Here is a 64,355-nt window from a genome sequence, read left to right on the forward strand (position 1 = left end):
GCTAGCCGACTTAGAATTGTCTTTGTCAATTCAAACTTGATGCATTCCTGATTCTAGATGCTCATAACTTGGGGAATTGTCCAAGATGTCCATTATCGGACAAATATAGTGAATAGCCCTTGGTTTGTCATAGGGAATCAAGTAATTTTTTATTTGTATTTTTTTATGATCTTAGAGTAGAAGAGTGGATCAGGATTCATGTAGCTGACTCCAAATAATTGAAAAAACATACTAATGATGATGGTGCTTCTTTCATGATCTTTTTATTCTCTTTACGAAGTGTGGTAACTTGCCCAAGACCATCACGTCGACTTGGATTGGCAAGGGCTTGAATCATCACGTAACTCCTATTTCTAGACTACAATTGCAACTATGTTATGAATTTGTGTTTATACTTGGGGAATATATACGACGAGACCATTTATTTTTGGACCCAGTTTCTATGCGGCCAAGGCCGCATATGTAAAAATGTGGGCTTAGTAATATATCTATTTTTGAGATGAAATTGTTTACTTAATTTTTAAGGACATGTAATCTCTAGCATGGAGATCATGAATATGAAAAAATAAGCAATTTTTAAAAATTAAAAATAATAATTATAGTAAGAAAACATTTGGACCGTTAGTTTTCATTGTTTTTAAATGGAACACCTACTTGCATCCATCTTTAAGATGGATGCTTTACACTTTTTGGACTGCATATGTAGTCATGCAGTTCAGCCCGCATGAAACAAAATTTCTCTATTTTTTGTACAAAAAAGCCACAATTATTATTGTCTGTTAGATGTAAAATTTGGAGGCAAATGTGTCATTAATCATGCACAAAGTTCAAAATATAGTTTCTTGAACCATGTGACACATTTTATGATGTCAGATTTCACGTTTAATGATTATAAGTGATTGTGACGTCCTTATATCAAATGTAAACGGTTTTATATTATCCAATCCCTTACACTAATGTTTTTGACATGTGCTCTGCTAAAAAAAGGTCATACATCTAAACTAAACAAAGCCAGAAAATTTTCCTATTGGACCATAACTTCTAAAACCAGACAATTAGTAGGTAAAATAGGGCTAAAAATGTATTGAACTGATTGGTTCATCAATTCCCCATAGTATCTAAGACAATACCGAAAAGATGGACATCCCTATTGACCCAATCTAGTCAAGTGATACATTGACTAGGAACCGACAATTTTGACTATGGACCCATTAATTAGGCATCAAATTGCAAGGCTCGCCTAGCCTTTTTGAACAAAACACAAGAAGTCCAATTGGTAGGGTCTCATGGTTTAATTGGGACCTTGGGACACCATTGCTAAGCACTCTGTTTGAACCCAACATAAATGTTGGACTAGACCAATTCAACATGGCTCTAGATGTTTGAATAAGAACCTGGCCAATATTAATTTGAGAGGACTCAAGGCCACATAATCCGACCATGCATCCTTCAAACTCGAATCACTATAAGTGAATTTATCTCTATAATGAAGCCAAAAGATTACTGGCTCATGCGGGAGCATATCGTACATTCACTTCCTTGGATAAAACCTACATTAGAGTATATGTCTTTAAAATGTAGGTCTGAAACCCCGTATCAGCTACATCAGCCCTAAATATTTTGGGTACTATGAGTTTAGGCACCCCCAAATTTAAAACATGTATGCAGTCCGGATCATCCACCTACTAATTCTGATCCGGATGTCAGATCAACATTCTAATTTGGACAAATCGGCTACCCGACAAACTCAAAAGAAAAAAAAAAGACGAAAAGAAGATGAATGATGATTTTTGTTTTATGATATTTCTTTTATGTTTAAACCAAGTGGAAGCGTTATTAACTGTCATTTCTTTCGGGGTTGTATGATTGTGACAAGGAACAGACAATTCTCGATCCAGATTAACATGTACTAGATTGATGATTGTTGAATCAGCACCACATGTAACTAACACAAGCTCAATATTATTTCAAAGAATATCATGTATGGTGCACTCTATTGGGAGTACTGCACTAGGCATTTAGTCCACAAGGCAAATAAAAACCTCCTAATATTTTTGTTTGGTAATTTCTGGGAAGGCATGGGCATTTTCCTCTTTATTTTGTTTTTTATGGGAATTTGGGGAAAGAACCGGCCTAAGGATAATAATTAAAGACAAGTATTGCTTAGCCGTAACGCGATCATGATTAGGGAGGTATCCACGTGCGACGCTTTTACGTCATGATTAGGGAGGTATCCACGTGCGACGCTTTTACGTAAATAACTAAACTACCCTCGAGTCAATGGAGCGTGACCTCAATGTGATCGTTGGGCTAAAAGAGGCGTATGCGTACCACCAACGCGGACTGCGTTCTAAATGTTAGGGACAAAATAGTAATTTTGTGTAAAATATAATTTATAAAATCCTCTTACGCCCATATGTATTAGATAAGATCTCAAAAGATCACTTTTACATATATCTCTAGAACAAGCCAAATCTCCTATACCGCCTATCGGTCAAATTTAATGGTGATCATTTAAAATCCTACATGCATGTGTGTGATGGTCTCGTGAGATCGTTATATGGATCATTTTATCTTTGGTAGTTTCAATTAATCTTACTATTAGATATGAAATTAATGTTAGCATTTATTTCATTGATCACGTTCAAACTTTAAAAAAAAATAAAAAATTTTCGAACTTTGTTACACAATTAATCTATCAAATTTCACATCACATACAAAGTCGAGAATAAATAATGACTTGGATCTCAACACTTGAAGTGACTTTGGTCTCTTTTCTATTATTATTTTTAAATAATAGTACGAATTCATTTGGTGAAATATGAAGTAATTTGACACCTCTAATTTTCAATCTCGGAGAGAGAGGGTAAAATTGAAATACAAATTAATAGCCAAAAAAAAAATATTTACAACACGCAAAAATTAAGATTACTTTTCGTAATTACAATGTTTATACGGGTAAATTTCTAAAAACATTAAACATATTTCGATGAGTCTCCATAAAAGTTATGGATCATCTTAGTCAAGCTTAAACCAAATAAATTTAAGAGTAAAATAAAGGCCCTTCAAGGCTTCAACTAGTTGGCAAGTTAGACTTTCCCAGGGTACGTTTGTTTGCCGGAAGATAAAATGTTCCCCGAAAAAAAAAAAGTTCTCATTTGTTGAGAAGGCCATTTATTTATTCGGGAAGGTTAAAATAAATTATGAGTATTGTGTTGGATAACCAGCTGGAATTTAAGGAAGTTCTAATAAATGCTTTATCTACTTCCGCAAAGACATTTTAAGCAAGCAAATAACACCATAATGATATCAAAATTAAATAAAAAACAATGCGTTAAATACTGTTGCATATTCAATAGCATGTGGCCACTTATTACACATATTTAGCGCCAATATTTGACTCAAAATGAGATCAAATGGTGCTTGATCTACTTCTGCAAATCAATGACATTCTAAGCAAGCCAATTACATCGTAATGATATCAAAATTAGATAAAAAAACAATGTGTTAAACACTGTTGTATATTCAGCAGCATATGGCCAATTATCACACACATTGACCACTAAAATTTGCTTCAAAATGAGATCAAATGATACTTGATCTACTCTCGCAAACCAATGACATTATAATGATATTAAAATCAAATAAAACATAGTGTGTTAAACAGTGATGCATATAGCCAATTATCACACACATTGAGCACCAAGATTTGACTAAATAAATGAATGAAGAGAGAAAGTCAGTTGCAGACTTCAGAATAAAGGTACAAACCGAAGTCAATAAAATGATATGTCGATTTACTTAAGCCCTGAAAACCCCAAAATCAATAAGAATGAACTCTTAGTTTGATTAAGCCCTGTAAACCACAAACCAAATTTTATTCCAAATGAGTAATCATGCAAACGGACAGAGTTCATAATAGATAAAAATTTAACTAACAAAAATAAGAAGAGATCAAAGCCAATATGCATATGTACAACAATGAATTTAAACAATACAAATAATCCATAACAAATTATAGGAAACCAAGAAAAATAAAATAGTCACAAAGCAAATAACCATAGGAAAAGAAATGATTTAATAAAAAAAAACACTCAGAAAAAAAAAAAAAAAATTGAATCACCATGATTCATTGAATGTATATCTTGTATAAAACTGAATCACACTGATTAGTTTTCTCACTCTAGAAAATGTCTCAAGCTGTCTCTTGTAGGTCAGGAAATATAGAATATTAAAACCGTGAGCCTTTCAGGCTATGTAACCAAAAATAAAATAAAAATGGGGATAATCCCTGCAGGTGACCGCTAGTTATTGGAAGATCAATGAAACAAAATATATATATATGGATAACTGCAGTAGTAAAAAGGAAGAAAACAACGTACCCATATTTTTATTTTTGTCAATATCTTTTACCCTTTTATTGTAAAACCCTAAAAAGAAATCCGACAGAGTTCAGAAAAATGAAACAATAGTTTCAAAAAATCACTCAAAATAGTCAGATAAAAAAATGGCCTCTTTAGAAATTGTTGATTTCTTAATAAATATAATAGAAACCAGCATTTCCAGCATTTGTAGGAAGGGAATAGATCGCCGGGAGAGGGATAGAGAGAGACAGGGAGAGAAAGAGATGGAATAGATTAGAGAGAGGAATCAAAGGCAGAGGGGATGAAAGATCACAAATGAAAGAGAAGAGAGATTGTAGAGATATCAGAGGGAGAGAGGATCAGAGAGAAGATGAAGGAGAGGACAGGAAGGAGAAGAGCATTGGTTGGATGCAGGTGCGAGAGAGACAGATAAGCTTGGAGGCAGGCAATGGGCTTCTGAGCTTGGAGGCTGCGATGCTAGGGTTGAGATTGTATAGGAAACAAAACCATTGCGGAAAAAGTTCTCAATCTCTCCTTTTCTTTTAGGGAAAAGTTTATATAGAGCCCAGGTTTTAAACTTCTCAAAACTTTCATTCGGAAGAGGTTGTTTTGCTGTTCAAATATCTTCAAATCGATCATCCAGACATCAAGATGCATATACACGAGAAAAAAATAAATTTCAAGTTTTGAAAATAATATGTTTTGCAACGTATTTTTTGGCCGTCAATCTTTAAGATTTTCAAGTTTTTATAAATCAGTTGATTTATACTATTTTTTAAACTTTAAATTTTTAAAATAAATATAAAATATAGTTTAAAGCTATTATAAAGATTTTCAATATTAAAATCGATACTATTTGAAGGTAGGCTTTAATTTGATTGTTTAGAGCCTAGGCTCTATACAAACCGTACCTTTTTTTTTATAACTTAAAATGGAGTAAACACGGTAAAAAAAAATCTCACAACTTCTAAACACCGTAGAAGCCTCATACATCAAACATGGGATTTCTACAATGATAAGAAGAAATTTGTTATGGAGAAATTTCTTCCTCCAAAAAAACGCGTCCTCATAGTTTGCGATGAGAGCCAAGCACTTTGTCATTTTCGCTAAAGAGAGCTGATATAAATGGATTGTACACTCTTATCATTGTTTATTATTGGTACATAGAGATCACAACCACCTCCCGCCATTGGATCTAGAATCGGGCGGTTACAAGTATGTGGTTTTCTCTCACGATTCGAGAGAGAATAATTTACTTAAATTGAAGAAAAAGAGAGAAAATGAGGTAGCATCGTAATAAAAAAGAAGTTATGTATATATATATATACATTACATGAAAAAAATATTTTATATAAAAAATATTGACTTAAATACCCCCCAAAAAATTTAGGGGTATTTTGGTCAATATATTTATGAAATATTTTTTTATATATTTTTATTAGGTGCGCCTCACTAAGATGTACATGCATTCAAAATTTCAGGTCATTATGATTTGTAGAAAAAAAATGAAAAATAAAACACTACCGGACAATCATGACCGTGCGCTGAAATTTAGACGGTGATGAAAATAGGTGAAATTACTGTTTATTTTCTCCTACAGGCATTGAGAAGACTTTTCCCATGTATATATATATATATATATGAAGAGGCTACAAAACGCTTATGGGTGAAAATGAACAATATTTTCGCCCATAGGCTCGGCACCATCCGATTTTTTCGAACGGCATGGATTAAAGATCGTCACAGACATAGCATGTCCGTGACGAAGTTTTTTCATGCAAACTTGACGCAAAAATATATGGGGACAGCTACGGCTCCCGTAGGTCCATGGTTGTTTTTAAGCAAAACTGTCACGAACATAGCATGTCCGTGACAGAAGCAAAACAATGTAGCAACATGGGAGTTGCTCATTTTTATGTCCTCTTATGCATGTAGAAAGAAGAGAGTGTGTAGGTTGGGAGAGAGATAAGAATAGAGGGAGAAAGGATGGGGTGCTTCTCTCGCTTCACACCACATACGGAATTCATTGGAAAAAATGAGTAAAAAAGAAAAGAAAATCACCCCTTTTTCTTTTGCCATCCCATGCTAAAAAAGCGACTATCATTTTTAGACTAGCCTTTACATCCACTCATCTCTAACGGCTCACATTTAAGTTCAAAAACCACTTCTTTCCCCTTCCTCAGAGCCTGGAGATGGCAGATCCCAAGAGCCATGGCTCCGTCATGCCATTGCCAAAACCACCAGGGCACGATGCTCGAAGCCCGACCGCCCCTCAACGACCCATGCAAGTCTCATTTCCGACCCACTCTCCAAATAAGCCTAGAAAGAAGAAACCTAGACGCTGTTGTTGCTCCTGTTGTTTATGGATTTGTGTTCTACTCTTGGTTCTCATCTTGTTCCTCTGCTTGGTAGGGTTTGCGGTCTTCGTGTATTTTCGACCGACCCCTCCAAAATTCAAGGTTGAAACCCTAAAATTCAAACAGTTTAGTGTCGAATCTAGATCCCAACAACTATATCTAACCTCAAATGTACAATTGTTTGTTGAGGCGCTCAATAAGAATGATAGGTTTGGTTTCTCATATGACCACTTATCTGCATTGGTTTTCGCAAACGACGTGAGTCTGGGAGGCGCTTCCTTTCCCAGATTTTTGCAACCCCGGAAGAATACAACTGTGATGAATTTCCCTGCATCTGTGATGGGGTCCTTGGTTGACAATGCTGAAGGAAAGGAGATGGAGAGCAAATATAAGGCCAAGCAACTGGATTTGAATGTGGAGTTGAGGGGTAATTTGAGGATTATTTTTAGGAGGTGGAGCTCAGGAAAGCTGGAATTTCAGTTGTGGTGCGAGGGGGTGAACCAACACAAGATATCCATGGGGATGGAGCCTCAATGCAAGGTCAAATTATTTGGCTGGTAATATTTTACCCCAATTCTCAAGTTTTCAATAACAATATCGATAACAACAATGATTACCAAAAAGAATAATAAAGAAAACTATACTACGATATTGTTTATCTTTGGTATAAGGTGCTCTCAATTAAACTTGACCATTGGATGTGAAATTAAATAGCTGCACTCGAACTTGAAAATAAATTTTCGCTAACTTGGTGACACATCCAAGCTATCAGATTTTACATTGGATGGTTGTAAATAATTATGACTTCTTTATATCAAAGTGAAGAGATAGACAATTCCAAAAATAAAAACTCTTGTATTAATATTATATTTTTGGTCATGTGTCAATAGAATATGTTATTTTAATTATGATATCTTCGTACTCCACCTTTTTGCATTCATTGCATTTTGAAATGAAATTATCATGATTCTAACTCTGGCATTTACAACCCTAGGAGAAAATCAATAGCAAAAGTGGCAACATTCATGTAATAATTATCCATTCAAAAATTACAATAATGTAAAAAAAATGTAATAATTATAAACATGAGTAAATAAAGTTTTGTTATCATGATTATTTTGATCATGTCAATGCACACATAACTGATCACGTATACACGTGGGAAAGCATGACAACATTTAGTAATGGTTAATATGACCATTTGATTTTGGTACAATAATGTCAAACCGTTGGTCTTTGGCACAAAGATGTCAGAATGCTGCTGCTGGATATAAAATTGAGTAGCTGGATTATCCAGTTGATCATGTTTAACTTTTTTTCAAAATATTGAACTCCACGACACATCTTAAGCTGTCCAATTTTATATCTAACAGTCATGGGTGATTACAACCTCATTATGACAAAGATATATAATATTATGGTATATAATCTCAGTAATTAATTCATATTTTGAAAAAAAGGAGAATAACAAATTTTATATCTAACAGTCATGGGTGATTACCACCTCATTATGACAAAGATATATAATATTATGGTATATAATCTCAGTAATTAATTCATATTTTGAAAAAAAGGAGAATACTGTAGAAAACACTCAAGTGCACATAATATGTTCATGCAAGGAATGCTTCCACAATGATCGACCATCTTTATTTTCCTTTGGGTAAATCAGCGGGGGAGATGCCCTCTACCCATTTTTCATTAATTATAGAAGAAATCTTAATACAACTCATAGTTTGAGATCCAACATCTTTCTCCTTTCATTGAATGGCAAATAATATGCATCATGTGCTCGCATTGCATCTATTTTGAGAGAGAGAGAGAGAGGTGATGATTTGGATCCACCAGGTGTGTGAGGGATACGATAGATGTTAAAAGGAATGCATGAGTGGAACTAGAATGAAACTACCCTTTATTTCTAAGAAGCAATACAATAATAGATTCTATTTAGGGGGAATCACATTTTATATATGAATAGATCATATGGATGGATTGCATTATGAAAAATCACAATGCATATACAAGTAAATAAATCAAATGCATGAATTGCATTTAAGAATAAATCATAATAATAAATCACAATCATATACAAACGAGTATTAATTATCACTAGTAAGTGATTTAAAAATCATTGAGCTGACTTAGAATCACCCAAACTGGCTCAATATCGAAAACCTGGTGGTTTAAGAGGCATTGGCCCACAAAATGGGAGAGTCTCCTAAGCCTAAGGTGCTTGTTGTTATTTTGTCATAACATCACCTTGGCCTCAGATTCAGCATCTGACTCGGCCATTTGTTTGACAGACTTAGGCTTGGGACCCTGGCAAGTCGAAGCCCGAGTCAACATTTTTTAACATTGATTATCAGGATATTTATGAATGCATATAATACACTAAGTGAACTCTCTATTTATTACTGTATCAGAGAGAATTAATCACTCTTAACTATGTCTTGGTTGGTGGTTGCAGGCCCTTCTTTATCAGTGCATAACACATTGAAGACCACATATCTTTCAAGATTGCGAGGCCTATGAATAGTCATGGAGGCAAATATTGTATATTATTCACATCTTTTATTCACCTTTAGTACTGTTAATTTTATTTTAAGTTCTATTGTTTAGAGCAAATGTATTCACTTGCATCAAGTTTTGTCTGTGTTGATATATTGTTTTTCTTCTTTTTGAGTGTTGTTTTTTTATGTTAGATATATTGTTTATTTTTAATTTTCATATTTTTTCATTGAATTTATGTTCTTTTGTTTATTTGACTATTTGTTGTTCTCCAAACCAGTAAAAGTCCATACAAGACCTTTTGATAATTTAAATATTGTTAACACTGGCTATCTAGGTTCCATGAGTATATGGCACTAATATTTCATGAATATGTTTATATTTGGTAGAGAGATAATGGGTTCCTCTCTCAATTGACCCTTCTTTCTTGTAGATCTTAACAAGAAGAATTGGGATGCGCTTGTTGGTATTTTTTTTTTTTTTGTGTAGCTCATTGGGGAAGACTTTCTCTACCTGTGGTAAGATAGAATTCGAGATGTCATGTTCTGGCATCCCGTCATCCTAACCACCTAGCTTTGATTCCATTCCTATGGATGCGTCTATCATGAATTAAGGGCACATTTGGTTTATGTGAAAAATATTTCCTAATAAATATTTTTACTTGAAAATTTTCATCATGTGGGTAGTGTGGGAACATTTTCAAATCAATTAGCTGTCAATTAGTGTGAAAATATATATTGGGACCAACTGATATGAAAATATTATCATATCGAACCACATGATAGAATTCTTTCACGTAAAAATATTTTCTCTGAACTACATTCAATAAGGGGTTTCCTGATGTAGATTTACCTAATATTGTAAAGCATTAACCAGCAGCCCTACCAAAATGCACCAATGAAAAAGTGGTATAGATTGAAGCCCAAGGGGAACTTGAACCCAAACTAGGTAAATTGCCTCATCATCACTAGATGAACGATTTTTTTTTCTAGAAATTTTTTTTTTTTGTGAGTTCTTAAAAAGGTTATATCTCACCACCAACGAAATGGAAGTGCCGTGCTTATTTATTTTATTTTATTTTTTAAAGTTTTAGGTGTTTCTTTAAGTTTTTTTTTGGTTGTTCGCACAAAGGAGCAAAATGTACCTTTGTTCCCTCGAGTTCTCTTCTTCTTCTCGTGTCTATTATGACTCATATGAAACTTTCTTCATCCTAAATTGCGAAGCTACAATAAAATTTTCAACCTACATGGTTTATTGTATTGGTTGGCAGTTAATTTTAGCAATACTACATCTCAAGTATAATTTGTACCAATAAACTGCCCTAGATAAATTAGGATATTGCTTGTCGGGTAAATCAGAATTTGGATATTTTCAGAACGGGAAATGACATAATTAGTTGTCGGCAAACGCTTCTGTTCAAATACAATTTATTTCCAAAATCCATCTTAGAAATAGACTGTGAAATTAAAATTTTACAATTTGACAATCTTGACCATCATGATCAATAAAATTTCAAAATATAAAAATAAACTAAAAGTAGAAAAAATAACTTTGAAAACATACTATTTTATTGGTTGACCTTTTTCTTTTTTTTTTTGGTAATTTTTACATATCATCATATCTACACTATTTTTAATATGCCGTTGTGAATCTAAAGCATAAATGCACCTAAAATGTCTTAAGACATGTGTCACAACCAAATCCATCTCTAAGATGGACTTATGGAAGGGGACCACATTTGAATAGGTGCATCATGAACAGTGTGAGCCTCAATTGTGATCGGTACCCTTTATTTGAAATATCGAATTGGGTATCAGCGACTACGTATAGGCGTTGTGCCAAGAGATGAATTGTCCATTTACTACTTTAGGTAAAACCTTATGTAGAAGCAATTTTAAGGCTTTAGTTACCCAAAAACGAAGTAATTTGAAGGCTTTAATTTCAGAATATAATCTCTCTTGAGACTCTTTTTTTTTTTTTTTCTTTTTTTTTGGGACAAATCAAATGAGGGAGAAAGCCCTCACCTGTTTTTCATTAATAAAAAGAAAGGTAAAATACAACTTATAGTTCTACAACTCTACTATAGGGAATTTGTGCAACATCAAGAAGTAAGGAAGAGTAAGAAAACTAGGTGGTCTTGCACGCCAAATAGTGGCATTAGATAAAGCCGTGGCTTTCTCGGCAAGAGTATCACTTGTAGAGACTATTAAATATCTTGTATTTATCATTTATAGAAAGTGTATATTTTATAGGTATATTAGTTATTGTATGTTATCTTGCTTTACAAGTTATCTCTTATTGTATTATATGTACAAGTTAATAATAATCAATAGCGACACAAAGTTATCTGTAGATATTATGATATTTTAACATGATATCAGAACGATATATTTTTTTCGACAATGTAGAAAGGACTAGTTTTTTTTTTTCGGCAAGGTGTTTTCTAGCATAGATCCTTTACGAATTTTTGGTTTACGCTTCGAGAGAGAGAGAGAGAGAGAGAGGTGGTGACTTTAAGTTTGCGTGAGAGATAAAGATGCCGACTGCAAGTCAGAATAACCCAAATCTCTTTCTAGTTACAAAACTCATATCTCTTTATGATTGCCTTTTTTCTCTTCTATATCATCAATCTCATATACACCAGAGTATATTGATAATATGAATGTCATGTACATTGCTTTCAATCTAGTGTTTCATGACCGGACAAAACATATAGAAGTTGATTGTCATTTCATTTGTGAAAAATTTCTAGCCAGATAAGTTACATTTCCATATATTGCCTCACAACTTGCAGATATTTTTATCAAGGCAATGACTCGTGCTTGACATTACTATCTCATTGACAAATTGATGTTGTTCAATCAATCTTATTTTGAAGGAAAGTATATAGACCATTGAAGATATTGTATTTATCATTTATAGAAAGTATATATTTCATAAATATATTACAAAGGGAAAGGTTTCTATGTTCCCCCTATAATATAGAAGTTCCATCCTCCCCCTACCGTCCAGCTATCCATTTTTTATCAAAAGAGCCACTCACTGTGTGATCTTAGATTCGACATTTTAAAGTATTTTATTTTTAGTTTTTTTAATACATTTTTTTGAATATGAAATTTAGTACGTATCATCTTCTCATTGGGGCGCACTTATAAAAAATATTGATAATGATTTTTCGACAAAAATTAATGACCAAAATACCATTTGAATCTTCCAGGGGTATTTTGGTCATTTTATTTTATTAAAAAAAATATTTTTATATTTTTCGTTAGTGCGAGTTTAATAGAGGAATGGACATCCAAAATTTGGTATTAAAAAAATTTATAGAAAAATAAATAAAAATAAAACAGTGTAGAGACGTGACATTGTGATTGGGACAATCTTAGCCCTCCATTAAAAAGTTGACGGTTGGATAAAGGGGAGGATATAACTTTTATGTTGTAGGGGAACATAGAAAGTTGTCTCTATTGCTTATTGTAAGCTATATTGTGGTGTAAGTCAACTTATTGTGCAAGTTACATCTAATTGTATTATATATACAAGTTAATAATAATCAATAGAGACATAAAGTTCTTTGCAGAGCTTATGAGATTTCTAACATCAACCACCATATTAGCCTTACGAAAGATATGTGAAAACGACCACACACGGTCAGTGAGCTTATGTCGCCAGTTGGCAGCCTATAAGGGGACAAACATCCAATAGAAATATACTTCATAAAAACAACTACAAAAATAGTATAGACTTGAACATTTTAAAATGAGCAACTAAAATAGGAATAATTTTTCCTAAGCTACTAGCTATAATTAATAGTATAAGTTACTAGTTCCCAACCGTTAGATCATTTATCACGTGGTTCAAAATTCATATTACCATTTTAATTTTAATTTTTTTCTATAAATCAGATTAAAATGAAATTTTGGGTTATATACCTAACACTATTGCACACAATATAAAAATATAAAAGAATTATTTTCAATAATTTAAAATTACCAAGTTACCCCCATCATGTTTTAAATGTATTTCGGTTATTTTATATTTTAGAATATTTATTTATTTATTGTGTACTATATTTTTCAGCACACACGTCCAAAATTTCATTACGATTTGATTTATAGAAAAAAAATATTAAAATTTAGATAGTGATATGAATTTTGAACTACCCGATAAAGATTTGACGGCTGAAAGCTAATATAGCTTATACTATTCATTATAGCTTGTAGCTTGGTAAATATTTTTCCATTAAAATAATATGTTACATTATTTTTTAGATTTGAAATCCTTTTTCTTTTCTCTAATATAAATGATTATTGAAATTAAAATCATCAAAGTTTTCTTAGCTAGAACAACGATCATCGTGAGATCTGAGTTGGGGTCTTAAAGAATTGCGACCCCGCCTTAATCTACTCCTTATTTTTTTTTTTGAGAAATTTGAAAATAAGCATCTAAGTGATGAACTAATTAACATCTCACTAACATTTTTTTGATTAATTTAAAAATTTCTGCCAACAGAGACGAGTATAAATTAAAGTAGGCGGTTCTTGGGAAATTTACGCCAATGTCTTTGTTTTATTTCATAAATACCTCAAAAAGTTTGATTTTACCTTTATACAATATTTTTTTTTTCAAATTCCCCCTACTTGAACTTGTAGGCTGGACTAAACTTTTCTTTTTTATTTCGCTTATAAAATTTTCTAACATGAACTTAGACTTGCAAAGTCCGATTTTGGGTTTTGTGCTCAACTGTTGACAAATATTGAATTCAGACCTTCAAAGTCTGAAGTGGATGTTTAAGAATGTTTATTACAAGATCATTTTGTTGTTGTTGTTGCTGTTTTTTTTTTCATGGTTCGAAGCTAACATTTGAGATATTTTGACAACTTTTGATGTAAATATTAACTTTGAATTTTAAAGATCCGAAGTTATATTATTTGTCGTTCAAGATTGAAGTATAATCATAAGTAAAAAATATTAAAATCCAAAACCTCTAAGGTGCAAAGCAACAATAATTTGGAAAATCAAAATTTTATTACAAAAAGATATAAGGAAATATAATAAGGAAAATTTATTAGAACACCATCAAGAGATGAACTACTTAACATTCTACTTATTTACAACTATTCAAACTAAAAATCATGTTGTTTTTACTTTGGAAAATTGTTTCATGCAGCCTGGACCGCATTTCTACACATGCGATCCAGAAAGTATAAAGCTCCCAGCTTAAAGATGGATGCAATTCGGTGTTCCATCTAAAAATAATAGAAACCAACGGTCCAAATGTTTTATTACTACTATTAATATTTTTAAAATTTTAAATTTAGTTATGTTTTCATATTTAAGATCTCCATTTTAGATATTGCATATCTTTAAAAATTAAGTTTTAAAATCCATTTAAAAAATAGATTTATTAATAAGACTGCAGTTCTACATATGTGGGCTTGGTCGCATAGAAACCATGTCTTTTTACTTGTACTTCAAGATTAAATAAAAAATATGGGCAGTATGTAAATTGATGATCTCTCACGAATAATTAATAAAGTTCTCTAAAATTAAACATTGAGATAAATTTGCATGGAAAAAGTTTACATGAGGTTGCAACTTATACACCTAAAAAAATCCATATAAAAAGGTTGTTTTAATATTGAAATAACCTCTAATTGATCATCTCGACTTTGACATGTTTGAATATGGAAAAACAAAAGATTTTGAGTCCTACAAATACATCTTGTAATACATTATTTGGACCGTCTGTTTTTTAGATTTTCATATGTTTATAGATCTCCTTGATTTCAACTATTTTTTGAGTTTAAAATTTTATAATTAAATATAAAAATAAATTTTAAAATAATCCTAAATTTTTTTGCTATCAAAATTACATATGATAAGATTCGGAGGTGCGCCTTAATCGTATTATAGGTTGTGACCCTATAGAAACCACACCCAATTTGCATACCTGGGAATAACGGCAATTTAGAATATTAATTTATCCCACAAAGCCCCCTCATGTAACGTTTTTCTCACCGTAACGAATGGTCGTTAGAGATATGTTTCAATCGAATGGTTATTATTACACCGAGACGAAGCTCAGGGGTTTTGTGTATAAATACCGTTACTATTTCTATCGATTTCCCCTTTTGTCCTATTTTTTAGCTTCACTCCCGCTTACTTTGCCCGCGTTTAAATTTCTAGGTTTTATTCTTCTATATGCAAATTTTTTTGCAGGGTTTTCCAGTTCAATTGTTCTATTTTGGGATCAAAAGTTGCAGATTTGAAGTGTTTACGGGGAATTTGAAGAAATACTGAGTCTGTAAGACTCGTTTCTAAGGTATCCTGAGAAATAAGTGGAATTTGGGGATTTATAGCCCCAGATCTGGTGTAGATTGAAGAGTTATGAAGAGAATGGTGATATAATTTGTATGAGACTGAAGAAAATTGCATTTCTAGATCCAGATTTGAAGAAATTTGGAGAAGTGTGAAGAAAATTTGGTTTGTCAACCTAGTTTTCAAGAACTTCTTAGAAATGATGGTGTTCTATGTTTGTGATATCAAAATATTTTGAGTTATCATCTGGTAAATCAAAGGAATTTTAAGAGATATCGAATTTCTATATCTGGACTCCAAGTAATTAAAATGCACACAAGAATTTTTGATTTCCTTATCCTATATCGAAAGTAATGAAAAGTGATATTGGGAACATTGTTGCTCTTCAATATTGGAAGGTGTTTTTTGAAGAAAACGGAACAAATTTTGAAATTTTCAGCTGTTAATTGATAGAAGCTCAGATAATTTTACAGGCTATCTGGAGGCTTGATACATTAGGGCAAACTCATGCATTGACGCTGTTAAACATTGCAGTCTCATTTGATTTCGACAAGGTTCGAAGAAGATTGTGATTGGCTCGAATTTACTGGTAACCACCTGTTTTTATCTTCTGTACCGTAGAGAAACAGGATGGGTAGAAATCTGGTTCATATTAAGTTTTTTTTTTTCCTTTCTCTCTCTCTTATATATGTACATGTATGTATGTATATATGTATGTATAGTTTTTTTGTTCCAAATTTAAAGGTGTTACGATTGAAGGTTTACATGAAGCATGTGCTTTGGATCTTGCAGGTGACTTCTTCTTCTATTGCAGTCATTGAAGTCTCTCCTCCATGACACCATCTAGTTCATGAGATTGACTGCATTTTTGTTGGAGAAGATAGGGTCTTTATTTGCGGGTTGCTGGTTATTATGAGAAATGAATAATTCGATATTTCATAACAAAATACATATGCATATTGTAAAACGGATAAATGTGTTAGAAGTTAGAACCTTGATATCATCGAAGTTAAGAGTCTAAGTGGGCCAGGCAAATCACGAAGTATAGTGTTTATCGAGCTTAATTTTTTGATTTGTTGAATAAATCAGTAGTGTTTGGACTTGTGGGGTTCTTGTACAACTAATGGAGGAGGAGAAAAAGAAGAAGAAAAACAAGAAGAAGAAGAGTAAACAAAACAAGAATGCAGAAGCCACAGTCGTTAATGGTGGAGAAACATCTAATTTGGATAAGAACGAACTAGTTAACTTTGATTCAAATCATAAGGCAATTGATTTGGTTGCAGCAAAGAATAATGATGCAGGATCTTCAGAACCGGAGGTTAAGCAGGATGTATACGAGGCCCATAAAATGGCAAGCATACTTTTCATGGTAAGTTCATCAAAACCATGTAACACTTGTTCCTCAATATTTATTATTCTAAATTGTGAAGTTGAAGGTTCAGTAGCTATTGGATCTAGCTGTGTCCATATCTTAGGGCTTGTTTTTAGTTGAAGGTTTTTTTCATCAGATTTGCGTTAATTTGAGGTGAATTTTAGTATTTAATTGGGCTTATGTATGGGGTTCTCTATGAGTGAAGATGTTTTGATTTGTCAAGCAGCAAGATGGACACGATTATTATATCTAGAAATAAGAACTTTTGACTACAGTTTGCCCCATTCCACTTGTAATGCTTAGCTTTGGATTTTGTTTTGTCCTTCAACTTTGGCTCCATATTTATAGTATTTATGCTGCTAAGGCAATATTTTGAAGTGGCCGATAGTGTGCTGACTTTTGGATGAATAATTTGGTAATTTTATCTTGATAAGTTATTTTTGATGTATTGCATTGTACAAAGGACAAATTCATGGCGTAACTGACATTACCCCCTCAGTATAGGCACTCTTATTTTTTGTTTCCTTACTAATGAAACACATGTGCTTAACCTTTTCTTTGGCTCGGGAACCTATTCTAACCTGCTTGATTTGTACAAGTCTTTTGGCACCAAACTTGAATGCATAAAACTAAATCTTAAAGGGACTGTTTGTCGACATCACCTATCTGGGAGTGAGGGCAATCTTCTGTTTTTCATTCTTCTTTCAGTAGAAATTGATTTCCTCTCTAAAGTGCTTAACTGACAGGAGAAATTAGAGGAAGAAGTCAGACAGTTGGAGGAGGAAAAACAATCTTGGATTTTGAGGGAGGTAACTTTCGCTCCTCAGATCCTACCTTTCAATTGTTCTCTCTTAATATTTAAAATCCTAGGCATCAGATATCCATGGCATTGAGGTGTTTGTTTTGGAAATGGTTTACAGGCTCGCTTGGATGAAGAAATAAAAAGTCTCAAGTCTGAGAAGCATTTGTGGCTTTTGAAAGAGGTAAGTGTTGGAGTTAAAAATGCATTGACCACTTACAATGTGTGCTTTTTCTTCATTTTCTATTAGTTATTATTCTTTCATGTCAGGACTTATATAAGTATTTGTTATATTACATAGTGGGGTTGTCACTGACTGATTTGCTATTTAAGGCAAGCTTGGTGGAACAAGCCAGGGGTTGTCACTGACTGATTTGCTACTTACATAGTGGGGTTGTCACTGACTGATTTGCTATTTACATAGTGGGGTTGTCACTGACTGATTTGCTATTTACATAGTGGGGTTGTCACTGACTGATTTGCTATTTACATAGTGGGGTTGTCACTGACTGATTTGCTATTTGTTATATTACATAGTGTGAAAAGGATTCATGGATTTTGAGGGAGGTAATATACTCTTTCCTTGTGCATCTGTGCTGTGTTCATCTAAATGTTTCAGATAAGTTGATCATCAGCGAAATGCAATTAAGATTTGCAAGATTGGGATAAATGACGATGATACTCTTAATGCCTATAAGCAGCATAGCCAAAATTGACAGCAAAGGACAATTTCATTGGATTGTTTTTTGTTTTTCATTGAGTTCCATTGTTCTATGTGAGAAAATGTTTGCATGACTTTCAACTCATTTGGAACAGCAACATCCTCTATAAGATTTTAATTGTACATTTCTAGGTTGTAAATGACTGTTTATTCCATCACGGCTTTTTGCAATCCCTGCATGCAAGTCTGAGACATATGCTCTCACGGCTGAAATTTTTTTTATTGTACCAAATAAATCGCTGTCAGTTCTCGTGAGAACCTCTTCAACTTGTATGTTTTGCGCTAACATGGGCATCTTTCTGCGTATAAGGATTTTTTTTGGATTTCTTCAAATTTCATTGTTGTCACTTCTGTTTTATTAAAGCAAATCTAGTGTACCATCAGAAAGCCATTAGAGTCATATTTTTAACTTGTCAAAACTAATATCCCTTGAAAATTATTTGACATTTCATGCTGTGTGTGTTTTAATTGTCAAAAAAGATGCTATATAATGTTTGGGTTCTGTATTCTCATTTCCAGGGAACTATCCCTTGTATATTCCATTTATGTTTTTGAGCCTCTGAAGTACAACCATTGTATCTTTGATTCAGGTTTTAGACTTATTCACTAGATTGTTGGAAATACTCCCATGAGGTCATTTCATCTTTTTCTTACATCATTGATTCCCTTAAACTTTTCTGATAATTTGACCTTGATTTTTTTTAAGTTGGCAGACTGAGAGAGAGGAAGCAAGCATCAAGCTTAAGAATGAGTTGTTGGTGCTTCGTCAAAAAGAGGTGAGCTTTCTTTTTATTGCTTAGCTCATGGTGTTTAATTTTTGAAATGTATCTCATAGTGTTTAATTGCAGTAGTTGAATGGTATTTTGAAACCTCAGTTTTTATGAGGCAACATTTACTAGTTCAATTGATTCTGTTAAAATGCTTTTATATCCTCTTGATTGAATGGCTATACAATGAATGAAAATATGCATTCGTACAAGTTCTATGCTTAAGAGTGTATTGCTAGAAGTCCCCATAATTTATCCAATGATCCTGACTCCTCCAGTAGCCAACAATCATCAAGTCATCCTTTTCATTATTGCGCTTACAAAAAGAAACATATACAGACTCCAAAACCATCCAAAATCTCTTCAATGACATCACAAAATCTCTAAGAGGAAAATAGACCTTAACAGCCCACTTTTCAACATCCAAGGGCCATAAAGCGAGCCTTGGCTTTTGTGGAATCACCTACCTATCATATGCTACACTCTCAGTCTTAACTTTGACTGCAAGTCTACGACCCTGACCCCAGTAGGGCTGAAGTCACCTTTCGAATTTCCATTGAAATTTAGTTGGAGTATCCCCTCTAGTTGGACTGTAGTGCCTCTCTTTCCTCTCTAGTTTTATGACATCACGCAACTTGAGTTCTTCTCAATGTGTGCAAACCTCTATTGCATAAAGTCGTTTTATTATGTGTTCGAGTGATCTATTTTATTTTGAAAAAGTATATAACTAGACCCCAAATAGTTGGAATAAGGCTCAGATAATGATGATGATATAATTAGACCATTTACCTTTGGTACAAGGTGGTCACTATCACCCATAGCCATAAGATGTAAAATCGGGTGGCTGGAGATGTGTTTTTGGTCAGGCCTGGAGTTAAAAAAAATTTCTCAAATTTTGTGACATACCTGGAGTTAGTCAAATTTCACAGCTGATGGCTAGGGGTGATTGTGACCCTCTTGTACCGAGTATAATGGTTTATAATATACAATTCCTTTTATTTTTCTTGTATTGAATCTCATCCATGAGATAGTAGCATACCTAATCTCATCCACATCTTCACCCTGCACTGCCACCTTTCCCAGAAAAATAATTTGATTTCTCTCCTTCCATGATCCTCCAAACCCTACAAGGTCCATCCCTTTTGCACCCTCTCATTTCTAGGGAATCCTCAAAGGCTTGTACGCTTAGAGGCTGGCCTTTGTGTGGGGCTACCATGATACCCTAAAAACTCCAAAGAAATAAGTATAGAAAAATGGATACAAAAGTGCGATGGACAAGCAGTGGTTTAACAAATTTTTCACAGAATTGCACCAACACACCACAGAAATTTGAATTTGGAAGTTTCCGTGTTGCCAATGGTTCTGTGTTGTTATCGTATCTCTTGCAGCAATTCATTTGAAATTTAACACTTTAAGAGGAATCAGGGTAATTTACACATGCTGACTCATGGGAAACTGCTCCTTATTACTCCCAAGAAAGTTAGGAGGAATATCTAAGTTCATTATGTTGATTCCACTTAGATATATCTATCCTCCATTTCTCCCCAGATTGGTGTGTAAACTCGCTCCCTGACCGATTTCTGTGACTTATTCCTTCTAGAGCACAAACTGCGAACAACTTTTCCTTCCCTCGTTTCATAGCAATCTACCACTTTTAGCCTCCCATGGCTCCACTTGCCTACGTCTAGAAGCGGTTAACCAGCAGTACAAACAACACCATAAGTCCCTGTTCCAAACTTCATACCTAGTCTGCGAGTCCCTTTTTTGAAGTTTACAACCCACTGAAAATAGCCCTCGCACTACCAGACCCACAACCGAGCATACTAAACTGCTTGAGGCCCCATATTTACCCAACTTTTTGCAGTTATTTGTGCATCAAGAGGACTTTGAACGCATTCCTCAAATTGTTCAAATGGCACATCCCAAGAAGAGCACTCCCTCAATCTCTCTGTATCCATAATGTGTTACACCCTTTGGCCTACATAACTTCCCTATTTCACAGAAGGGGATTGGAGCCCATTTTACCTCTCACCACATTAGTTTCCTCTATGACCACTTGCATCTAGAAGAGGCATGGAAATCGTTCACTTTATCCAAGAATAGATTGTTTAACCCTTCAAAACTCTTCTATCTGCACCGCTCCCCATTTCTTTCTCTAATTAATATTTTTTCTTGAAACCAACTCCTTAGTACAAATCAGTGGTTCTCTTCCTGCCTGGACAGGAGGGGACTCAAGAGTATCATCAGGTTCGAACATCTATTTTCTGTCTTCTGAGTTTTTGGGTTGATATACTGGGGAAACCGCGAGGCAATTATGTGAATAATTTAAGTGTGAATAATTTAAGCTTACATCTTGTTCTGTACTTAAATCTGTGATATTAATTTGTTGACATGAACTTGAAAGGCATTTTACCTTATGCAGACTTCAGCCGGAGAAGAAGTTGCAAGATTGAGTGAAGTAAATGCAGATTTGGAGATTCAGGTTAGCAGCCTTTTGCTTAATTCTTGATCTCTCTTTCACAGATAGATAAATGATTTTTCAGTTAAACACTACCATTGTCTATCATTGTCATCATCTCAAACGTACAAACAGTTCCTTGTTTGATGGATAATGCTAGACTACTAGACTGAATGATTAATGTATGTTTTGGATCTCGAGACACGCAAACTCAGCTTGTATTGGCAGTTCATAATATCTGGAGAAATCCATTCACACTTCCAACGCTTGAAAATGCACCCCATCTGCAGTGCTGCAACTCACAAATGACATGAACCAGAGAAATTGGAAGGACAAAACCCTTGTGTACAATTGTTACATGGATTGAAGGCGTCCCTTCAGTTTTTGTTGCTTAATTGCATCAGAACTATTCAGTTATGAGGCATATAGCATCATACTTAATCAAATGCAGAATTTTGGTTTTCACTTCCTATGAGGCTTTTACTTAGAATGGTACTTTTCTGGACCTGCTTTTCTTCTGGACCGATTATCGGGAAAACTTTACTTTGACCCTTGGGCCAAGAACTGTACGTGTTGATTGATGGGCCAAACACCATGTTAGGGAGGTTTGTCTACCGCCAAATTTCTCAAATCCTATCTTTTCATTTTTAAAATTGTTCTTAGATAAAACAAAAACAAAAAAAAAATTGTTGCTGAAAAGGGATAACAACTCAATCCCTGCTCTAACAACTCTGCAGACGATAGGTTGGCCATGGGCTCGGTACCCTGGTCCTGAAAAACTATGGCCTGGGCCACAAAATATGGCCCGAGGCAGGGCCAGGGTGGCCTAGACCTGGGCCTGGTCTGGCCCCTGTTTTTTTTTAATTATTATTTTTTGAGTCAGTCGGAGAATATAGAGAAAAGAGGAATAGAAAGAGAAGAAGAAGAGAAGAGAGAAGAGAAAAATATGAGAGGAAAGAGAATATGTGACTCTCACGCACTTCTCAGCCTTATATGTTACTAAAATTTATGATATGGACAAAATTGGTCATAGAAATATAGTTAGGACACTTAGGTCCAAAACGTAGATAGTGAAGGATTTTAATAGATTCTATTAGACCTGGCTAGGGCAGGGCATGGGCCAAAGCCGTTTCAAACCAGCCTGGCCCATGGGGACCCAGGCCTGCTCGGGCCAGGGTTGATAGGCCCTTTGCCAGCCATGTCAGATGATGAGATCCAAAGTTTCTTTAAAGAGCTGAAATTTTCTTTTTTGAAAGTGATCCTGAGGTGAATAGAAAACTATTCGAAAAATTTCTGATCCTTAAAATCCTCTTAACATGTTGTTTGGCCCAGGGGGTGAACACGTGTTTTTTTTATTCTTGTGAGAAAACATCAACATGTGCTATATTTACCCATGGAGACCTAGAAAATTTCCCCTGATTATTTACTTCGCATCATTCACTACAAGAAAGGTCTTATTTTCCTCAACACAGAAAATGAAAAATTTACTAGTTATCCATCTGATGCAGCAAGAGACTCAATCAACAAATAGAGTGCCAAAAAAGCTTTTGTTGTGGTCAAATTTGAATTGCTTGTCTTTAGCATATCCAAATTATGGTTAGCTGCTATTTCTATTTTTGGTCCCTGATGTTGGTTAAAACAACATACTTTCAGATAAAGAAGCTGGAAGAATCCAGGGGTGAGCTTTTAGAAGAACGTCAGCAATTGATGGTCAATATTAATCATTTAGAATCTCGAATACACCAGCCTGAAATAGAGATTGCTGTCTCTGCTCCTGTGGAGCATGGTATTGGCAGTTTTCATTCTTCATCAGAGGTTAAAAAGGTTTGTTTTCTTTTCCAGAGCTTGTTATTTCTTGTTGGGTGCCATGTTTCTCTGAATTCAACCCTTATTCTCTGGTTTCTAGGATTGCGAATTTACTTATATTTGAGATTTTCCAATAGTGATATACCTGTAGTTCTTGATGGTGGAAAGAATTTTGCGTAAGCATTTCTTTTAAATGGCTTAAAGGGGTTTCATGCTTGTAAAATTTTATGGACCATGTCCTTGCATGTTACACCACGCCTATGTCTAGTCATTAATCTAGTCTACATGAGCAATGACACACACTTGTACACACAAATGGACATAGAGAAAACAAAAATGTTGTACTTTTTTTTTTTTGGCTTAAGAAAATGTTGTGCTTAGTAGAAACCAAATACCAGTGATTTGATATTATTTTTTGAAGATAGATCTTAGTCCTATTAGTAGAATTAGCTAACAATGGTGTTCAAGTTTCCTCAAAAGGAAGAAAAATAACATGCTAGTCCATGTTCACTTAGGGCCCTTTTGACTTATTGCATTTCGTTTTTTGGTGGGGTGGGGGGAAGAGGGGTAATTTAGCAGTATGAGGCCCATTGGTTCCCTTGTGACTTATTGTATTCCTTCCTATGCGAAATGATTGATTCCTTTCATGTTAAATAATTGGTGAGTGTCTTTGATTGTCAGTTACTGGGTTGATGGATCTCAATGCTTTTTGGTATAAATGAAGGGCTTGTATATTATGAGACCATTTATCTTTGTTACAAGGAGGTCACAATTGCTAGTAGCCGTTAGATGTCAAATTGGATGGCTTGGAGTGTGTTATGAAGTTCGAGAATTTTTTTTTTTAAACTTCGAGTCTAGTCAATGACACTCACAACTACCCGATTTGAACTCTGACGGACAAGAGTGATTGTGACGTCCTTGTATTAAAAATAAATAGTTTCCTTGTATACTTTTTCATAAATAATGTGTTTATTTTGAAACTATAGTTTTTTGTATCCAATAACTAATTTTGATTTGTGATGGGAATTGAAGCTCTCCCTGTCTCTCTCACTCCTGGTCTTGGCAATGTACCTCTTGTGTCCATAAGTCTCCACTCTTAATTCGACATCAATTGTGCAGCAAGAGTCTGTTCATCACATGGAACCAGCTTCTGATGAGATCATTATTCAGAGAGATGCAACTGCAGAGTTAGTGAACAAGCTGATTGCTCAGAATTCAGAGCTGGTCGAAAAGGTAACCGTGAGTTCTCGTTGTCTAGGTCTGAACTACTGCATAGGAGTTTTGGTTGTTGGTAAAACCTCTATTTAGGATTTCGGGCCAAATATTGACTGGGAAATCTGGTCACCAGTTTATGAAGTCGTTGCCAATTTGCACAGCCAAATGTCCTTTGTTCGAACTCTCTCTCTCACACACACGAAAAAAGAAAATCACTAGTCTGAGTCAACATACTTTAAACTGCCTAATTTCTCACTTTTTATGTTCTCTCTCTCTCTCTCTCACACACACACACACACACTCTCTCTCTCTCTCACGTACACAACCAACTCACTTGTTTGAGACAATCTATTTTAAACTGCCTGACCCTCTCTCTCTCTCTCTCTCTCTCTCGTATACACCAGCACGCACACAATTCACAAGTCTCAACTTATTTTAAGCTGCCCAATTTCTCGCTTTCCAAGTTCTCTCTCTCTCTCTCACGTATGTATTTCTTTTGTTAATGTTTTTGTGCTAGTGTGAGTGTGTAAGATAAGTCGCTTGATACAAATTCCTAAGTCGAAAATAATCACATGTCAGGTGAATGAACTTAAAATCCAATTGGATCATCTGAAAAATGATGCCGGAAAATCCCCATCACATGAATTCCAGTCCAAACCCAATGTGCCATCAGCTCGCAGCATTGAGAGCAATGTTCGTATCGTCTCAACCACTCCAATGCATAAAGAAATCGACCCTAATTCAGTGTATATCGATGAACAGAGAGGAGAGAATGTGCTGTCATATGGCCCTGTTTTAGTGCTTGATCCTGCAGCTGGGACTGCTAGAGATCAAACTCAATGCCATGATCCTTTGGTCGAGATTAACATGAGTGGATTGCAAGGCCACAATCCAGTGGCTGAGATCAGTGAGGATGGTGTTCGGGGCCAATATCCGGCAGCTGAGATTAAAGAGGATGGAGTTGGAGGCCGTGATCCATTGGCTGAGATTGGCTTGAGTGAGGTGCATGGGTCTTATCCAATGGCTGAGATCAACCTGGACGGTGATCATGATTCCGGCTCCACAGCCGAGATCAGGAGTGAGTTGCATGTGTCTCATCCGTCAGCCGAGATGAGCACCATAGAGATTGCTGCAGCTAATCCAACGGTTGAGATCAAGAGCAATGATGGAGGGATCCCTCTCAGTGATGCACCACTTATAGGGGCTCCTTTCCGCATGTTGTCTTTCTTTGCCAAATATGTGACTGGGGCAGATTTGGTAAAGCCAAAAAATTTGGTCCAATATTGAGTTTTCTTTCCCAAGTGACCCAAATAGTTGAGAAAAGACTATGATGATGATGATTGAGTTTTATTTTCTTCCCCCTCCTTTTTTTTAAATTTTTTTTGTTGTTTTGAATAGAGAGATCACTGGTAAAACCAGACCTCACATTTTTGTTGTTTATTTATAATACAAATTTACAAATATCAATTACAGATCTATTTGATCTTTTTTCATGGGTAGTTGCATTATTTTCTATGGCAATGTCCCCTTGCAGAATCTGTGTTCACTGGGATGGTTACCATTCATGGGTTGAGCTTTGAGAAATGGCTACTATGCCCCCAATCTAAATTGAATTGTGCCTGCTGCCGCAACAAGGTTTTTACGGAATTTATTATGGAAAAGTATTTGGTGAGTTGGGCGGCGGGCGGCAGGCTCATGTGCCTGTTCTGCTTTTTGAGGGATTTAAGACCTGAAACATATCCTTAATCATTGTACATCCATTTTAACTTGATATCCATGAATTCAGAGCTTTAAACACAACACAATCTTTCAAGAATTAAAACAAAGATCAGAGAAAAAGTTTGAAATGGACTATATTTAAGACAATAAAGTTTTTTGTATTCATCATTGTGATGATCAAGATAAGTGGCATAAGAAATTTTTGGATCCAAAATTCCAAAGATGTTTACATTAGAATTAATGGTGCAATTTTTTTGTATTCATCATTGTGATGATCAAGATAAATGGCATAAGAAATTTTTGGATCCAAAATTCCAATGATGTTCACATTAGAATTAAGATACACTCTCATGAGATTTTTGCTACAAGGAAAGCATGCTATGATCTATATGACCACAGAAAACAGGTGGTCACAAGTGTATATCACCGTTGAATCAATGGATGGGTGGTGATACAGGGGGAGCGGGACCTACCATGTCACATTCTTATGATTCCACCTTCTCTCCATCTCCAAAGATCGGACAGTTATTTATCCCTATAGCTTTCCTATGATAAAATGGATCATATATTCCTTTACGAAGTTTGACTATCTTGTATAGTGTGCTTAAATGCATCTGGGGGTGCATATGTTGACCGAGTCTACCCCTCCAAAAATTCATTTTGGAGATAAGACTTTTGATCCTAATTTTTGCAGATTATCATCGTGACCACCACGATCACAAATATGAAAAAATAAATAAATTTTTAAGCCTTAATTTTTTTTTCTTTTGTGGTTTTTCATTCATTTTAATTCAAAACCTATCAGATCTATAGTATTTTTTGAGCTTCAAATTCATGGAACATCATCATCCGAGCTTTATTCTAACTATTTAGGATCGGTTACGCGAATCTTTTTCCGTCATTTTGCTTTAGTGAGAGCTATACCATTAGTCAAACCATAATTCATCATCTCTTTGTTCTCTAGTTCCATCTATGTCCTTTTGAGCATTTTTCTTGTTTTTTTAGAGTCTTCTACTTGAACGAAAGCACGTCTCCTAACCGTGTTATTTTAGTTCGACATTGCACATGACTAGACCACTTAAGTCCATTTTCTTTCATCTTATCGCCTTTGAAGCTATCTCTAAATGCATAAATATGAAACACTAATAAATTTTACAAGGATTTGAGATGTGTTTCAGGTCATACATCTCTAAAAAAAATAGGGCACAGACATGAATCGGTCCACTCACCATGTACTTTTCTTCTAACGCACCAGGGGCAACATGAGCTAATCCATGATAAGAAGATAAAAAGGAAGATATGAAAAGGGAATGAGATATAGCCTAGAGGACCACTTGCACCCTCTTATTCATCTTTGCACTAAGGATGCTGTCCCAAAGTGGCCTCCAGTTTTTTTGCATTTGCAATTGATGTACCTAACATATGCATGATGCCCTCCAGATTGGCTCCCAATTCCTCACATCTCTTACCCAAAATCTATGAACCCTGTTTTAGCACATGTGATGTTCAAAATGCCTACTGAAATTGGCCATTGGGGCCCAGTTTAGGGTTTTCCCTAACTTGATGGCCTAGATTGAAGGAATGTTGGGCCTTTCAGAAGATCTTGGCCGTCGAATACAGCCGCACCCACCCTTTGAAATGATCTCGGCCATCGAAAGCCACAAAATAGGGACTGAGATGAACATAACTATTAGGCAATAGGGTGGAGTTGGACCCCCTTTACTTCTCCACCTACTCATATATAACATAGGTGTATGCTCCTAGCCGTTGTGAGAGGTCCTATCTTTTTAGTAAAGTTTAAAACCACGAGGGGTTTTGAGTATGGGTTTGAGAATGGCCATTTCTAGAGCTTACATTTCCTTTCTCTCCACCTTCTTTATTCTCTTTCTCTTGAGAAATAATGGTGGAGTGGGTGCTACCACCCTTGGATATTACTCTGAATCATGCCCTAATGTGGAGGAAATTGTCAAATCAAGTGTTGAATTCTTTGTTTCCAATGACAATTCCCTTGCCCCAGCTCTTCTTAGACTACACTTCCATGATTGCTTTGTACATGTAATTAAGCCTCACCATTGCTCCTTCAAGTAGATTTAGAGCCCATAATGCACGTAGTGCTAGATTTAGAAGTTGTCTATGTGAAATTCATGTCTATAAGTTTTTAAAATTTTTTCAAGTCCTACTCGGACACGTATGACTTATTCAGAATTCACATGTTGCCGGCTCTGGATGGGCCAGGCTCGACGACCGAGTTTGATCAGAGTCTGATTTGAGTTTGGTCAGAGTTTGGCCGAGCTTGATCCGAGTGCTTCAAGAAAGTATGGTTTTATAAAGACGAAAACTGGAGAATCACCTCGGGACACGGCCCAAGAGTGGCTGAGTCTCGCGGCGAGTCCAAGGTTTAAAACAATAATGTCTGCTTATGTATCTTGTGCTTGATTCAGAGGTGTCTACTTTGTAATTAGGCTTTACTAGTGTATCTTGTGCTAGATGTAGAGGTGATTGCATGCAACAAAAGTTTTACTATGTGTACATGTGCTAGATTGAGGAGTTTATTCATGCAGTTGAGGATTATACATATTAAAAACATTGGTGCGGATTCGGAGTCACTAGGATTTCGAGCTCGATCACCTAGTCCCACATGGGCGAGTCCCGAGTCAGACCAGTGACTTTAAAAGAAAATAGGGTTGGGGGGACTCAGGATGAGTACAGAGGTTGCCTTTGGACTCATTGGGGCACCTACCCAAGCCAACTTGGGAGAGTCTATACCCATTCTTCGAATTTTCGAACACTGTTATCAAGAATTGGAGAGAGATGTTAGTGATGGTGGTGGCTTTTGTTGTAGGGATGTGATGGTTCGGTGCTCTTGGAGGGGTCTTCGAGCGAGATGAGCGCGCCTGCTAACACCGGGCTACGTGGTTTCCAGGTGATAATGGATGCAAAGGCTGGCGTTGAAGCAAGGTGTCCCGGTGTTGTCTCGTGTGCTGATATCCTCGCACTCGCCGCACGTGATGCCGTAGTTTTGGTCAGTATTTTGTGTGTGTGTGAGCGTGCGCATGCGTGTATTTTTTTTTTTAGGGGGGTGGTTAATTTGTTCTTGTGTTGTGAGGAGAGAGAAAAGAGGGACTATATGTTTGCTTGTGTGCATTTGGGGGAGAGGTGTTGGATCACTTTCTTGTGTTTTTTGCATGTGTTTGCGTGAATGTGAGAGCAAGAGAGATGGTTTTTGTGAGCTAGTTTAGAGTGGGCCAATTTTAGGTATACATTACATGGAAAGTCGTAAACCAGCGTTTTTTTTTTTTTTACACTGCTTATTTATTTATTTTTAGTTTTCCCGTTGGTAGGGCTCAGATGGTGAGGTCCCCATCCTCGGATTGATCTTTTCTTCTACAAAAAAAAAAACAAAGAGCGGTCCGAGGATGGGGACTTCTGACCCGCTTTAGAATTGATTCAGGGCTCAATTCCAAAGTGGCCCGAGGTCATTGGACAGCTCTGGAACAGAGCCTACTAACGAAAAAACTAAAAAAACAAAAAACGGTCTAAAGATGACATCATCGGATCGAGAGATAATTTGTTAAAAAATAAAAAAAACACAGGTTGATCAACTTTCCGTGTAGTTTTCGCCCAAAATTAACCCATTTCATATATATATATATATATTTATTTATTTTTGGTGTTCATGCGTAAATTACTTTTTTTTGAAGTTAATCTAGCTTAATTTGAGTCATGCTAATATCACCTTAGAAGAGAAATATCTCTCCCTCTGTCTCAAATCTGTCTGAGTTGCTACTAAGGTTGAGAATTGTTGATGTGTTCAGACAAAGGGACCGTCATGGGAGGTAGCGTTGGGAAGATTAGATGGACTCAAATCTTCAGCTTCGGACACTAATGACATGCCCTCGCCTTTTGACTCCATCTCGCTCCTTGCTACCAAATTCGCTGCCAAGGGCCTCTCACTTGAAGACCTCGTTGCACTTTCAGGCATCTCTCTCTCTCTCTCTATTCTGCCCACCATTATACACATGCCCCAACTTTTCTACAAAAGGTGGCAATTGGCCCAGTGGCCCTACCCTAAACTACTTAGCCTTGGGGTATTGAATTCTGCCCAAGAGCCGGGCCCAGCTTGAAATTTGGGTCTGGTGTTCAGTCCTGGACAAGAGGTCATGGCTTGGCCCTAGCCGACTTTATTTTCTAAGAGAAAAGTTAATATATGTGGGTCGGCCCAACCAAGCTAGCCTTTTCCTTTGATAAGGCTGGGCCAAGCTACCTAGCCCAACCAAGCATGGGTTAGCTTCCCTTTGGTCCTATCCAAGGCAGGCTTAAGCCTGGCATGGCCTAAAACTGGCCGGTTTCCACCCTTGTTCATGCATGAGCACACATGTTTGAAAAGTGAAATGTGATTGTGTACACAAAGTGTTCATAAGAAAAGGGGTTGAAGTCGTGGTGGTTTTTAGTTGCACGTTGTAGTAGCTTACATTTTTCACTGTCACCTTGAAAAACCACTAATCATTTAAAAATTGGGTAAGGCCTGTATTCACTATTGAATTACTCAATAAAAACAGTGTTTCCACTTATTTTAGGGGTGGTAAACAGGTAACCCAGCCTTGTTTGGGTATGACTTGAGCAAGTCAGATCTTGGTTGGGTCACCCGTTTACCAGGGCTAGGTTCTTCAAAACCGAGGAATCACCCCAACGGGTGGTTCTCTGTATTGAGCCACCAATTCACTATAAGGATCCAAACGATTCTTGAGCCCGGCATTGAATTTGTTAGTTTTTCTTTTTCCACAACGTGATTCCCAATGCCCGGAATCAGCATTACAAGTCAGATGGCCACATGTCCAAGTCCGGTATCCGCAACACCGGATAGAGCACGTGGTTTGCCAAAACGAATGGCGTCTCCTATCGGTGTTTTTTATTGCCACCGGACATGAGGACAATTTAGAAAAAAAAACAAAACAGCGTGATGCTTCTCATAATTTATGGGAAAAAAGACATCCAATGGTAATATACGTATCAAAAAGATATCCGTACGTAAATCACCCTCCACCTACCTGAAACACCGCTCTCTCTAAAATACCACTCTCTTGCAGGGGCTCACACAATCGGCCAAGCTGACTGCCACTTCTTCAGCTACAGGCTCTACAACTATGGCACGACCGGAGCCTCGGACCCCTCTCTAAACTCCTCTTCTCTAAACGAGCTCAAAGCCATTTGCCCCTCTCTCTCCTCCAATAATAGAGCTGCCCTCGATAAGGGGAGCAGACAAACATGGGATAACGCTTATTATAAAAACATAGGGGCCGGGAACGCTCTCTTGGAGTCAGACTCGAAGCTTGGCTCGGATGGCTCGACGGGTGGACTCGTGAGTCGGTTTGCAGGCTCTTTGAGCGAGTTCGACTCGACCTTTGTGAGGTCTATGGTGAAGCTGGGGAATGTGGGGGTAAAGACTAAGGCTGGTGGGGGTGGGGAGATCAGAAGGATGTGTCAAGTCACAAACTTTTGATTTTTTTTTGATAATTAATCTCTGCTTTTTTTAACTTTTTTTTATCTTTGAATTTTTTTTTTTCTTTTTTTTTTTTTTGAAGAGGGAGGGGGGAAAGGCCAGACAAAATGTGGCCCCAACTTGTTAGTGACAAGATGTGTGCTATTTTGTTGGGGGGAGAGGTGAAAGTGCTTCAACCTTTTGTGTGTGCGCGCGTGCGAGAGAGATTCCTAGCAAAAGAGAATTTGTTTGGCCCATAATTGGAGTTCCCTTGAAGAATCCATAGCTACTTATTTTTAAAAGAGCTTGGGGATTTTGAGTTTTTTTTAACATTTAGATTTTGCCTTCTAAAACTTGGACGGTCCCCTGTTCTATCTTGTGTTGTAACTTCTTTGAAGTACAAAGAATGTGCAATTTTAACCCTTTTTTTAGGTTGGTGAGGTTTAAGAGGTCACATTCTTACAATTTGGGTCCCAAAAATATTCCTAGCACAACTTCTACAAATGTACAATATGCTCTCGCAACAGGCCCCCCCTGGCTGGCCCCTTCTCTCTCTAAAAACTTACATATAAACGTCTCGCTTTCAAGAGAAAAAGCGAAAAGTACACTGACCCTATCCTTATTGTTTTATTGTCTAATTTAGAAACCGCACCCTTTATAATATGGGTGCAGTTGCCATACGGATGCATCCGTAGATCTAGAGGTAAGGTGCACCTTTAAATTTTATGATGGTATATAATTTTGATGTAAATTGTTATTGAGATTATCTCAAATCTATTTTTATATCTAATTATAAAATTTTAAATTAAAAAATGGTTAAAATCAAGTAGATCTATAAATATATGAAAATCTTCAAAATGGACGGTGTAGATAATATATTGTAAAATACATTATTTATGAGACTTAAAATATTTTTATTTTTCATGGTCATACATCTCGATAATCAATCAAATGGTTTTTAACATTAAAACTATATTTTCCGATGGATTTTTGAAGTGTATCCGTAGTTCGACATTATAAGGTTGCATCTTTATATAAACTTTTCCTTATAATATTTACCTTTTCTCTATGGAAAAAGTTTATATAAGGTTGCCAACATAAAATATAGAATTACATATGCATCTAAAAAATCCATCGAAAAATATTGTTTTAATGTTGAAAAACGCTCTAATTGATCATCTCAACAGCGAGATGTATGAATATTAAAAAAAAAAAAAAGATTTTGAGTCCCAAGAATAGTGCATCTTACAACACATTATCTAGACCGTTCATTTCAAGATTTTCATATGTTTATAGATTGCTTAATTTTAACCATTTGTGGAGTTTAAAATTTTATAATTAGATATGAAAATAGATTTTGAGAAAATCTTAAAAAAAAAAAGTTTGTACCAAACTTGCTTATTATGATAAATTTTGGATTGGAGGTAAGCTTTAATTGGATTGTTTAAGATTGCAACTTTATAGAAATCACACCCTTAATTTTTTTTCTAATAGCTCCTTCATATAAATAGAGAATTTGGATGTCTTTTTTGACCTACTTGTAAAGAGAGAGAGAGAGAGAGGGTTCAAGGGAATTTGGGAGAAAGAGAGAGAGGGAAGGAGGGGTTTTGCATGTGAGGAAGAGGAAGAGAAAGAGAAGATGACTAAGTCAATAATGAAAAGAAACAAATGAGGAAAATGTCATTTTGTTTTAATTTGGATGGAGCCCATAGACTTTCTATTGACTTGTTTATTTAATACTTTAATTAGAAAGAGAATATATCTCTTTTCCTAAGAACGATGTGACTTTCAAATGGTTCACTGAGTAACCTCTCTCTTCTTTGGATGTAAACATCTCTCTAGGAAAAAGTGTAAGTTGCATTGGGTTGGTTGATGAAGATATATGTCCCGTCTTTTTCATGGGATCAATGAAAGTTACATAACTCTTAACAGCAACTGGTAACCAATGGCAACAATTCTTTTACCTTGGAGAATGTTCCACATATTCATTTATTCCACTTGGAAGTCTTATTAAATTGGGACAAATCTTTTTGCATATTCCTTCTTGGAGCTATCTCCATCATTAAATGCCCACATGCCTATATACTTAATTTTTATTTTAATAGGGAATTTGTTGGGTGGCATGCCCATCGTATTTAACTATTAAAAACAATAAAAGCCACAATTAGGGGTGACAATGGGCCCATGCTAGTTTACTTGACATGGATCCGGTTGGATCTGGGTCCGCTTGTCTTAACCGAACTTGAATGAGTCGGAGTATATTCTTGACTTAATCAGGCTTAATTGGTTAGTGTTTGATTATTTACAACGCTACGTCTTAAGCTCAATTCCTAAGTAAGGGTCCTCCCCTATTGACTCACCCCAAAATATGCGAGAGAGAAAAAGAGGTTTTGCAGGTTAAGAGGTTCAAATCCACTTGTTTTGAACCCGAGTGAGTCTTGTTCACTTAACCGGGTTAAACCAACCTGAACCAGTTTGTGTGTTTATGGAGAGAGAGAGAGAAGAGAGAGAGAGAAACCCTATTTTACCTAACCCGACCAAGTCTATGTATACCAATGGCCCAGGGGTCTACCATGGGCCCAGCTAGGTCAGGCTCAACCAGACCCATTAAATTAAATGGAGAATACCAAGAGATCAAATTTGTATTCATTGGCTGGTGACTATTTACGCATCTTTTTGGAAGGTCAAAAAAGCAACGCCATAGTTTTCAATGTTAAATGATTGAGAAATAAAAAGGGCACTATGGACCAGTTTACCTGTACTCAAATATTTAAAAAGGAAAAAGTTTTTATAAGCGTGAGGCCCCAAACAATGAAATTAAGACACACATAAAAAATTCACTAGAAGAAGTTATTTCAATGTCCAAAAATTATCAAATCGGTCATCTTGACCTCAAGATGTATGGGCATAAGAAAAATTAGATTTCAGGACTTGAAAATGGTCTATCTTGTAATGCATTTTCTAGACCGTCAATTTTCAAGTGTTTATAAATCTGCTCGATCTACACTAATTTTAAAGCTTTAAATTTTATAATTAGAGATAAAAATAACTTTTAAAGATGTCATTAAGATTTCCAGTACTGAAACAACATCTTTCGACTCTAATTGAAAATGTATCTCACTTTGATTGTTTAAGGCCTCGGCCTAATACAAACAACACCCATTTAAAATAGTCCAGGCTACTTGGTATCACGTGAGTTTAAGGGAACCAACAATTGCTCGATTCTCTTGAAATTTTAATTTTTCTAATATATTTATACACCGATTAGACTTGAGAATCACCAAAGTTGGATCTAGTGGAATCCGAATCGACCCTCTTTGGATTTCAAGTCCGATTCCGTCTCTAAGCTAAAAAAATTAACCCGGATCACCCTTTATCAAAATAGATTTGCGTAATCCTTTGAAATTATTTTCCCATTTTTACTCATAAATATATGTTTTATTTTTTAATTTTACTTTCTCAGTTTTCCTCATATGTCGAGAGAAATAGTGAAGAAAATGTCAAGTGCAAGACTGAAAGCAACTTACATGTGATTCCATGGTCCCTACAATTTAGAAAATCCTCAACCTTTCTAGAATATGACTATAATACCTCTCTCAAAAATGCAATATCTCTAGTCAGCCCCTTACACACAAACGACCAAATTACCCTCAATCTGTTTGGTCAGGCCAAAAGTTCAGCAAACATTACCAAGACAAAAGTTAATTATAAGCAAAAAAAATTTGGAAAATTATCATTAAAATGGTTGGACCATCTTAATGAGTTAGTTAATTGGTCAAATCAACAATGGGTAACCTCAATAAATGAGTTGATTGGTCAAATCAACAATTTAATCACATAACAATTTATTTTTTTAAAGGTGTCTCATTTAGATACCTCCATAAAATTAAAATTAGTCAAATTATCCTCATTCTGAAGTATTGAGAGCATTTTAATAGCTGGATCGAACTTAAGTCACTCAAATGGAGAGGGCTGCAGCCTTATTTTGATAAGTAAAAGCCCCACGCCATAACTCATCGAAAATTCCAATTCAAGCATTAGAAAACCTTTTCATGTTCTCCATATGGGCAATTTAGTTGTGAATAAAAAAAAAAAGATTTTAAGTTCTAAAAATAATATATATTGTAACAAATTTTTTAGATCATCCATTTCATCGTAAAAATAAATATTCAGATTAGTGCCATTTTTTTAGTTTCAAATTTTATTGTTGGAGTTAAAAAATGATTTTAGAGCCATCATATAGATTTCTGTTGTCGGAAGTGCTTTCCATATAAGGATTTGAGGTGGGGCTTTATTTTGTTTTCATAAAATTTAGGACTTATCATCTCGAAAAAAAGAATAAGAGATATGCCGGTAATTAGAAGGAAGAAAGATTCCTCGTGTATCATCATCTGAAGCAGAACTATGAATGGGAGCTACCTGAAATTTCATCCCTTAAATAATGCATATATTACTTTTTTGGGTTCCAAATTATTAATATATTTCATTAGCTAAAAACAATATTTCAGGTTTGAAACATGAAGGAAGTGGAAGCATTTTGGTAAATTTGGGACCTATTAGGTTACCCATGCCAAAAACAACTTATGCACCCCAATTTTATTTTGGATTCCATGGATACGACTTTCTAATAAACCACAACTCATCAATAATTGTAATTCAATAGATGGAAAACCTTTACATCAATCATCTTGACTTGGACAGCATTGTGGTTGTGAAAAAAATTAAGATTTTTAAGTTCTAAAAAAAAAGTATATTGTAATAAATTATCTAAACCATCCATTTCACCCAAAAACTAAGAATTCATAAACATGCAAAATCTACATACATTTTTACCTTCAAAATTTATTGTTTGGGTTGAAAATTGATTTGAGAGCCATCATGGAGGTTTCCGTTAATAAGTGTTTTTTCAAGTGAGGATTTGAGATGAGGCTTTATTTTGTTTTCATAAAACCTAAGCTTTATAGAAACTTCATCTAATATAAAAAACAAAAGATTTCAACGTGCAAGTGAAAACCCAGATTGGAAGAGGCCAACTACCAATGAAATAATGGCAACTCGAAGTTGCATCAGTTCACATAAATCATAATCCCAAACAACAATAAGAATGATTTTCATACGAAGAAAAAGAGAGGAAAGCTGACCATCACTCACACAACTACGTTACATTAAAGAGCTTATATCGGCTTAAACAACTCTTCACTCACTGAATACTATCTCCCTCTCCCTCTCTCTTCTCTCTCTCTCTCTCTCTCTCATTCACATTTGAATATCCCCTCTCTCTCTCTCTCTAAGCAATTCACATTTGAACACCATCTCTCTGTCTCTCATGGAATTCAAACCTCACCATCTCAACCAAGTGAAATGTGAATACCATCGCTCTCACTCTCACTCTCACTCTCACGGTGTCTGCACATTTGAGTCCTTTGATCGGTTATCCTCTGAACTCGGCCTATTCTCTGAATCTGACTGCTTTACATCCTCCACCATCTTCACCACCTCTGACATCTTCGGCCTCAAATCCGGCACCCTTGCAACACAAGCCATAGCCACCTGCAACATCTGAACCATTTCCTCCTCTATATTCTGATACCTCATGAGCTCAACATCAAAAACCTCAGCTGTCCACTCTTCTCTCACTACACTTTGAACCCATCTTGGCAAATCAGCAATATCCTCACTTCCTTGTGCTTGGGCTTGGTGAGCTTGGGCTGGTGATTTACCAGTCAAAAGCTCGAGTAAGAGGACACCGAAGCTATAGACGTCAGACTTTTGGGTGGCCCTCCGGGTTTCTAGGGTTTCAGGAGCCCTATAGCCTGGAGCCCGGGGGTGAGGTCCAGGGGCAGGGGGGCTCATGAGTGGGGCTAGACCAAAGTCGGAGACTAAGGGTTCAAGTTCAGGGGTGAGGAGGATGTTGGAGGATTTGATGTTGCCGTGAGTGAATTTTCCGCCACCAATGTCCGAGTGGAGATGGGCAATGCCTCGGGCGGCACCGAGGGCGATACGTACACGGGTATCCCAGTCGAGTGGGGTGCGTTCCGCGCCGCGATTTCCTGGTTTAAGGGGGTTTTCAGGGGGCAGAGAAAGAAATCATTAAAAAATAGATGTGTTGTGGAAGAGGGAAGACTCTTGATTGCAGGCTTTGCGCCACTAAATTGTGTAGTTGCTAAGCATATGTGTCAGTGTTTGAAAAATCGAACCGGCCTTGGAAACAAGCCAATGGCTGGTTCCGAGTAACCAGTAGACCGGCTGGTTTCGATTGGCCTAACTGGTCTCGTCCTGGCTGGTCAAAAAAAGTGTTAAAAAAATATGAAAAGTATATTTAAAACATTATTAAACAAAGTACATCCAAATGAACTTGATGGTTGAACATGAGTGGAAAAAATGGATTTTAAAATATAGATTAACTCTCGGGGGAATTTTTGAAATTTTTCAGAAAGGGAAAAATGCAAAAATAAGTATTCATGCAAGAATATTTAAAAAATCATTACAAACAAATCCCTTATTTTTGGGGATTTTATACAATTTTTTTAAAATACCCAACCTGATCACTCAGGCCGGCCAAAACCGAAACCGGCCCGTGGACAATTCCGATCTTACCAGCCGATTTTGATTTGAACCTGGGCGATATTACATTAACTGAGAAAGAGAGAGAGAGAGAGAGAGAGAGAGAGCAGTGCTGAGCAAAAAGTAACATACCATGAAGGAGAGTCGAAAGGTTGCCAGTGGGCACGTAATCATACACAAGCAGCTTCTCATCCTTGGAGTAATAATACGCCCTTAAAGGAATAACATTGCGATGTTTCCCCACCCTCCCAATCATCTCCATTTGCCCTTCAAACTCTCTCTTCCCAACAACCACCTCCTTCAATCTCTTCACAACAACTGTAGTCCCATCTTCTAAAACTGCTTTGTACGCAGTTCCAAAACTCCCTTTCCCTAAAACTTCAGCCGAAGCTCTCAACAAATCTTCGAGATCAAAAGTATAAGAACACCCCTCGAAAAACACCAGTTTGTTCTTCTCTCCCTCTTGTGCAGAGACCCCAAACTCGTCCTTTGGCCTCTCTCCCTTCTTTCCAACCTTCACCTCTCCATTTGAGTCTTCTCCTTTGTTTTCTTTTACACAAAACACTAGAAAAACGGCCGCTATCAAGAAAAGCAGTGCCGCACCTCCAACACCTATTGCGACTATGGCCCCGGTGCTTATCTTCTTCTTAGATGGGGGTTCGTGAGGAGGCGAGAGGGGGATTGGAATGAAAGGAGAGGGGGAAGGAGTAGGAAGAACTGGAGTGCATTGGAGTAAGAGAGGCGGACCGCACAGAAATGGGTTACCTAAAAAGGAAGAATTCGAAAAATTTTGGAGGGAAATTGGGATAGAGCCATTGAGTTGGTTGTAACTAAGATTCAAATGCTTGAGCTTAGGGAGATCGACATCAGGGATGGATCCCATGAGAGAGTTGTTTTCAAGGAACAATCCAGTGAGTTGGGTGAGGTTTCCAATTGTTTGAGGGATTTTTCCAACAAAATCATTGTTTGAAAGATCAATTTGGGTGAGATTTGTAGAGAGATCAGATGGAATCTCACCTGAAAAGTTGTTTCGTTGGATATAAAGGTAGCGCAGAGAGGGTAGAGCCAATATTTCAGGTGGGAAATTTCCACGGAGGAGATTGGATCTTAGGCTTAGGGTTTGGAGAGAGGTGAGGTTGGAGATTGTGTTGGGCGGAATTGGGCCTGAAAGCCCAACCCCGGGGAGTCGTAGAGCTATAACGTGGGTTTTCTCGGGGTTGCATGTTATGCCTGTCCATGAAGGGCAAATGGGGATCAATGGACTCCAATTAAGTTTCCGGCCATGGGGCACTTCTTTTGCAAAGGCAAGGAGTGCTTGTTCATCAGAATTTAGATCAGCAGCTGCTTTAAAAGTAGACTGGAAAATGAGAATGAAGAAAATGTAAAAAGAACAGCGGATTTTGGTTGTTGGGTTTCTCATTGAAGCTGGTGTTCTCAAGGGATAATTGGTTTATTTAACAACTGGGTCTCCAGTTTTCTCAGTCTCTTCTTGATTAACCTGCAACCAGAGAAAATATCATAGTATATGAGAAGGAATGCCGATGAAGATTTTCAAGAATATCAATAACGAGAAGTATACCATTCTGATGGACAATGGTAAATGGGTAATCCAAGGCTAAAGCAGCCATCAGTTCCCACTGATGGACAGCAGGTGATTAACTAGAGTAGGGACCATGGCGGCATACAAGTGGGTGCAGTTTATCTAAAGCATCATTTGCAAGAAACGGAGGGTTGATTTCACCTGGAGTACTTTATACCATAATCCATTGGACTTGGAGTATGGTTCAAGGTCCCTGTGTAAATCTTTTTGGAATTAGAAAGCAGCCTTATGGTGAATCAGATGGGTCATCAGCAGTTTTGTTGGTTCACATATTGATAATATTACTGCATGGAAGGCATGGAATTACAGTAAAACCCCTGGAAAAGTTCACAATAGTCTATATAATATATTGGAATGACTGTTGCCATTGCAGATTGAGATAAGCCTATTCTAGGTATTTGATTTGAATGGAGTCACTTTGATTAGAAATTTGTGTCCATCAGGATTATCAGAACAATCCATATGATTTGTTACTTGAGTTTAATGCCCGAGGAGAAGCCCATTTTGAAATGAGGTGCTTGTAAATCTAGTAAAAGAGTGTTATCTTCAAAAAGAAACGAACAAAAGAGGTGTGACTATGCTCAATTATAAAAGGAAAATGACCAAGATATTCCAACTTTTCCATTTCTTATTGCGTACGAACCTTAGAGCAAAAAGTGTAGGCGATTTGAATCCTTGGAAGAGACCAGATTATCCTGCAATTTGGAAAGAGTAATGATCCTATATGACCCTTCCCCACCCATGTGTGTAGGACCCCAAAAGATCACCGTTAAAGTTGACACGGATCTCTAGAAAAATTATCATATGGGTGTGGGACATGACTTTTCTATAGATCCGTGCTAAATTTAATGGTGATCCTTTGGGGTCCTACACACATGGGTGGGAGAGGGTCCTATAGGATCATTTCTCATTTGGAAAATGATCTCATTTTCAAGATAAGGTTAATGTGCTACATGAACCAGGCTATATATATATATATGGAAGCCACTACACAATGCCAATAGGCGAAAATGAACTGTGTTTTTGCCCATAGGCTCGGCGCTGTGCGATTTTTTTTGGACGGCATGGATTAAAAGACCGCAACGGATATAACATGTCTATGGCGGTATTTTTTCATGCAAAAAAACACAGGAAACAGCCACAGCTCCCGTAGATCCATGGAGGTTTTTAAGGCAAAACCGCAACAAATATAGCATGTCCGTAGCTGGGCGAAACATTATTCAATTTCGCCTATAGGCGTTTTTAAGAGTTTTTATATATATATATATATATATATATATATATATATATATATATATATATATATATATATATATATATATATATATATATATCTAGGGGAAAGTTTATATAGAGCTGAGGCTCTCAACAATCAAATTTGAGCCTACCTCAAAAATTTCATTAGAAGAGGTTGTTTTGATGCCCACATGTCTTCAAATTTATCATCTCGACATCAAGATGCATGGACAAGAGAAAAAAGAGGATTTCGAGTTTTGGAAATAGCGCATTTTGTAACGCATTTTTTTACCGTCAATTTTCAAGATTTTCAAGTATTCATAGATCTATCGATTTACACTATTTTTGAAGCTTTAAACTTTATAAATAAATATGAAAATATATTTTAAGGCTATCACAAAGATTTCCAGTAGTGAAACCACATTTCTCGACATATTTGAAGGTAGGTTCTAATTTGATTGTTTAGAGCCTAGGCTCTATACAAACCGCACCCATAATATATATATATATATGTGTGTGTGTGTGTGTGTGTGTGTGCACGTGTGTGTAGATGTTTGAGAGAGATATGTTTTTCCGGAACAAAATCCAAGAAATCTGCAAAGATATTAACATGAAAAGAAATTTGAAAGACTCTCCCATAAACCATCAATTCAGATTTAGTCTTTTCAGAAAATATGTAGGCTTTCTCTTGTCTGAGGATATACCAGAGTGAGGGGCATAAGTGTCAATCCAGGAAACTGGGGGCACTCTAGATATTCTGAATATATCTAGGGACATGCAGTCCCATTTTCCAAGGATAACAAAGGGATCCCTTTGATAATTGATCTTTTCTTTTCTTTTTCTCCACTGCTCAGTGCACTAGTATCAGCTATTTTTTTATAGCTCTCCACAAAGATGACTTTGAGAAGGAAAGGTACCAAGTTTTTCTCATACAAAGCCCCAGGTTCCCATAATGGTGCTTAATCAAGCATTAGAAATGACAATCTGAGAAAAAAGTCCAAAGTAAAAGCAAAAGGTATCCAAGAATTTCTGCAACAGAATTATGAGGCTAAGGCTAACTTTAAAAAAGAAAATGAACACAAGCAACTGTCTACAGAAAAGTAAAGTAATGGATTTCCAAACACTGGATTTCCTTTAATAGTTTTCTCCTTTTCATTTTCTCAATAGAGATAAAAGAAAGAAAGGTTGCCATGAAAACATAGAGTTCTCTCTTAGCAACAGTAGAAACCGTTGAGCTGATATTGATCAACTTTTTGAAATTATTTCATTTTAAAGTTGAACAATCAATGAGGGAGTACAGTGTGTCTTTGACCTTTAATGTAGGGCCACTACTTTATTAAAAAAAAAAAAAGCAGATGCTTTAAAAAATTGGGGTGTTTTCCTTCTTTCAAGGGGAAAAATGATGTTCCTTCATTTTGAAATGATATTTGGTCCCATATTGATGATCTCCCTTGAAACCCACCGAAAAAACATGAGCAAGGAGGAATTGCCGAAGTGTTAAAGAGAAATATGGTCCCTTTTCTTCAAAATGAAGGCCCATGTCATCTCTGAGAGAAAAAGAAAGAGATGAAGGGCTCGTATATATTTCTGTTACATGTAGGGTTTCTCGGAAAAACCGATTACCTCATCTCTCACATAGTATGTGTTCTCTTTGCAAAATCTCATGGTCTTATATTTTGACTTCATGGCAAATTACAGAATTTCTTTCAAAATACCATTGCTCCAATCTTATTTTTGGTTCAATAAAATCTCCCATTTCAGTGAAGAATAAACTGAAATAGCTCCAATCTTATTTTCGGTTCGATAAAATCTCCCATTTCAGTGAAGAATAAACTGAAATAGCTCCAATCTTATTTTTGGTTCAATAAAATCTCCAATTTCAGTGAAGAATAAACTGAAATACATAGTTTTTTTATTTGTTTGAAACAAGCAACCTGTTTGCAAACATGTCAATTTGTTTGAAGAAAATACGGATTTACCACATGCAATTGCAGAAGATTTAGATTTCGAACTTACCACAGGCAAAATCAGCCTCCTATTTAGTCATTTGCAATATCTTTGTTGAAAGTTCTCCAGGAAATACACAGTTTGTTTGAAACTCTGGCATCACAGAGCTGTAGTCAAGCCCTGCAAATTGTAATTAAATCATTATCAGAAGCAAAAGTAGCCCAAAAGCATTAATTTAAAATATGAATAAAAGATTACCTACTCAATAAGGATGGGAATAAGTAAACACCAATGCTTCCAGAGGGAAGGTATCAACCAAAGACAGGCTTATTATAATGTAGCAATTCCAGACAACCGCTTGCAGATTTTCAACAGGACATGAGGCATGTTTAGAAGAATAGGGAGGAGTAGATGTTAAGTGGAATCTTTTGCTTGTTGGTTCCTTTGCTGGGAACAATGGCCATTCCACAAAACATTCTAACTTTCATTAATTTAAGGCATTATTTTGCTTGGTCTGTGTGTGTGTGCGTGTGCGTGTGCGTGTGTGTGCTTGCGCGTGTGTGTGTTTGCGTGTGTGTGTGAGAGAGAGAATGAGAGAGAGAGAATCAGTCACTTTATTAATCTGAGGCAATTTTTTGCTTACCCAGTATGAAAGAGAGAGAGGTAATCTATCAAAAACCATTGCTTAAAGATCTGCAATTTAGATAAATTACACAGTAAATTTAAAAACATAAGGCCCTGGCTGTTTTTCCATAATGGTTCTATAACTGTTTCTTTTTTTTGGTCAACCAGTCACTACTGACTGAGGAAGCCATTTTTTTTCTTTGATGACCCATCCAGTCCAGATAAAATGGTCATGAAACCTGCTCCCGGGACAAATCAAACTGATATTTCCAAAATCATCACTCAGAAATCTTGCTTTAAATTACAATATCCTAATATATGGGCCGAAAGCTAAATTGCATTTTGATTCAAAACCTTGTTTTGGAGAGATAAGCAAACACTTCGCATATAAAATTAGAAACATAATGATACAAAGACTTTAAACAACAAGAAAAATAAAATTCTATTTCAGATCCCCAAAACTGTGTCCCTATTAACATAACATTTCAGTTTAAAAGGAAAGATCCGTAAGTTAAAAACGTAAATCTATAGGGTAAATGTGCCATTTAAACCTAGTTCAAAAGGAACTATGGCATGAGTCTTCAGTAGAAAAAAGCAGTTGAAAAGCTTCAAGCATTTGGAGCTCAAGAACCTAAACAAACATTTAAGCATGAGAACAGAAGCTGTTAAATTTTTCAAGAAGGTATTTGAATCAAAATCACTTTCTTGGAAATATGTGCCATAATTTTGCATTTATACACTGATTTAAAGCCAATCCCGGGGAAACCTCAATGAAATCTGCAATCTATAATAATTTGAGGGCAAGACCAGGAAAACTTTCAGCAGACCATTATAGCTTCTATATTTTAGACCTTAATTTGAGTTCAATACTGAGGAAAGGCTCCAGTATACACAGTAAATCTGAATTTAAGACCTAATTTGAGCGCAATACTAATGGTAAACATCAATGCATCATACCCAACACAAATGCAAACCAAGAAACTAACTGATAAAAAACACAATAGCTCCCAATTTGCTATGCACATTTGAAAACTTAATTAGAGGAAATTACAGAGCAAAAGCTTTAATTAAGAGCTCAAAGAGCTTGAGATTTTTATGCATCAGAAGCATCAACACAATCAGTTGTTAAAATTAAGTGACAAATCTCCCTCAAGGAAAACCATCATTCAAGTTAAACATATGCAATTAGAAGGTTCAGACTCCAAGTGCATTCTAGTGAACCACAATTTTAATTCCTGAATGAAAGTCAAAGACATCACTGAAATATTAAAGATTAACACTACAATAATCAAATCACTCATCTACTAAACACCAGAAGACTCAAACCATAGTACCTTCTAAGTATTTCCCCTAAACTGCTAACTCGGACAAAAAAAGGGGCTGATAAGAGCTCTTGGGTTAACGCTCAAGTTGGCAGTAAAAAATATCATTGTTCCATGGGAAATCAGTATTCTAGGCCATGTATCAGAGCCAGAGGACGATAGAGCTAAAACGCCTGGGAAATAACACAATAACATCTAGAGCTAGACCTAAATAATACAGCTTAGCGAAACACAGAGCTTCAAAAATTGCCAGATTTTCATCAAAAAAAAATTGCCAGATTGTAGAGGGCATGAACCATGGCAAAACTATTCAGGACTGATACAAACAAATCCCAGGATTACCTCTGACAACCAGAAAACACAGATATCTTGATATCTCCAATGCCGTTTACAACTGAATCTTCAGATTTCATATCAGGAACCGCCGTTAAAGCTCCAAATGACAGTCTAACTCTGGATTCAAACAAATAATATTTAAGATTAAATACCGTACAAGAGATTCTACTTACTAATTCCGAAACTAGCTCACCAGTAAATACTCCAATCTGGAGAACCAGTAAATACTCCAATCTGGAGAACCAGTAAATACTCCAATCTAGAGAACCAGTAAATACTCCAATCTGGAGAATTTTACCTTCACTTCCCGGTAATATTCAGTTGCAGCAGCAGGATCCACCATCACAGCTCCATTTTCACACAAAACCCCTGCATTACAAAGTACGTCACTAAAAAACCACACTGAACCCCTTGTTCACAGTATTTATCCATATGCCACTAATCTCCATCAAAATGGTGCTTCACAAGGTGGAAAGGAAGCTAAGAAACAGCTAGAAAACCAGATTTTAACATACAGTAAATACCAGAAACACAAACCCTGAAAACTTCAAGAAGTCAGAGCTTTCCTCTGAAATAATGCGAGCTAAAGTAGCTAAAAAAACAATGGAAAAGCATCATATGTATGAAGTTTGGGATCTGGAGGTTTACCCTTAGCGGACGTAAATGGATGCTATTAAAAATAGTTAATTTCTACGGTATTTTGGTCTGAAATCCGCCATTAGAGCTCCAAACGAACCCGCATTTTAGAGAGAGAAATAAAGCATTTGGGAGAGAGATTAATGCTTTCTCTGAGAGTGCAAGCTTCAAATGCCTTTTCGGAGTAACAGTGGATGTAACCATTACCGCTATTTTCGCCTTTGCCCTAAAATATAGCGCTTTTCAGTATATGACTCTTATGCCCCTAGATGTTCTAGGATTTATCAAGGATGGCCTTCTTTTGTCCTTTTTATCTGGAAATTGTTATTTACAGTTTCGCCCTTAAAAAAATTGAGCATTTCTTTTGTAAGTGCCCTAAATGTATCGTATTATCAATTTGCCCTTATTTTCTAAATGACTAATATGCCCCTCGGATGGCACTTTACTTTACTTCTTTGAAAAATAAATATTATACTTACGAGGTGTGAATTTTATAACCTCGCAACCTTAAACCATCCAAATAAGGTCCACCTCGAAATTTTATCATTACATGTAATTTTGGTGTAAAAAATTATGAGGATTATCTGAAAATCTTTCATATCAAATTATAAATTTTTGAATGGTTAAAATCAAGTAGATCTATAAATATATAAAAAATCTTGAAAATAGACGGTCTACATAATTTGTTGCAAGGTGCGCTATTTTTGAGACTCAATATTTTTTCTTTTTTTATATTTATAATTTTAATCTCGAGATGAACAATAAGAGAGTTTTTAAAATTAAAACAACCTTTTCCGATGGATTTTTTAAGTGTATCATTGATTCTACATTTTAAAGTTGCAACCTTATATAAACTTTTTCCTTATGTATAGAAAAAGTTTAGGATAATTTCTATGAGTCGGCCAACTCATCTATTCAAATAAGTCCTCTCTCCAAAATCTATTTTAGGGATAGATTTTGCATTCAAAATTTTAGATAATGAAAATCTCTGCCATGATGTGTGGGAATCTAGAAAATGATAAATTAAAATTAAAAAAAAAAAAAAAATATTCAATTTTGACACATTCCGTTTCAAATTTTTTGGGGGACCCTTTTTTAACATCCACCTACAAGATGGATGTTTAGTGTGTGAGGGGATGCCATGTAGAAGGTGTCTCCTTATGCACTTCCTACTTTTCCAAAAGTTCATAAAAGGGGAACCTTATATTGTATAAGTACGATACACTATGAAAATCCACTTGAAAAAGTTGCTCCAACTCTAGTAAACATTGTGTTTGATTATTTCAACCTCAAGATGTATGGATATGGATAAAATAATGAGATATTTCAAATCACAAAAGTAATACTCGCATTATCTTAACCATCTATTTTAAAGATTTTATAGTATTTATAGGCTACTTGATCTACCTAAAATTTGGTGTTTTATTGCCATCAGCATGACGTTGTTTTAAGGCCACAACTTTATAGAGGTGCACCTCAAAACCTTGTTTGGAAACAAAATAGCATGATAACTTTGCAAAGTATTTGTCCCTTGCTATAGAATTTGGAGCTCTAAAAATAATGAAGCTTTGACCATATTATGAACATTAAGATAATGAAGTTTTTGGCTGGTTTACAAAAAAATTGAAATTGACTATTTTATGAACATTTAGGGAAAAAACAGCAAAATAGATCATTTTACTTTTTCATATTTATGTTTGCCGAGGTGAAAATGCATTTTTCATATCAAATTTGGTAAGGGTGACAATGAGATGAGCCAGAGCGGGCCAGCCCAATCCTTGTTCCCATAGGTTCAGGGTTGGGCCATGCCAAGCCAAGCCAAGCCAAGCTAGGTCAAAAACAAATTAAAAAAAAAAAAAAGAAAAAATGGTCGGGGTGGGACAACATTGGCCCTTGAACCGCAGTTTGTGGCCCAAGCCCTACTTTTTTAGTGGCAAATCGACCGCCCCGCCCGGCCCATTCCCAGCCCTTGAATTTGGGGCACAGCTTTGGGAATACTTTTGTTCTTCAAATTAACTATTTATGCGCTTTATGTCCTGGGATGGACCTTTTGACATGGGTTTTGTGGGGATCTTAGCATTGACCTGTGAAGCTTGAAGTACGGCTTACAGCATAATCCAAAGGAACGGAAAACCTTAGCATCATCAATGTCAATGAGCATGAAAAGCATAATCTAGTGGGAGCACACTGTACACTTCATGAGATTTTCTTGATTGACATTGTGATGCACTTTCAAATCACGGAATAAAAAAGTAAAAAAAATTCTGGGTTCCACAATTAGGACTTGGCTGTCTAAAAAATATATATTTATTATTATTATTATTATTATTTTAGGTAATTCAGTAAAGAATATAAGCTCCTCTTACCTATTTATGAAAGGTGTCAATGGGTGGTGTTAATCAGACTGAAAATTACAACGTGGTAACTCGGTATGAGGGTGTTACCACCACAACCCATATTGGGTATTATTTTTGTTTTTAGGCACTGAGCTCAAAAGACTAAATCCCGAATTTGGTGGACCCAAAAATAGTCTTAGCTAAAGTGTTACCCAAGGGAGTAAAATTTGAGGACTACGATTTTCTTGCACTTTGGAATCTACTTTTTTGGAAGTCAACACCTAGGTTTAACCAATGACTAATGACTAAGGAAAGGAAGGTTTGGAATTTGGATCCCCCACTTACCGAAAACAAAGAAAAAGGAAACTTGACATGCTACAATGCTACTCCCCCATTGATGATCACATTGAAAATACCGAGGCTCAAATCTCTATGGAAAAGGTTGTTCTAGTGACGGAATACTGGATTATTCAGTTCCAAGTGTTCACAAATCTTTCAAATCTATACAAAAAAATTTTGTCTTGAAATTTCATGATCAAGGATAAAAATAGAATTTCAGGCCACTAGAAGAGTTTCTGTAGGCAAAATTGCTTTTCTAATGTGTTTTCTAGATGCAATTTTACTTTTTATTGTAAAATTGCGGCCTTGCAAATTGCACCCATCAGAAAAGCTAAAATAAACAATATGCCCTTCAAATATTCAAAATAGCTAAAATGGGTGAAGTTTAGGGTTTAAAAACAATAAGATCCATACATGGTTGTTCTCACTTTTAAAGGAATGGTTTGGAATTCCATTGACTTTGGGGCTCATTTAACTAAGTTTAAAAATGAATGAATTCTATGTCACTTTACTAAAACTTTGGTTCCCTTTCTTAGCAATCAAACCAGAGAAGTGGCCCCTAACGGCGTAAAAATTGGTTCTCCAATGATTAGACACAAAGAACAAAAGCTTGAATTTGAATTTTGAAGGGTGAACTAAAGTTGGAAAAAAAAAAAGAGTCATTTTAAGATGCCATTTTTTTGGTTGACTATTTACATCATGAATTGAAATGCTTCTGTTCCTCTTCAAAGGACAAGTGTTTGGTGAGTCGGCCAACTCACATGTTGATGTGCAGTCCCCTTCAAAATTCACCGTGAAGATGGATTTTTTATCCAAAATTTTGAGGTTCGTCAATCTTAACCAGGATGATGATAATGAAACTAGAATATTTTTTTAAATAGAATTGATAGTTTTTTATAATGTCTTTTTCTACCTTCCATTTTAACCTTTTTTTTGACATCTATCTTAGAGATGGACGTCTAATGCATAAGAGGACGCATATGTTTTGGTGAGTTGGCTGACTCGCCAAAGCTGGGTCCGACAACTAATCCCTATATACATATACGTGTCTACATCTTTTTTTTGCACTATGTTTTTTAAATGGTAAATTGTTGCTCACAAACTTTCATCCTAAAGATGGACGTAAAAGTGTACTGCCTATAAACAAAATGTGAACGGTGCAAAAAAAAAAACGAAAATAATATATTTTAAAATTTAAAAGTTTATTTTTCATTTCATATTCATGGTCCTCAATGACGAATCTACAAAACAATTAAATAAAAAATCCACCTTTAAAATGGATTTTAGAGGGAGATGACATTTATAGATATGAGTTGGCCGACTCATAGAAACCCCATCCTTTTAAAATTCACATTTTTAATACAATGATTTTCTGGAATTCTGTGTTCTTTCATAACCAAAGTGAAATAATGTAGACTTTTTTATTTGGGAAAGGTTTTTATGTTTTTCTTACAATATAGAAGTTCGATCCTCCTCTTACCGTCTAGCCATCCAATTTCAATCAAGAGAATCACTCACCGTTTGATCTTAGATCCCACGTCTCAAAATATTTTATTTTTAGTTTTTTTTATACAAATTGTATGAATATGAAATTTGGTACGTGCCATCTTCTCATTGGGGCGCACCTATAAAAATTTAAAAATAATTTTTCGGTAAAATATAATGATCAAAATATCCTGTGAAACTTTCAAGGGTATTTTGATCGTCTTATTTTATTGAAACTATTTTTTTTATATTTTTCACTAGTGCAAGTTTAATAGAGGAATGGACATCCAAAATTTGGTGTCAAAATAGTTTATAAAAAAAAATTTAAAATAAAATAGTGTAGAGACATGACATTGTGATTGGGGCAATCTTAGCCCTCCATTCAAAATGGACGGTTGGATAAGGGGGAGGATAGAGCTTCTATGCTGTAGGGGAAGTATAAAAAGGTTTCCCTTTTGATTTAACGATGTATAATGCAAAGACATTGTTTGTTGTCATTTCTAATTTCTCACTCGAACCACTTTTTTGGAATTTCATAAAGTTTCGAGGTTTATTGGAATGTTTATCCTTTTTAGAACAGTCTTGTGTTGTGCACCCTCTTTTTAATGAACATTCGATAGGATTTTTTCCATCATGCAGTGTTTCAAAAATTGCGGGTTGGATCGGGATCGCCTGATCCAGCCTAGCAATTGTTGGGGACTTTCTTGGTTCCCACTGGTATCGGGAGCTAGGTTGTTCATTCTAAAACGGGTTCGTTATCTAACAGAACCAGCTGGTTCTATTAGAGAATGGGGCAATCCAGCCTAGAGCCCAATTCTTTTTTTTTTCTTTTCAATTTTTTTAAATCTTTTATTAGCTGATTTTCTCAACTGAATTGCCCCGCATTGGCTTCTGGCTAGTTCACCCAGCCGATCCAAATTTTTAAGCATTACATTGGAGGGATACAATGACTCAAAATGGGCCTTTTTCTTTGTATTAACACTCGTTTTATATGGGATCGTACACCATAATATTGTTTACCTTGGCACGAGAATATCAGAACTACTACTCGTTGGACGTAAAATCAAGTAGCTTGGAGCTATCAAAGTTTGAGGATAACTCTTTAGAGTTTGAGTGTTGTCAATAGTACACCTCCAACTACCATATTTAGTTGAGGGAAAAGTTTATACAGAGTCGAGGCTCTAAATAATCGAATTGGAGCCTACCACAAAAGTTTTATTAGGAGTGATTGTTTTGATGCCCAGATATCTTCAAATTGATCATCTCAACATCAAGATGTATGGACATGAGAAAAAAATGGATTTAAAGTTTTAGAAATAGTGGTTTTTGTAACGTACTTTTGACAGTTAATTTTTAAGATTTTAAACTTTTCGTAGATCTGCTGATCTACACTATTTTTTAAGTGTTAAACTTTATAAATAAAAATGAAATTATATCTTAAGGCTATCACAAAGATTTTCAGTATTGAAACCACATTTATCAGTACTATTTGTAGGTAGGCTCTATACAAACCGCCCCCTTTAGTTAATGTGATGTAACGTTCTTTTATCTAGGGTAAACAACTTATTGGATTAATGAGCCAGAGAGACCATTCATCTTTTGTACAAGTAGGTCACCCCCTTAAATTTCAAAGTGGGTGGGTTGTAAAAGTGTTATTAAATAGACACAAAGTTCCAAAAAAAAAATTTAATATACTTCATGACTCACCCTAAACCATCCAATTTGACATTTAATGAGTGAAAATAGTTGTGACGTCCTTGTAATAAAGATAATTGTCTCTTTATAACAATTGTACGTTTGGGATTGTCTACAAAGAGAAAACTTACCTTTTATAGAAGAAGTCATAATTATTCCCACTCATTAAATGTCAAATTAGATGGCTGGGGTGAATCAAGAAGTCTGAGATTTTTTTGGAACTTTGTGTCTAATCAATGACACTCTTACAACCATCCATTTTGAAATCTAAAGAACAATAATGATTGTGATATCTTTGTACAAAAGATAAATCATCTATTTGTATACAATCCCCATAATAATTGGATCCTTCACTTAAATCTTTATTGCTTGAGAAATATTTATATATTCACAAGTAAAATGATTTCCTGCTTTCACATGAGCATACTATTAATTTCAAGATGACAAAAGTTCATATATTAAAGAGAGGACTAAGATCACAATCCAAACCCAGAAGCTTAGTGAGATGGAAACTTTTTAATTTTTTGTTGGCCAATGTACCAGTTACAAATTTGCAAGCATTTCTATTTCATGATTACCAATTTCAATCAATTGATAAAAGAAAAAAGGAAGAACATATGAAAGGGCCCTGGTTTTAATTGCACCCCTAATATGAAAAATATTATACTTGATATCACATTTGTATTGAATGTAAGGATTGTACTCTCACTTTTAGTACTATAAGGTTACACTCATTTGCATTTGTCAGGTGCGAAAATCGGGCTTTAGGGGTTTATTATTTATCTCACAAAATTTAATAACAAATTTATTTTTAGCATTGTGTTGAATAATACAAAGCCAATTGTACGATCTCGTAGGTGACAACTAAGGATGATTGTGACCTTTTTATACTAAAATTAGATACTTTTATTGTATGCTTAGTCACCCAATTGTAAAAATAGTTGCCCAACCAGGGATATTTTTGTATCGTATCTCTATTCACTTAAGTGCGTCGAGTTACCAAAATATTATTATTTGTTTGGGTTCTCAACTATAAACATGGGTATTTTAGAAGTTTTCGATATTTATTTGAAAAATTATGCTTATGAAATAAAACTCAAAAAGTGTATCCTGCAGTGATAAATGAATCTTTTGATATCTTTAATGATTTTATAAAATAATTTAAGCCTCTCGTTAATATTTTTTTAACATAATAACCCGTAATAATATTTTCTCTCTCATCGGACCTCGGGTATTTTCATCGTCCTTATGCTTTTTATCATTTTCAAAATATCACCCTACATCAATAATTAAAAATATATTATCCCAAATTTGGGGCCATGCAATTCAATATATGTCATCCGTTAAAGAAAACATCAAACTATAAAGTTCAAAAGAAGGAAAAAAAAAAAGGATCAAACCAATGATTTAAAAAATGGATCGGTGACCCAGTTCAAGCACCCAAAAACCGCTTTAGATTGGTAAATTCGCAGTCTAGATCGCCATTTTACTATGTGGAAAAAACAATGAAGAACTGGAAAAAAAACACGTGATGAAATAGCGAACTGGCCAAAAATCAGTCCGGATAAATGAATCAGCGCCCTAAATCCTTGTTTTACTATAGAAAATAATTGTTTTACTGTATAGAACCATCGGTTCCCTTCTAAACTCTGCTGTTTTGCTATATAAACATAGAACTAGAACATGGCGACTAATTAATCCCTAAGTCGGACAAGGCGCTTCCATGCCGACCGAGCATTTTTAAAATCATTGCATCAAATTTGCATGGTTCATGCAGGATGGGCATTTTCGTATTTCTTAACAGATGGCAATTTCGTCTTAATTTCAAATACAAGGGCAAAATCGACCTCACGTTTCTTCTGAAGCGTACCCGTTAGTGGCTGAGGCCCGTTAGCGTCCCCGTTATATTTGACGTCTGAGGAAAAGTGGGGTCCACTCAAATGCTCATGCTTCCTGGTCTTTCTAATTGTCTTCTTACCTGTCAAGAATAACAACTGAGTAAGCAAAGACTCCAGAAGAAAATATTTGAAAAAGCAACTGCCCTTACCAATTACCAAAATGACACACATATTTTATTCATCATAATTATTTAGGGGGGTAGGGTAGTATGTCACTCATTGGTCTTTGGGTGAATTTGACTTCATTCCACTCAACAACTTAATTTTCAGAAGGATAAAGTTTTTATAAAGTATCAACCTTATCTAAAAAATGCTACAGATGTTGACAAATATTACAATTGATCATATAGACTCGAGATGTATGTATATAAATAGAAAAATGATTTCAATTATTAAATTTAGTATTATCTTATAATACAATATCTAGACTGTCTATTTTTTTAAAAAAACTATGTTTAAATAAACTCCATCTGCACTACTTTTTGAACTTTAAATTCCATAATTTAGTTTGAAAATAAATTTTTAGACCATCCTAAGTGTTATAGGAACCCAAGCTATATCTTCTAATAAGATTTACCAGTGCTCTTTACTTTATTGTTTAAGGTTGACATCTTAGACAAACTACACCATTCTCAAAAAAGGGGGAAAAAATTCTCCTCTCTTTTACAAAAAAAAGAGAAAGAAACGTACACAATAAGACCATATACTCTTAGTATAAGAAGGTCACAATGATCATTTAAATATGAAATCGAGTGGTTCATGATGTTTTGTTAATTGAGTACAAAGTTCAACATAAATTTTTCAAGTAATGTGAAATACTTCAAGATATATAATTTTACATCTACCGACTAATATTTTGACCTCATCGTACCAAGGATGAATGATTGTGTCGTATATAACCCCAAAAGAAAAAAGGCCAATGCCATCAGATTCTCTTCTCAAAACAATCGAAGTCCTTAGTTTCATGCCTTAATCTGAAGAGAAGCGAGTCACAGTCTTAAAATATGATTTTTTTTTTCAAAATTGTCCCCTACATACATTAAAGGGGTAAAAAATATGCAATTTTTTTTTAAAATTATAGTTCATATTAGTTGTATTTTTATGTCTTTATATTGGAAATTTTTACAAAAGTGCCAAGTTATACATATTTTAAATTGTTTTAGTTTTAAAAATGCACTCACAGGCTTCTCTCGAATCTTTTGAAGAATCTATGTGCTTGCATTTTCCATCCAAAATGAAGAGCGCTCTGAAGAAAATATGATAACATTAAAGACAATGTACTTCCATATAGATTTCAAGGGAAAAGTACTTTGTATTACTGTAAGCTTATAAAGTCATAACTAAAATCTTGCTTGATCAGATGCTCTGCAGCCTCCAGTGGTGGGGAGGCAGTAGGGGCCAGGGACTCAATCTTCTTACGATTCATTCGTGCCACCCACTGGAGCCATTGATTAAACTCAATCTAGCTGGCTCGCCCGGCACAACGATTCCTTCAATGGCTCCTTCTGCTACCGGAGATGCTATGTCGATGAGTCACCACCAGAGCCCTCTGCCCCGGCCAGATAAATCTCTTTCCGTCCCAACTCCTAGACCAATGTTGGGGGATCAGAGGCGAGTAGGGATGGTAGGTCTCGGGCTGCTGGGTGGGCTGACAAATTTCTTTCTTCATCCGGAGGGGAGCCGGGGAATATGGATCAATATGGATTCTCATGCCATGCCTGTGGTAGATCCAGTCTTTCCCTCAAAAGGATTCGATTATGGAGGAAGTGCTAGGAAACGTTGGTCGGAAAATGAGACCCCGGTATGTTGATCATCTCGACCACGACAATCATAGATATGAAAAAGAATTCGTTTTAGGTCATCAAATGGTGTAGTTTGTAATGCATATTTTGGACCATTCATTCCGAGTGTTAACAAATCCATTGGATTATCATTTTTGGAACTTCAAATCTAATTATCTAGGATAAAAATATTTTTGGTTGTACTTAACCAAATAATGGATAAATTTCCAAGTCATCACAAATTTCAGGGGTTTGCCCACAAAAAAATATGGACCATTTTTTCTATCAAAAAGATTTTATCCTGCAGCCCTTTCTATGTGACTCCGATTTATATGTGTTCAAGGACTCAGTCATCGCGTAGCAAGCCGTAAAAAATATTGTAGGCTAGCCCAATTGTGTTTGTCTGGCCATCAATTTTTTATCGACTCACTTGCAGATGTCTAATGGAGCTATTCCAGACATATTGGATCATGTCCATGTGATAGCACATGAAAATTCCCACCTTATATATTTTATGCGATTATAGGCAATGACACATTTTGTTTTTGATACAAAGATATCACAATTACTTACACAACCATCCAATATGAAATTTGGTAGCTTGTGTGTCACAAAGTTCTATTTTTTATTTTTGAAATTTGAACTTGGTCAATGAAATAAACGTAACCATCTAATTTCACATCTAATGATAAAGATTAATTGTGACCGTTTTGTATTAAGATAAATATCTCATAGTATATTTTTCCATATTTAATTAGGTGGTCAAGGAGTCTTAGGTTGCTACGTTTTACAAATTTTCTGGCGGGGCATTTGGGGCATTTGACAATGAGAAAAGAACCTCAAGCACCATAAATGTTTATAATTTTTTTATTCTCAATATAAATAATAAGATATTGATGACGTAAAGATGCCGAAATGTTTTAGAATTTAATATTTATTCAGTTTTAAATTGACAGTTTCAGAGGAAAAAGTAATTATTTATTATTTTTCAAGGGATAAAATTTTCCCCCATAGGAGGTGGCACAGGAAAAGTAAGCAATTATTAGCTCTTATTAAATTCGTACAAACATGGTCACACCCACATGGTAATCTTGATTATTTATTATAATAATAAATAATAAATTATTATTTATATAATAAATATTTTGATTAGTGCTAGGTTATAGAATCTTTGTGGGCCGTCCATTAAAAAAATTAACAGGATATGAACCGTTGGATGGTCTCAATTTGTGTCTTCTCAATGGGTGAGGTTTGTATAAGGTGTAAACCTTATACTATTGAAATAAGGTGAACCTCAAAACTATCTTGAAAATGTAGTTTCAGTGCTGCGATGCCTTACGATGATATAAAAATCTATTATTGTCGCCAATTATGAAATTGAAAATTATAAAAATGGTGACAATCAAGCATATCTATAAACATTTAAAAATATTGAAAATAGACGGTTCAGATAATATGTTAGAAAATGAATTATTTTTAAGATTAAAAATCCCTATTTTTTTTTTCACATGTATTAATCTTGAGATCGGGATGATCGATTTGAAGGTTTTTTATCAAATAAATAACATTCTCTATTGGGATTTTTAGATGGACCTTAGTCAGACTAGGTTTACACCTCATTTAGACATTTTCCTTTAATAATTTACACATGTAATTCCAAAAGTGCACCGAATTTACTTTTATAATAATAAGACCCATGCAAATAAATTGGTTTGTTGGGCATTAAAGTGGGGTGGGCACACGTGATTTTATATAGTTTAGGTTTCTCTCTCTAGCAGGTATGGAATTTGAAGGGAAAAGGGCCTTGGTCCCTTTCGAGTTAGGTCAACTAGATGCATGACATCTGTCTCTTCCCCATTACTTTCTCTCTCTTCTCATTATGCTCTATATTCTCTCTCCTCATTGTGCTCTCTCTCTCTCTCTCCATTGCTTTCTCTAGCTTCTCATTATGCTCTCTACTCTCTCTCCTCATTGCATTCTCTCTCCGCCCTCATTGTGCTCTCCTCTGTCTCTCTCTCTCATCGTGCACTCTACTCACTTTGCCTCTCATTGCTCTCTCTCTCTCTCTCTTTGTGCTCTCAAGTCAATCCACTCATTTCTCTCTCTCCGTTACTCTCTTCTCTATCTCTCTCTTATTCTGCACAATTAATTGCAATAACAAATCGAGAGTATTTACGTACGGATCCCAATATTTTATGTAATATATGAAATGTTATGTTTATAGGCTGAAATTATAAAAAAAGTTGGCTAACTTAGTATTTTTTTATTTTTTTTTAAATTACCCCTTGATCATCCTCCTATTGCAATTTAACTTATATGTATATGGAAATTACTACAAAACGTCTATAGGCGAAAATGAATTGTGATTTTGTATACTCTTATCACCATCTAAAGTTCATCGCACGGTCATGATTGTCCTGTAGTGTTTTATTTTTTATTTTTATTTTTACAAATCGGAATGACCTGAAATTTGGCGCATGTGTTCATAAAACATAGAAGAATCTACGAAAAATATCAAAAAAATATTTTACTTGAAAACAATTGACCAAAATACCTTCGAAAAGTTTTGGGGGTATTTTGGGTACTTTTTTTTGTATTTTTTTTTTTTATATTTTTATTAGGTACATCTCACTAATATGTACAAATTGTCTAAAGTTCAGATCATTCAAATTTGTAGAAAAAAATGAAAAATGAAACACTACTGAACAATCGTGACCGTGCAATGAACTTTGGATTATGATGAAGGTAAGCGAAATCACTGTTCATTTTCGCCTATGGGTGTTGAAAAAACTTTTCTTTATATATATATATATAGTTTTTTCATTAGTAGGGTAGCGCCCCAAGCTTTAGGGGCAGTGCCCAGGCTGTTTGAGGTTGGAATTCTGTTTATCTAAAAAAATAAAGAATAAAGAGTGGTCCAAAGATGGGGACCTCGGACCGCCCTGGAGCTGAGTTGTGCTCAGTCCAAATAGCGATATGAGGTTCCCATGATCAGATCGCTGCTTTTTTCTCAAAAAATAAGATATATAGCGCGGTCTAAGAATGACGACCTCATACCGCTAATTTTCTTAAAAAATAAGAAAAAAAAGAGCGATTTGATGATGGGAACCTCGAACGCTCAGGAAACAAAGGGAAAGGGCGGTCCGAGGATTCGAACCTCAAACTGCTTGGGAACTATCCTCGGATCGCTTGGGAACTACCCTTAGAGCTCGATGCACTGCCTTACTAACGAAAAAATTTAAAAATAATAATTGAATTGTTGTTTGATGACAGATCCTCATAAAGGCAAGTTTTTTTTTAAAAAAAAAAAAAAAAAAAAAAAAAAAAAAAAAAAAACAAAGTAAGTTGGCCGACCGTATAATTTCCACCGATAAACAAACATTTTTGAAATTTAAGTAAAATTTTCAAGTCCGTACGTAAATCTGCAATCAATAAATAAGCATGGCGCTCTCCACATTCCTTCTAGATTTTCATTAAATATCAGTGTCCATCTTGTTGGTTTGACCCTTAAAAATCTACTTGTCGCATTTTTGACCCTCTACAATAAATGTAACCTACTGCTGCATTGCTGCTTTGAAATATACGAAGGCGAGTTAACCACCACACGCGCCCTGTGAATGTATGAAGCTTACGCATGGAAATAATACTAATTCAGAAAGCTGTGCAGTCAACCGGAGATATGAGAGTGTGTGAATGCAAAGAAATAACATTAATTCCGATCAGCATTTGCAAGCTCAGCCGGTCCAAATCGGAGCCGGCTGGTCAAACACCGAACTTGCCGGTCAAACCGAAATCCGGTACCAGTTGATCCGGTTTTGGTGGTTCGGCCGGGTAGTTAAAAAAAAAAAAATTTATTTTTTTATTTCATTTGGATGTACTTTGTTTAATCACGTTTTAAATATATTTTTCATATTTTTTTAGATTTTTTTTGTATTTTTTTAATACTTTTTGGACAGACAAAACCTACCCGATTAGGCCAGTTGAACGGTTGGTTTACCGGTTATTTAGACCGGGCCCTTAGTCGGTTTCTTAAGCCATTTCAATTTCTCAAACACGCTCCAACACGGATTTAGATACTATGCAGAGAGAGAATGCAACGAAAGAACATTACTTCAAGTTAGTTTTTTGTTAAAATAAAAGGTTTCAAAACAACTTAAAATTATGTTGGTCCAGTTTTATAGTGTGTTATGTTGGTCCACAGGCTTTTGTAAAAAGTTTTTACATGAAGGTGGTTAGTATTACAACCTTACATTGCCAACCCAACGACACCCGTTTATGCATTTAAGACTCCTTTTATTGGAGGTGTTATTATTTTAAAAGGTCTCTCAGTTCGTATGTTCTTTCTCTCACTAATTTGGAGAGACGCATGAACGATTTTTTTTCAATGAATTAGATGACTATCTCATGGCATCAAGAAGTTAATGATGCATTTTGTTTAGTGTATGGTTTTCGTGGACTCTCATGCATGATTTTCTCGTCATCCTGTAAGTTTTTAAACATAATTTTTTCATGGTAATGTACTCAATCGATGGTTATATTTTATCGATTGGAAGATTAATTTTTAGTGAAAGAGAAGATGTTCCTAATCAATATTTTACTGTAGTATATCGATTGGATGATATCTTTTATAGTAGGAAAGAAGTTTGCCATCCTAATCAATGTTTTTATTGTACCGATTGGATGATGATTTTTGCCGGAGAGAGATAAATTTGTTTCCAATTGATGCTTGTTTCCAATAATTTTAGTGATTTTAGTTTTGTTCAGGTCTAATTGACTTGCAATTTAGGGACTCAGTAATTATTTTATGATATGATTGTATCGTACTCGCCAAGACTGTTTGCACCTCAGATTTTACCATGATATATATTTAATAAGACCCCAAACAACCAACATGTACCACACAGGGGGAGAGAGTTGCAGTTGCAGGTAGAATGAATTAATGGCCTCATGGAAATGGCAGGTCGGCAGGTGAAGAAAGCGCGGCGCATGTATGGGGTTAATTACTATCAAGGGAGGTGATACACCATTTACTAGAGAGAGAGTAGGTCAGGTAGATAATTGGTGCTGAGGAGAGAGAGAGAGAGAGAGAGAGAGAGAGGTGGAAAGCAGGAAGAATGGTAGGCAACTGGTGCTAAACGTGAAGTTATTCATCCCCAATCAGAAAAAAAAAGAAAAAGAAAAATAAAAGAATTGTGTGAAGTTATTCATAAAAGAGAGATCATAAAATGCAAGCAATTAAAGAACAGAGACCACTCTGAAGCTGATATGTAGACTCGTTGTGGCGAGCATAGTCACTGATACTGATACCCGGAAACTCTTTAAGTGTTTTGCTCCCATTAAAGTTGGTATAATTGTCGAATGATGGAGGGAAAAATTATATTTATATTTAATTTCTATTCAATTTTAAAAGATGAATGTGTTAATTGATTTTCATTTTTTTTAAAAAAATAGTACTGTATTAAAGGTATTTTTAAAGTCTTAAAGGTTTATTTGGAAGGTGGGGAGCCGAAACCACCTCACACACCACACCAGGCTACTTCAAGTCTTTTCTCTTCATTCAAATCAAAAGCCATCTTACAATAGTCGTACCACTATTTTTATCAATAAGCCCTACCAAAATTCCTCAAAAGATAAGCTTACTATTATCTCACCCTTCATAAACTATCTGCCTAAACAACTCATGCAAAAGAAAGTAGAAAATGGACCTACAAAATAAAGGACTTATACTTCTAAGAAGAAGTTGCTATAAGGCTTAGACTTTATAAAAACAAAATAAAAGCCCCATGTTGAATTCTCGCATGGAAAATACGACGACGGAAACCTCCATGATGACTCTAAAATCAATCTCCAACATTGACAAGAAAATTTGAGACGAAAAAAATATACAAATCTTATGGATCTTTGAACACTTATTTTTAGGGAGACAATATACATTATTTTTAGAGCTTGAGATCTTAATTTTTTTTACAACCATAATGTTCAAGCCGAGATGATTGATGTAAATATTTTTTGTAATTTTCGATGAGTTTTAAGGTGAGGCTTTAGTTATTTTGATAGGTCTGTAAGTCCTAACAAAACCATTTTCCTAAAAAAAACGTACTTCCCTAAAAAAAAAAAAGAGACTATATTAAACTAACCTAAAAATCTTATTTCTAACAATTGGACCCTAATAAAATAAAAATCAAATACACCTATAACTTCTAAAAATAAAAAAAATAAAACTCAAAATAACTTTTTGATCAACCTATTTTTAATTTGCATCATTCTCCCTTGTTTGGAGAAAGTTTTGAAACAAGCTAAGAAGAATTATGCATTAGGGCTGCAACTTTCTCCAACCCAAACTATTAATTATTTTCCGGTGTTTGAATTGAAAAATCTCGTAAATGAGACTGATTTTTTTGAATGGAAAATTAACTACAACCGTATTTAATTGTGCTTAAAAAATAAAAGATTCTCATTAAATGTATTTCTCTTTGTAGTTTTGTCATATTATTCGTGGGTTGTTGACTAGGGTACTGATATTAGTTCAACGGTTGAGTACGCATTTACAATGTGTAATGAAATTCTTACTTTTTAAATTCAACGTATATTTTTTTTTAAATGCTCAAGATTAATTGTGACCACCGTGCACCAAAAGTAATTGGCCTCATTATATACTTTTCCATAATAAATTGCCTCCTTGCGCACAAAAACAAATATGAATATCTACATCTTTTTTATTATTTATTTATTTTTTTAACTCCATTATCTTGAGTAACTAATCACTTCTTCCCCCTTCTTCTTCTCTCTAAACAGTATTTTAGAGATCCAATTAGATCAAGCTAGTCGTTGACCTTTTTATTTAGATCTGATATCTTAAAGTATATTATTTTTAATTTTTTTACAAATCATATGAATGTGATATTATGTACGTGCTATCACCTCGATGAGGCGCACTTAAAAACAATATATAAAAATATTCCCAATAAAATAAAATACCCTAAAAACTTTTAAGGGCATTTTAGTTATTTTATTTTATTGAACATATTTTTTTTATATATATATATATATATATTTTAACAAGTGCAAGAGAGGACTAGATGCCAAAATGTTGGTGTCCAAATATTTTATAGCATTTTTTTTTAAAACAATAAGGTTGAGGCATGACATTGTAATTGTGTGCATCTCAATCGTTCATTCGAAACAAAAGGCTAGATAGAGGGAAGCATAGAAAGCTTGCCCTTAACACAGGTGTACATAGGGCCCGAATTTCAAATAAATTCGATTTGTAGAAGAACTTTAAATTCACACAAATGAGAGTTAAAATTTGAAACTCTGGAATCGTCCATAATTATACTTGATGCCTCGATTTAAAAAAATTAAGGTAATTTTAATTAGGAAAAAGTTTATATAAGGATGCAACCTTATAATGTAGAACTACGGATGCACCTAAAAAATCCATCGGAAAATGTAGTTCTAATGTTGAAAAACCCTTTGATTGATCATCTCGACATCGATATGTATGACCATGAAAAATAAAAAGATTTTAAATCTAAAAAATAGTGCATTTTACAACATATTATCCACACCATCCATTTTCAAGATTTTCATATGTTTATAGATCTACTTGATTTTAACCATTTTTAAAATTTAATATTTTATAATTAGATATAAAAATAAATTTTGAAAAAATCCTAAGAACAATTTACATCAAAATTAATATATCATGATAAAATGCACCTTACTTCTATTGCTACACCCTTTTAATTATCACGAATAGGATAGTGCATTCTACAATATTTATTTTTGGGCCTGTGGGTGTACGCGTGCGTGTGCATGTGTACAATTTATGTAAGGTAAACAAAGTACAACACACCTCTAAGCGCTACGGAAAGATGCCGCTCTAGCACAGGAAAACCCAATGATGGCCTAGAAATATATTTCCAAACATAATTATAAATTTAAAGCTATAAAAATGTTACACATCAAACCAGTGTTTAAACGCATTCGACTCGGGAATCGCCATGTACGGATCAAATCGGTGAAAAAAACGGGAATCGTCCGGTTCTAGAGAGAACCGGACGTTTTTGTACAGTGACTCGTCGATTTACTGTTCGGAATCGGCGAGTCCCGTACGGAATTTTTTTTTTTTTTGTAATCCATGATCGAATTTTTTGCTTTTTTTTTTTTTTTTGTAACCCATGATAGAATTTTTTATAATCCATGATCGAATTTTTTGTAATCCATGATCGAAATGTTTGTTTTTTTTTCTTGTAATCCATGATCGAATTTTTTGTTTTTTGTTTTTTTTTATAACCCATGATAGAATTTTTTGTAATCCATGAACGAATGTTTTGTAATACATGATCGAAATGTTTGTTTTTTTTTTTGTAATCCATGATCGAAATGTTTGTTTTTTTTTTGTAATCCATGATTGAATTTTCTGCTTTTTGCTTTTTTTGTAACCCATGATAGAGTTTTTTGTAATTCATGATTGAATTTTTTGTAATCCATGATCGAATTGTTTTTTTCTTTTTTTGTAATCCATGATTGAATTTTTTGTTTTTTTTTGTTTGTTTCTTTTTGTAATCCATGATCGATTTTTATGTAATCCATGATCGAATTTTATGTAATCCATGATCGAATTTTTTGTAATCCATGATTGAATTTTTTGAAAATTTGTGATTTTTT

At 35.1% G+C, this 64,355-nt stretch overlaps 2 protein-coding genes and 1 long non-coding RNA gene across 19 annotated transcripts; 1 reads left to right on the plus strand and 2 right to left on the minus strand.

Annotated features, from left to right (window-relative positions):
* Window positions 1-3,332: 3,332 nt before the first annotated feature.
* Window positions 3,333-5,020, minus strand: LOC148781130 (uncharacterized). The gene is made up of 2 exons (XR_016060863.1): window positions 4,124-5,020; window positions 3,333-3,856 (listed from the first exon to the last, which is right to left on the minus strand). It is a non-coding gene; the product is annotated as an uncharacterized LOC148781130 (long non-coding RNA).
* A 10,339-nt stretch (window positions 5,021-15,359) lies between these two features.
* Window positions 15,360-32,317, plus strand: LOC18432389 (peroxidase 25). 15 transcript variants are annotated; one of them, XM_088874001.1, is made up of 12 exons: window positions 15,360-15,554; window positions 16,012-16,139; window positions 16,343-16,919; window positions 17,669-17,731; window positions 17,843-17,905; window positions 19,156-19,218; window positions 21,632-21,691; window positions 23,321-23,491; window positions 24,593-24,706; window positions 29,250-29,429; window positions 30,223-30,385; window positions 31,495-32,317. In XM_088874001.1, the coding sequence occupies exons 3-12, from the start codon at window positions 16,674-16,676 to the stop codon at window positions 31,905-31,907; spliced, it is 1,536 nt and encodes a 511-aa protein (XP_088730127.1). In that variant the 5' UTR covers window positions 15,360-15,554; window positions 16,012-16,139; window positions 16,343-16,673; the 3' UTR covers window positions 31,908-32,317. The 15 variants fall into 15 exon arrangements, 13 of the variants coding, with proteins under 13 accessions (XP_088730127.1, XP_088730126.1, XP_088730131.1 ...); XM_088874000.1 differs by having other exon boundaries at window positions 16,024-16,139; XM_088874005.1 differs by having other exon boundaries at window positions 15,360-16,139; window positions 19,149-19,218.
* Window positions 32,318-36,905: 4,588 nt separating this feature from the next.
* LOC18432391 (Leucine-rich repeat protein kinase family protein) lies at window positions 36,906-46,353 on the minus strand. 3 transcript variants are annotated; one of them, XM_088874013.1, is made up of 7 exons: window positions 46,164-46,353; window positions 45,814-45,884; window positions 45,522-45,632; window positions 43,303-43,413; window positions 40,192-40,334; window positions 38,583-39,948; window positions 36,906-37,936 (listed from the first exon to the last, which is right to left on the minus strand). In XM_088874013.1, exons 6-7 carry the CDS (start codon window positions 39,868-39,870, stop codon window positions 37,284-37,286), a joined length of 1,941 nt encoding a protein of 646 aa, XP_088730139.1. In that variant the 5' UTR covers window positions 39,871-39,948; window positions 40,192-40,334; window positions 43,303-43,413; window positions 45,522-45,632; window positions 45,814-45,884; window positions 46,164-46,353; the 3' UTR covers window positions 36,906-37,283. The 3 variants fall into 3 exon arrangements, with proteins under 3 accessions (XP_088730139.1, XP_088730138.1, XP_011622690.1); XM_088874012.1 differs by lacking the exon at window positions 40,192-40,334 and adding an exon at window positions 40,694-40,745; XM_011624388.3 differs by lacking the exon at window positions 40,192-40,334.
* Window positions 46,354-64,355: the final 18,002 nt, after the last annotated feature.

Source organism: Amborella trichopoda, chromosome 8 (genome assembly GCF_054954075.1).
Source record: "Amborella trichopoda isolate Santa Cruz 75 chromosome 8, AtrichopodaSantaCruz75HAP2 v2.0, whole genome shotgun sequence".
In the NCBI taxonomy this organism is placed as follows: domain Eukaryota; kingdom Viridiplantae; phylum Streptophyta; class Magnoliopsida; order Amborellales; family Amborellaceae; genus Amborella; species Amborella trichopoda.

Excerpts from the sequence above, each read along its gene's own strand:
- LOC18432389 (XM_088874001.1), top strand. The coding sequence starts at position 16,674 with ATGGAGGAGGAGAAAAAGAAGAAGAAAAACAAGAAGAAGAAGAGTAAA. Across the intron at positions 17,906-19,155 it reads ATTTGTGGCTTTTGAAAGAG|ACTGAGAGAGAGGAAGCAAG; the intron begins GTAAGTGTTGGA and ends TTAAGTTGGCAG. Across the intron at positions 29,430-30,222 it reads CACGTGATGCCGTAGTTTTG|ACAAAGGGACCGTCATGGGA; the intron begins GTCAGTATTTTG and ends TGATGTGTTCAG.
- LOC18432391 (XM_011624388.3), bottom strand. The coding sequence starts at position 39,870 with ATGAGAAACCCAACAACCAAAATCCGCTGTTCTTTTTACATTTTCTTC. Across the intron at positions 37,937-38,582 it reads CCTTTCGACTCTCCTTCATG|GAAATCGCGGCGCGGAACGC; the intron begins GTATGTTACTTT and ends CCCTTAAACCAG.